General features: G+C 63.2%; 1 protein-coding gene across 3 annotated transcripts; it reads left to right on the forward strand.

Moving 5' to 3' along the window:
• The first annotated feature begins 31,074 nt into the window (after positions 1-31,074).
• GPC1 (glypican 1) lies at positions 31,075-60,534 on the forward strand. 3 transcript variants are annotated; one of them, XM_004262535.4, is made up of 9 exons: positions 31,075-31,702; positions 53,214-53,372; positions 55,432-55,823; positions 56,429-56,594; positions 57,307-57,437; positions 57,524-57,643; positions 57,743-57,876; positions 58,235-58,410; positions 58,772-60,534. In XM_004262535.4, the coding sequence occupies exons 1-9, from the start codon at positions 31,537-31,539 to the stop codon at positions 59,005-59,007; spliced, it is 1,680 nt and encodes a 559-aa protein (XP_004262583.1). In that variant the 5' UTR covers positions 31,075-31,536; the 3' UTR covers positions 59,008-60,534. The 3 variants fall into 3 exon arrangements, with proteins under 3 accessions (XP_004262583.1, XP_049567948.1, XP_049567949.1); XM_049711991.1 differs by lacking the exon at positions 31,075-31,702 and adding an exon at positions 48,049-48,533; XM_049711992.1 differs by lacking the exon at positions 31,075-31,702 and adding an exon at positions 48,564-49,365.
• The last annotated feature ends 414 nt before the right edge of the window (positions 60,535-60,948 follow it).

Here is a 60,948-nt window from a genome sequence, read left to right on the forward strand (position 1 = left end):
CTGCCTGCCCGGACCCCCGGTGGCCGCCTCCCCGGCTCCAGACCTCACACCCCGGGGCCCACAACCCAGATACTGACCTCTGACCTCGGTTGCAGCAGGAGGCCCTTGAGCCCCCTTGCTTGGGTGGGAATCCTTGAACTCGGCTTCCAGGGTTCCAGGTGAAGGCAAGGTCTCTGGGCTTTCCTCTGGCTCCAGGTGAGTCAGGGATCTTCTCGCTGCCTTGATTCTGCCCCAAGCCGCCCCGAGGTCACATAGCCACCAGGGTTTGGGGAGGTGACTTACCGCTCACCCAGCAGGAGCTTGGTCTCACATGTGACGCTCATTTCTCCATTGCTGAGCTCCTCTGAGCTGGATTTCTGTCTTCAGGCAAAGATCCTTGGTCCTGCTGCAGACACAGGGGTGCAGGACAGAGGCCCGGCCCAGGCCCGGCCCTGCGGCAGGCTGGGGGCTCCACAGAACCGCCCTGGGGAGACGTGAGGCCAGGGGCGCTGCCCTCCGCAGAGGGGCCTTGGGGCCAGTTTACGAAGGTGGAGTCGGGAGGTTTCGTCCGAAGCAATGGTTCCGGAATGTGGTTCGACAGTCAAGTTTGGGGGCAGAACGTGGTCAGAGACGGTTCACAGCCTCTCCCTCCCCTGGACATCAGCTCTGAGGAGGCCAGCCAGTGCCTGGGCCCTCAGACCTGCCGTCTCTGTCTCCGGGGTCGAGGACCCTCACCCCAGGGGGACGGGCTGGGCAAACCCCGGGCAGCTGACGGGGTACCCCCGCCCCATACGAGCGAGAGCAGGGCTGGGCCTACTGGACCTTGGGCACCCGCTGCTCAGCCTCGCAGCCCAAGGCCTCACAGGGCCTCAGGGGAAGGAGGGGTGTGGGTCCCAGCACCCCAGGCCACGGGGGCTCAGCCCAGGCAGGCAGCACCCGGGCTCTGCGGCTCCGGCCTCACTCCTTCTCGAAGCAGGGCTGCCCGGGAGTGAGCGCACTGAGGGCCCAGCAGCAGGAGGGCCGTGGGCCTGGGCCGCAGTGACAAGGTCCAGGCTGGACCTTCCCTGCCCCGGGGCCACACCCGCTTCCAGAACAGGCCCCCTCACCCGCCGGACACCCGCACCTTGAGGCACCCCTCCAGCGGCAGCCCCCCTAGAATTCCCCCAGGCAGGAGCTGGGGCAGAAGCATGCAGTGGTGGACGGATTTCATTAGGAAACTGGTTTTTCTTCTTATTTCTGCCCACCTGTTCTCTCTCCTGCCTCCAGTGAGCGACAAAGGAGAGAAGGAGCTGGGGGCACTCACCCTGAAGCCCTCACCCTCCGAAGGATCTGCAATGCTGCCCTTACCATCTTCAAGGGGGGGGTGGTGTTGAGAGCCGGCGGCAGGGCTGGGGCTGGCAGGGCCATTAGGGCACAGGGCTGTCCTCACGGGCAGTGAGAGTGGGCAATCCCCCGGGGGGCTCTGCGCCTGCGCCCACCCGCCTGCCCACAGCGCTATCTCTACTTCCCATGGCGCCGTCCTGTCCAGTCCGCTCGTAGGCCCGGGTCCCACCTGGGAGGGGACCCCACCTTTGTGACCGCATCAGCTCAGTGAAAGGAGGAACCACGTGTGTGTAGCTGTTGACAGCACCCAGCACAAGGCGGGTTTGCTGAACTGCGGCAGAGTGGGGGCAGCTGCTGGAAGAGCCTCTGGGGCACCTCTCCTGGCAGCCCCGTCCCCATCTGGGCAGCTGGGAAGGTGACCGATCAGGTGCAAGTGCCCCAGGGCTAGCACCCTCCTGGCCTGGGTCAGGGGTGACCGTGGGAGAGGGGGCAGCTGAGGTAACTGACAGACTCTTGGGGAGACCCAGGTGCAGGTAGGGGTCTGGGAAATCATCACCAGCAGGCCCCAGGATGGCGCCCAGAGGGTGGCCGTCGCCACAGCGGGGGCTCCCAGCTGGCCAGGAGGGAGCGCTCTCCTGTCCGGGGCTCCCCGCCCGAAGGCCCCACAGGGCAACGTCCCGCCTGCTGGTCCCCACCAGGCCCTTCCTGGGTGCGCAGCTCCTCCCCTGCCCTGCCAATTCCAGCTCAGAGGCCAGACAGGCTCAGGGCCCTCGGCCCGCGCCCACAGTCCATCCTTTGTTTGCACATCTTCAAAGCAAGCACAGGAAATGCCAGCCCCGCGTCCCTCCCTAACCCCCTGACATCTTGAACCACTTGGGGGGCTCCAGCTCATCGCTCACATTCACTCCCTGAAGCCCCAGCTCCCCGCGAGCTGCTAAAAATAGGGTGTGACCAGCCAGACCTGGATGGGTCCTGGGCTCTGTCCACCGACGCTGAGGAAGGAGGCCTCAGAGCTGTGCTGGGCCCGTCACCCACAGGAGCAGAATAAAGGAGCCTTGTCAGGGCGAAGGCCCAGTGGTAAAAATACCCCCAAGGGCAGCCCTGCTGGTGCCAGGCTGCTTGTTTTTCTCTTCTGTCTTTTCCAGATGTTCTGTAGCCGTGTTTGTGTCACTTCTACAACAGACAGGGGTACAGAAACACACACAGCACTGCCGCACTGAAGGGACACCGCCGGTGGAGGCCTGGCATCGCCTGGGGCGCAGGAGGAGGCTGGGTGGGGAGGCTCAGAGCGCGCGGGGCCAGCTCTGCTGAGGGACGTCGGGGAGCCAAGGCCAAAAGACAGGTTTCCCGAGGGTCAGGGCCGGGCCAGCCAGGCCAGGGCATGGCCCACATCACGTAGCCCCGGGCCCGCTCCGTGCGCGCCCTGTGAGACCTCGGGCAGGCAGGCCAGGCGGGCACCCCCCTCCACTTGTGTCCAGATGTCCACCTGACAGGCCCTCCAGCCCTGGCCGCTCAGTCCTCCACAGACCCCTAGGAGACCCAGGCACTGTCCTCCAGCCACCTCTGCTCAGCCCCTGGGAGCCGGGAGCTCCAGCCGCGGCCTGCTCCCCAGATGCCCACCCCGCAGGGGCAGGACAGCTGGTAGCCTCAGGCCCCACCCTTGCCTGGGGCCCAGAAGGGGAGGCAGACTCGCCCAATGTCCCCTCCAAGTCTGCCGAGGGGCGGGGGCAGCCAGGCTGGGACTCTGCTGAGAGCCCCTCTTCAGAGCCGTGGTCATGGTCAACAGTGGGCAGAGGGGGCGGGGAGGCTGTGGCGAGAGCTGCACGTGGTGTCAGGCCAGCTGGGGAGATGCCAGCTCATTACTTTCCAGGTGGATGGCTCAGGCCAGAAGCTGGACCTCTCCAAATCCCAGCTGTGTCACGCAGCGGACAGCACTGCTGGCTCTCGGGATCTAGTGAGGACTAAAGGAGTCGCTGTGTGCAAAGCCCCGCTCCCTCCCCAGCACCCGTGGCCCCGGGAGGCCACCACCATCCTGGCAGGCTGCACCCACCGCGTCCCTCAGAGTCCTGACAGCCCGCCACGCCCAGCGCTGCGTGGGGCGCCTCGCAGGTGATAATAGCAGCTGTACAGACGCTGCTCACTGCCCCCCACACCCACCCTCCCTCCACCCTCAGTATAGCACTCTGATTTTATGGGGCAGCAATGTAAAGGCAGCTCCCAGCCTCCTTGCAACAAGATGGAAGCAAAAGTCATGTCGAAGGGCTTCCAGGAGAGCTCCAGAGACAAGGCCAGCTCAACCCAGAAGGCCCCCATTGCCCTGGGCCTGTCCCTTCCTCTTACCTGGAATGCAGGCGTGAAGGACGGAGCCCCAGCAGCCGTTTTCAACCATGGGGCAGCCACGAGCCTGGAAGCTCTGTGCTCAGGATGGCAGAGCAGCCCCACAGAGGAGCCCCGGCCGCTGATGAGAGCTTGGAACTGCCACACGATCCCCAGCTTCTGCTTGAGAAAATCATCTCTGAATGTTTTTGTCACTGTCGTCAGAGGTCCGTTACTAGCAGCCACGTGCAATTCCTAATGGATTCACTGTCTGAGAAGCCCTGACCCCAGGCCAGGCACGGCACCCCCTTTTCTCACTTGTACACATCATCCAATTGCCACTACCTCCCGAGACAGTGGATGTTACCAACTGCTTCTACAGAGGAGGAAAGGGAAGTTCAGGTCCTGCGACTTGCCAGCGAGCCACAGCCAGGAGAGGGGCCAGCCCAGCCCGGGACTGTGGACCCCAGCTCTTGGCCGAGTGCACGCCAGGGGGAAGACACAGCTAGAGTCGGGTTCCCAGTACCTCGGAGTCCCCCTGGCCAGGCCATGCCCGGCCTTAGACACACAGGCTCCGCAGGACGAGGTTGATCCTAAGTCTGAGGGACACGCAGGAGTGTGAGAATCTGTGGGTGACAGTGGTGGAAGGGGCTCAGGCTTCGGAGCCCCGGGGGGGATTCTGGGCCTGAGCCCACGTGCGATCACACCTGGCCCACAGGAGGTGCTCCCCACACGTTCCCAGGCCCTTTGGTCCACAGACTCGCAGCTCAGACGGTGCCGGGGGACAGGCAGACACACCTTGCCCCACATGTGCCCTACCTCCTTTCTCTGGTTTTAAAGCAAATACAGGAAATATAGAAATTGCAAAAATGTATAATAGCAGAAAAAAGGATTAAAAGCCTCCAGAAATCGCTGTTAATACAATTTGGAATATCTGTGATGATTCTAGTTAAAAATGAGAGTGCACCATTTCTCACGCTGACGGCCGCTGGCACTCCTCCTGTGTGGACTCTGCCTGCGTCCGTCCCCGTTGCTGAAACACGGTGTGACTCTCCCTGTAGGACCCACTGCCTACAGTTCCTTCAGGCCGCAAGTGTCCTTTCCCACTGGCAGTGACCTCGTTCTGCTGACTTGTTTTCTGAAATACACATGTTTATTAGAACATGTGGGTTTTCTAATCTAACTTCTTTGTCTCCCAGTTTCTTTAATTTTATGAAGTACTTTAGAAGTCCTTCCAGAAGTTTAAATGTTGCATTTCACGTCACCGCTAACACACATGTGGAAGCACAGAGACACAGAAATGGGAGGAGACTCAGACCCACCTCCCAAACCCTGAGCCATAGGAAGTGTCCCCCGACCTCCCAACACAGGGCAGCCAGGGCGTGATGAAGCGGGACCTGGCCAGGCCAGCCCTGTGTCCTGGGCTTGAGGACGGAGCCCTCGTTCACACCCTCCGAACGTCCTGCTGCGACAAAGTGGTCACTGCACATGCCGGCCTCCCGCCCCCCCCGAGGCTCTGGCCACCGCGCAGCCGCGGGGCACAGCCAGCTGCACGGGCCGTGGGGCTGAGATCGCTGTCCCTGCATCCTTTCTCAGGGTCGTGGCTCCGAGGTCTGGAAGATGAGGGGTGACCAGGCCGGTTTGGACAGCAGACACTGATGCCCGCCAACCCCCTGGGGAGGGTGGCCCCACTCAGGGGACAGTCTCACTTCCAGCACTACTCAGAGTTGGAAGCTCGACGAGACGCCAGCGCCCGCAGCTCCTCCCTCCAGAGCCCAGCACCTGGCTTCAGTGGACACCACACTCCGTGAGATGCTCCTCTTCCTGGTACAAGCCGTGCTTGGGCACCGCCCGGACAGCTGGCCTCGCGGACAGGAGAGGAGAGGGAGTGGCAGGAAGAACCAGGCGTGCTGTCCCCCAGGTGAGGCCACAGGAGCCGGAGACCCCTGCCCCAGGCCCCTTGCCCACTCTCCACACGTGAGTTCCCTTCTTTGGCCTCCGTTTCTCCATCTGAGGACCGAGGGCAGTGGGTGGACGGACTCAAGATCAGAGGAGACGAGGGTCTGAATTGGTGGGAGCAGAGGCTAAGGCCAGGCAACGGGCAGGAGGCCCAGCCCTGGTCCCTGCAGGGCTGCACCCACACCCCTGCCCTCCGGACCCACAGCCCGAAGGTAGGGCTGTCGTGCCTGCCCAGACAGGGCCCCGCCCGGCCAGACCTAGGACGCAGGCATCAAAGGGGCCGGGCTGCGGGTGAGGGAGAAAGGCTGCAGCGGGGGCTGAGCTGCCCTGCAAGAGCTTGGCTGCTGTCAGGCAACGAGCCTGCCCCCGAGAGGGAGGGCGCCCAGCCCCCAGCACCACCCCTGCTCAGGCCCACAGGCTGGAGGAGGTGCAGAGACCCTCCCTGGGGCGGGGGGCGCGTGCTTCCTCAGGGCACTGAGCCACTGCTGGGGCGGGGCAGGGGGTGGGTTGCCAGCCCGTCTGAGTGGACGCTCCCAGGAGCACACGCGGGGCCTCAAGTACACGTTTCAGGGAGTGGCCAGGGGACCCTGTGCCTGCCCCGGAGGGGCCCCGTGTGTGTGGATGTGGACGCCCCCCAGCCCTGACCACACACACACACACACGGCCGCGTGGGGACAGCCACAGGCGCACCATATGTGCTCGTCTGACTGCAGCACCCAAGGGTCTCTGAGACCCCCGCCCACGGCCCCTCATCTGTAGACAAGGACCTGAGGTGGCTGGGGTCCCTGGCTGGGTGAGTCCTGGGCCTCTGTCTGACTGCCCAGGGCAGGGCAATCACCTGCCATCTGGACGCCCTGCCTTGTGCGCAGCAGGGAGGCCAGAGGCTAACCCTGGGGGTGTGGAAGGGCTGGGAGGGAGGGGACACCGGGAGGGGCAGAGGCCTGGGCAGCAGGATGTCTGGGCGCCAGAGTCCCAGCCTCCAGCCTTAGAGAGGCTCAGGCCTGGAAGCTGAACATACACAGGCCTTTGATCCAGCCGTTCTACCCGCAGGGTGTCGCCAGCAGACAGCAGCACGCGTGTCCCCCGTGCAGGGGCAAGAAGACACTGGTAGCAGCCCCCAAGGGTGACAGGATACTGCCCCTGAGACACGCGCGTCCTAAGCCCCAGAACCTGTGACTGTGGCCCCTTACTGGAGAAAGGACATTGCCAATGGGATTAAGTGGAGGTCCTTGAGGTCCCGCTGTTACCACGTGGGTCCTTGTAAGAGGGAGGCCGCTGGGTCAGAGAAGGAATCAGACGTGGGGTGAGGAGGCCACGAGCCAAGGGATGCAGGTGCCTCTAGAAACTGGAAACGGCCAGGAACGGATTCTCCCCTGGAGCTTCCAGAAGGAACCAGTCCTGCAGACCTCTGACCTCCAGAACTGGGAGAGAGCGAAAGCGTGTTGTTTTAGCCACTGACCTGGCGGGATTTGTCAGAGTAGGTGAGATGGAGGAGAAGCCAAAAGCTGGTGCTGTTTGTTTTTAATTTATTTATTTAATTTATTTATTTTTGGCTGCACTGGGTCTTCGTTGCTGCGCGCGGGCTTTATCTAGTTGCAGCGAGTGGGGCCTCCTCTTCGTTGTGGTGCGCGGGCTTCCCATTGCAGTGGCTTCTCTTGTTGCAGAGCACGGGCTCTAGGCGCACGGGCTTCAGTAGCTGTGGCTCGCGGGCTCTAGAGCGCAGGCTCAGTAGTTGTGGTGCACAGGCTTAGTTGCTCCGCGGCATGTGGGATCTTCCCGGACCAGGGCTCGAACCCGTGTCTCCTGCATTGGCAGGTGGATTCTTAACCACTGCGCCACCAGGGAAGCCCGAGAGCTGGTGCTATTTGCTTCCCCTAAGTAAGTGCAGCCCAGAGAGCGGCGCACACCCCTGGGGGCCGGGGCGGCATCACCCGCGGGGGGCGGGGAGTGCCTGGGAAGGGCTCAGCTGTGTTTAGCATCTCAATCTGGGTGCTGGTCTCACGGGTGTTTCCTGCTTGTGAAAACTCACCCACGGGACACGTCAATTTCACACCTCAGGAAAAGTGAGCGGAAGTTCAAGGCCAGAGAGGGCTGGGGGGGCCGGGGGTGGGCGCAGGGGGCAGCTCAGCATGGTTTCTGACGGCCGGGAGGCTGACTAAGCACCTGGAGTCCGGGCACACCCCAGCTCCGCAAGGGCGCCCACTGCAGATGGACACAGGCTCCCACTTTGCACCTGCACGGCCTCCTGGACCACGAGGGACACATCCCCACCCTCAGTCAGGGACCCTGAGGCGCCGGCCCGCGGTACAGCCCGGAGCCCGTGGGCAGGGGGCCTGGCTGCCTCCCAGAGGCCGCCCTGGGCACAGGCGTTTAATCAGAGCCGGGGGGTCAGACGAGCCAAGTGGCTCAGGCAGAGTCTCCCCAGCAAAAGCGGGCTCCACCCCTCACACCCCAGGGGCCCTCTGTGGGCAAGGCAGGGGTCCCAGGCCGAGGAGAAGGAGCTCCCCGAAAATGCGGCCCCCCACCCCACGCACCTGGGTCTCCCCTCTTCCAGAACCCCTCACCCTCAGCCTCACCTTTCAGCCTCACACCCATGCGAGCCCACCTTCACCCGTCCTCCCTGGTCTCCCCGCCCTCCTGCCTCTTTGCAGCCTCCGCAGAGGGCATCCCTTGTCCTGGGCTGGCTCAGCACCCCAGCCTCCGCACCCCCCCTCGCCCCAGCTCTCAGGAAAGGGGGAGCCGGTGGGCAGCGCCTGGAGGGAACGGGCAGCGCGGACGCAGCGCTGTGCGTGTGAGCCCCCTGCGTGCACAACCACGGCTGGGACACGACAGAGCGAGCACCTGAGATACAACTGGGGAGGGAGAAGAATTGTACCATGACGTCCTTTGCTCTGTTATAAACTTCCTTCCAAAACGTGGAGCCCTCACGAGGCGGTGCACCTTGGGCACTCAGGAGCCGCGCGTCGAGCTGAGAAGATTTCTCTGTGCGCCGTTTTCAAGGAAGATTAAAATGACAGCTATTTCCAAAACACACAAAGTCGAAGTGACCCTGAGTAATTAAAGCGTCTGAGAGGTGGGAAACAATTCCCCATATCAAAGACGGAAAAAATTCGAGAAGAGATTTACAAAGTGGCGTTTTAACACCCAATGTGATCTCTTGCTATGAAACTGCTCTTTTCTGTCAGATGCTGTGTTTTCTCTCTTGAATAAGGTAACCAAAATTCAGACTGGCTACGCACAGTTACTAATGCTTGCCCAGAGTACCTCCACACGCTGGGAGCTGTGACAGACTTCCTGGAGGACTTCTGGAAACGTGCGTCCAAAGTTCAAATATGCAGACCTCTGACCCTGCATTTCTGAGAATTTTTTTCTAAGGAAATAGTTGTGCAAGGATGCATATGGCAGGAACCTTTGTCATAATGGTGAAAACCTAGCAGAAAAGCCACCGGAACCTGGCTGGTAGAGTGAATAAACGGTCCCCCCGTAGGGTGGGGTAGGCTCGGCCTGTGCACGTCTCCAGAGGAAGCTGCCCCTTGGTTCCAGAAGTTACAGCAAGATCTCAGTTGTGTTAGGACGTAGCAGCAGCTCTCAGCCAGGGACGGGTTCCCACCCGACTCGCACAACCTGGGGACACGGCCACGTGTCCAGACAGCTGTGGATGTCACGATGTGACACGTGTGACTGTCACGACTCGGGTGCTCCTGGCGTCTGCTGGGCGGAGGGCAGGGGATCTGCTCACCACCCCGGGAAGCACGGGTCGTCCCTACACAGAGAACGTCGACAGTGCCAAGGTTGAGAAACCCCAGAATGCAGCCTTCTGAGTATCTGAAAGTCTGCCCGTCACACCGTTAACGAAGTTGAAACCTGAGGTGCAGGGCTGAGGGTGGAGGATTACGATGGGCCTGACTCTCTATATATTCGTTTGCATTTTCAATAAATTATGTTACGAGATTTGTCTCCAAAACGCCACTTTGAGTCCATCTCCCTCAAGGTTCCTAGTGGGGCACAAGGCACTTTGTTTCAAATGAGCCCTGACACCCTCCCGCCCCCGGCTTGTCTCTGCCTGTCAGGATGATAAGAACGTGTGCTGAGGCTGTTCACTCCCCCCCACCCCCGATTTTAATGGCTTTATTGAGCTATAATTTACATACCGTAACATACCCACAGCGTTGTGCAACCAATACCACCGTGTAACTGTAGGACACCGTCACCCTCCCCCAAAGAAACCTCGAGCCCATTCGCAGCCGCTCCACACACTCCCCACCCCCAGCCCTCGGCAGCCACAGTCTGCTCCCCGTCTCCTTAGATTTGCCTGTTGTGGAGACTGCATGTAAATGGAATCGCATAACATGCGGTCTCGTGCGACTGGCTTCTTTGACTTAGCGTAACGCTTTCCAGGTTCATCATGTTGTAACGCGGCTCAGAACTCCAGTCCTTTTGGTGGCCGAATAATATTCCGTTGTATGGACAGACCGCGCTGTGTTCGTCCGTCCGTCCGTCACGGGACTCTCGCGTTGCTTCCACCTTCCGGCTGCGGTGAGCAACGCTGCTGTCGTCACCCACGTACGCGCTTCCGGAGGAACATGTGATTTCACGTCTCCTGAGTATATACTCGAGTGGCGTGGAATTGCCGGCTCATGGGGTAGCTCTATGTTTAACCTTTGAATGAACTACCGGACTTTTCCAAAGCGGCTGCAGCCGTTTCACTCCCCCACCGGCAGTGCACGGGACCCCCGTCTCCCCACCTCAGACGAGTCCTTCTACTTTTAAAGAGGAACCTTCCAGGAGCGCGGCCACTTGAGAGCAGCGGCCCTGCAGTCCCAGCAAGGAGAAGTCACTTGCTACCTCCTCAAACTCTATGCAAATAAATGTGGAAAATGGATAACATGAGCCCTATCCTAGGAAACATAATTTGCTAAAACGAACAAGGGTGAGGGAGAGACCTAAATAGAACAATTGCCAAAAGAAAAGGAGAACTGTGTCAAGCAGCTATGTTCCAAAACAGTACGAGACCCGGGCAGTGTAACCAAGAAATTCTGCCCAACCCCCTCCAAGAAGAACAGATCATTCCAACATCATTCACACAGCTTTAGAGCACAGACACAGACAGGTTCTGATTGTATCCAAGGTAAACGTGATACTGATGTCGAAATCCAACGTATATTGTACATAAAGATGGGTCTCTTCTATGAAGACCCGTGCAAAGATCCTAAGTGACACGCGAGCAAACAGGTTCTAGCCTGTTCGCACTTCAGGGGCATCAGACTCCATGAGAAGCAGGGCCTACTTCAGGGGGCAGTTACTGACGCAATTCGTGGATTTGATGAAGATGTTTCATGAAATGCAACACTCATTCTCATTTAAAGTTTAAAAAGGTAACGAAATAGAAATAGGTGGAAACCTCCTTCACATGATAAAGACACCTCCGCCCCGCACAAGCATCATGCTTGATGGGGAAATACAGATATCTTCGTCCCTAAGACCAAAGCCAGACAAACCCACCATCCGCCCTAATGTTTGGCATTGCTGCACAGGTGAGAAAAGGAAAGAAACCAGGGGCATTCAAACTGAAAAAAGAAAGGTAAAATTAACACTATTTTCAGAGTATATGATTGCATACTTGGAAAAACAAATAAAATCAACTAAACATTGTTATAAGCCAAAGGAGAATTCTGCATGATGACTAAGTACAAAAATAATATATAGAAAGCTGTAGCTTTCATCAATACCCCTAATAATACATTGTAGAAGATAGAAGAGAAGATCCCACTTGAAATAGCAACAAGCCTGATAAAATCCGAAGGAATAAATCCTACATGAAGAAAATGTTTACACAGATATGTTTTGAATGAATAAAAAGTCAGACTATGCCCTTGCGTAGACAGATTCAACATCATAAAGATGTCAGTTCTCCAGAGCTTCATCTAAAACATTAATGTGATTCCAATAAAAGCACCAAGAAGACACTTTAAATAGAAAAGTTTAAAGTAAAGCATCATAATTACAATGAGGTGGTACCGTCACGCGTGTAAGTGGATAAATGCTGGACGAGGCGTTCCTGGTATCAACCCAAACACACGGACCACGTCCTGTGTGGGGAGACCTGGCTTGTTCGGTGTATGATAGGCGATGTTGGGACACCTAGAGCTGGCTGGAGGAAAGCTTAGATATAGATCTCACATTCGACACCAGAAAAGTCAAAGATATAAATACAATGAAAGCATGAATGTTCAAAGGATCCGTGGGAGACCATTACATTTCCTTATCTCAGGGTAAGGAGGGCCTCTCTACACAAGACAAAATCTGAAGCCGTAAAAACATGGTACAAAGTAGCTGCTTAGGGGGACTTTTCTTCTGCTTAGGGTGGAAGAAGCGACAAGAGAACGTCACTCCCACCATGACATGAATAAGCCTTCAGAATCATCATTTTGGGGCCACTGGAGGAGCTGAGGTGGAAGGACAGCCCCGGGAGCTGAAATCCAGCTGACAAGACGTACAGCTGCCCCCAAGCTGGGAAGCAGAAATCAGCAGCATTTTGACAAGTTCTCAGGACCCCATGGGGCTGACGTGGCAGTTTGGAAGCCCCCGGGAGTCCTGACACAGGGGTCATGATTGCTTAGGGCCCGCCGAGTCCTGGGAGCCGCCCGGGGGACTTGGAGAGCCGCTCTGTGGCGCAGGGCACGGGGTGCCCATCCGGTGGCGATGGAGGGGCAGGTGGGCCAGGAGAAACCACCTGTGCCCCTGATTCTGTCTGATGCCAGGCAGGTGTCCTCTGCGTCAGGGGACAGTGACCAGCCTGCCTTCGGGACACCAAAAATGAGGCTGGGAGTGCTGCCTTTGGGAGTGGGGTGGGACTGCACGTAAACCCTGCACTGGGTACCATGGGGCGAAGGAGGGAAGGCAGCAGAGGGAACCCCGGAGGCCCAGCATGTTCCGTCCCGGGGAGCATGTCCTGTGTGTGCCGTTTAGTCAGTAGGATCCACCAGGGTGTCAGTGTGGACAAAGGTGCTGTACCTTGCAGCATGTCAGCCCCGGGGGCAGCGGGGTGAAGGGCCTCCTGGAACTCTTCAGTAAGTCTGCAATCACTTCAAGATAAAAGTTGAAGAAAAACGACAGCAACTGAGAAGCAGTTTGCACGCTCTTTCCTTTCTGCATCCTCTATCCAGGGGGTGTCACGGTGAAACCTCGGCCCAAAGTTCCACCCTGCCCGTCAGGAGGGAATCCCTCTGCCAGCCCTGTGTGCCTGTGAAATGACCTGGGGCTGAGGGCTCTGGGCCCAAAAAACGGGAACACCCGCATGTCCACACGTCTCCGTGCGCACGGGACATACCGCGCACTGGGGCGAAAGTGTGCAGGGAACCGCAACTGGGGCAACCGTGTGCACAGCTCCACGTGTGTGTGTCCTGGCTGCAAGTCCAGGTCTAGGTGTGCCCCACTACAGACGCACAAACCCTCAAGAGGACTCCAGGAGGGGGGACACCAGCAGAAGGAGGCGTGGCCCTGCACAAGCCCCAGCACCTCTGAACTCTGACCAGGGGATTTACTGTTTACTCAGAAACGCTACCTGTACACGTTTTAAATAATGCTTAGTGGTTCCTGGGGAGAGCAGGTTCCGGCTGGGGGACTCTCCTGGGGTTCACAGCACCTGGCACAGAGCAGGAATCACATAATGCTGGATGAATGAATGAAAGAAAGAATGAACCGGTAAAGAAACAATGGAAGGTCCCCAGTTCCCCCTCGAGCTCCCCAACCTGCCCCCTGCCCCACCTTCTGCCACCCATCCTAGTGGCGCTCCTGGGCTCACCTCACTGGCCCCCCAGGGCAGGAACCAGCTCTCCTCATCTCCAGAGACAGAGCAGAACTCTCCCACCCACTCTTTCCTCTCCCACCCCCTTTCTTCCCTCCTTGCAGCCACCTTGGGCCCAGACACTCTGGCAGGACTGGGAGGGCTGAGATGCTGCCCCGTGGGGGGGAGGGGTCTGTTCACCTTCTCTGGAAACGCAGCAAAGGCTGAGGCTGTGCAGCACGAGGGGACGGCCCTGCTCAACAGTGGACACCTGTGCACAGCTTAGTGCTGGGACGCTATCCCCGCTTGTTGACCTTCAGGTGCTCAGGGGCACTAGCCTCCATGACCCCCAACCCCCGGCCCTACCCCGCTGCCTCCAAGCTGCATTTCTAGCCCCCCGGCTCTGGTCCGCGCCCCCCCGCCAGGTCCACCCAGAGACCTTCTCCGCAGACCCCCCGCACAGCTCTACACGGTGCTCCTGGCTGGAGACAGAGGGGTGGCCCTTCCGGGAGGGGAAGGGCAGGTCAGACCCGGGAGGGACAAAGGGCCCACGGGCCCTGCCCTGGGAGATTGTGGCCTGTTCAGACCTTCTTGTCCAGCTGCAGGTCCCAGGTCGGCCGGGAGGGGTTGGGGGAGCAGGGCACTGAGCCCCACTGGAGTCCGCCATGCTCCGAGGCCACACGAGGGCCACGGCATCCCAGACCCTCCACGGTGGCCACGTGTGCCTACCTCCCCCGTCAGCACCCCACGGGGGCGCCCCTGTCCTCCCACATTTCTCCCCTTCCTCGTCCCCCTCTGGGTACAGTTCTCTGCAACCTGACGGAGGGAAGGCAGCCTGCCTCACCAGAGGTCTTCCTGGGCCGCCCACCGGAGCGCCCCTCGCCCCAGCCTCACGGCCGTCATGTATGAGACACGGGGTGGCCTCTCCTTCTCTCCAGGCCGCAGGCTGTGGAGGGGCGGGCGGGCAGGCGGGAACGTGGGTCCCAGCGGGGAGGGCGTCTCCCACAGCTGCAGCCACCCCTGATTCCCACCGAGCGCAGGCCCTGGCTTTGGGGCCCAGCCTCGGACAGTCTCCTGAGGGCCCTGGCCTGCCACCCAGCCCTTCTCCTCACGGCGTGGCCACCCCCCACCTCCCACGCAGGATGTGGCCTGTATCTGCGTCTCCTGCGTGTGTGAGGGGGAGGGGGGGCTATCTCAGGAACCCCCTGGAGTTCAGAGCCTTGCTGCAGCCCTTCTCCACCATCGAGTTCCCAAGGGCCCAGGGGCCACGAGGTCATAGCAGTCGTCCCCACGAGACCTCGGAGTCGCAGGCACTGTCCTCGCCCTGCAGACTCTCCCCTTCCCACCGGGGCGCAGAGAGAGCTGAGGCCCAGCTGCATCTGCTCGCCAGCCCCCAGGGCAGGAGAAGCTCAGGGAGAGGCCGAGACCAGCTCACCAGGGATGGATGCCGGGTCCAAGAGGGGAGAGGGAGGGGCCCACGAGAGCAGAGCTTGGCTCCCTCGTGGTCGGCAGGGTGGGCAGCGGCTGGAAGGACTCGGGCTGAGTCTGAACGCTGCACCCCAGCCTTGCCCTCGCCTGACCAGCCATGTGACCAGGTGGTGGCCTCACGTGGAAGGCGACGACACACAGGCCTCTGCCCTGGGATGTCTGCCATGGGCAGGTTTCGAGGTTCAGAGCCCTCTGGGGGCCGTGGGCCTTTGGGTCCAGTGTGGGGTGAGCCCCAGGTCACTCCACCGTGCCAGGGAGGGGCTCTCAAGACACGTCCTGGGCCAGCAGGGACTTGCATGGACCTCCACCCATCCCTTCTCTCTGTTATCACCGGGGACTGCTCCCCCGTGTGAGAGCTGAGGCTCCTGGAGGAGGGCCCGGTGGGGCGAGGGTCCCAGCCCACTCCCGGGCAGAGCCCCGAACAAGCATGGGGCCAGGTGTGCCCAGTCCTCCCCCGGTCCTGCAGTCTCAGTAAGCGGGGGCTCCATGGCTGTGGAGAGCAGAGGCGTCTGCAGGTGGTCCTGCTGCTCCAGAGCCTGGGCGTCCCGAGGGCAGTGGTCAGTTTACGGGACCCTCAGCTGAGCTTTGGTGCCAGTGACCCAATCGCACAGGAATCTAGGTGCTGCTGGGAAGCCGGCTGTAGACGGGCCAGCATCCGAGTCAGCTGGCTTCAGTAACGGAGGTGACCCCCGTGACCCGGGCAGGCCCCCAGACATCTCCTGACTGATGATAAAGGTGCCGTTGGTTCCATCTCTCTGGCACGGCGGGGCTGCAAGGGCGGGGTGAGGGCCGCCTTCCTGCAACAGCCTGAAGAGCTTCGGGCCTGTCCGTTTTATAGACTGAGCTGGGGTCCAGGTAAGCTCTCCTTTCAATTAAGCATCTTCCGCTAAAAGTAAAGTTTGCCAACCACTGACGGAGCCAAGCCTCATGAACGCCCCGAAGGAGGCAGTGCAGCCAGGCGAGGAAGAGGCCGGGCCGGTCAAGGGCAAAGCCAGTTGGGCGCAGCCCCACACCCCCTGCGGCCTCAGCCTCTCCCTGTCTGGGTCTGGCGCTTTGGGCCAGGGTGGGAGAGGGACCTGGCAGGAAGCCCCCTGCAGCCAGGCCAGGCAGCCCGGCCCCTCTCCCGGCATCGATCACTGGCAGGGCAGCCCCAGGTCTGTCATCAATCACCCAGGGTTGATGGGCCTCTCTTCTGGAAGATTCCGGAACAATCTGCTTCACCGCTCCCATTCTTTCTCCAGAAGCGGGGTGGCGTCAGGGAGCTGTTGGTGGCCTCCTCTTCCCCCGCCCTGCGCCGACCTGGGGTGGGGCTCCAGGCCATTCTCCTGAGGCTGAGCCCCACCTCCATCGGCTGTGCATTTGGGACCCTGGGTAGGAGGGTTGGCTGTGGTGGTCTCAGGGCGTAGGGGATGCTGCCTGCCTGCCGCCCCGCTGATGCAGAGTTGGGCGCCACGGCCAGTCCTAAAGATAGGCCAACCCCAAACCAGGCCAGGACCCCTGGGGCTTTGGAGCCCCCCGCACGCAGGCCCCCAGGGGTCTGTTCCCCACTCCCCATCCAGGGAACCCCTTGGAGGGTGGCCCCAGAGAAGGATTGGGGTGACAAGATGGAAAGACACAGGAGGCAGAGATGCCTCCGGAAAAAGCATGCTGGTCCGGACAGGAATCCCTCAGATGTGCCCCAGCGCAGGCCCGGGTAGCAGAGAATCTAACCTCGCCCAAAACGAGGTCTGGCCACGGCCCCGGCTTCCAGGAGGTGAGCCCTGAGCCCTTGGAAGGTACCACCTAGTGGGGGTGTCTTTGTTCACCTGGCGACCTCGGTGACAAATGTGATGTGAGGTGCAGTCTTGGGGTCATGTGGTATCAATTGACCTCAGGAGGGGCTGGACGCTGAGGTCAGCCACTTGGCCAATCCTGAATCAATCAATGAATCGTGCTCCCGTAGCGGAGCTCCCGGAGCAGCTCCAGACTCGGGCTGCAGTGAGCCCACGACTGGCTGTGCTCCAGGCCCTGATCTCACGTGGATGTGGGGAGGCCGGCCACCCTACCTCCAAGAGAGGACAGTGGAAGCTTCCTGTCTGGCGTTTCTCCCAGGTTCTGCGCTCAGCTTCTCCCCATGGCTGCCTTTAACATGTCTCCTTTCCCGGGAAGCACCATAACCCTGAGTGTAGCAGCTCGGGTGTGTTCTGAGAGTCTTTCTAGTGAATTACAGAACGTGAGGCTGGTCTCAGGGACCGCAGACTTGTCACTGATGTCAGAAACAGTCTTGTGTGGATTTTCCCTCCCGCCTGGGCCGGGTAAACTCTGGACCCCACCTCCCAGAGCTGCTGCGGGGAGACTGGTCCTGCCGTCCCGGGGGGCCCCCGACATGTGGCGGAGGTGCTGGAGGTCACCCACTTGCTCCTCTGAACACAAACGGCTGTGCTGGCAGGGCAGTGAAGATGGAGAAGGGTCTGTAAACATCTAAACAAGCTCTGGCCACTAGCCCTCTGGGACTCAGGTTCCTTAGCTGGAGAACGGCACAGCGGGGTCCGCCTACTGAGGTCACCTTCCAGGGCCACACTGCAGCCAGACGGGGGCCCGGGCCAAGGCTCCACCCCCGCCCAGCGGGCCATCTGCACAGACCTCAATTTCAAACAGAATCAAAGTCTTTTTAGAGTTTGGGCAAAAATCTTGTGATTTTTCTTCTTTTCATAAGTTTGGGCTTGGCAAGTCCCAAACTATACTTTGCCAAGCTCTCCTTCCTCCTGTAATTTAAAGAAGAAAAAAAACAAGACGCCAAACCACTGTGCATTTCAAGGGAAACCCGGCCTGTGTGCCGCTTCTGCCGCGTCATCAAAATCACGGTTTGGAGAATCGGCGTCGGGTCCAACAGCCTCGCAGAGCCTTTCCCCGAGTTTGGTCATTTTCTATTTTATCGTTTTATTTTTAATCCGTCCACAAGGTGCTGTCTCTGCAGGGATCTGGGAGCCGGCCAGGCCACAGCTGGCCAGGTGATCCCTGCCGAGACCCCCTCCCCAGGGCTGCCAGGCCTGAGGGCCGGTACCCGGGAGCCGGCGGGCCAGACCCCAGCTGTGGGTGGAAGCGGGACAGCCGGCGAGGGGTCCTGGGTTGTGAGCTGCCGCCCTCCGCCCTGCCCGTCCACTTCAGAGGCTAGGGACCCAATACCGTCTCCTGACTCTGTGTGCCAGGACAGACAGACGTGCTGACACCACCCACAGGGCCCAGAGGGCCTCAGGGTCCTCTGCTCCATGCTCCGGGGGCTAACAGGGAGGGGCTGCTCTACCACGGCGGGGTCTGGGGAAGGATGAGGGCCTCGGGATCAGGGCTGGTGCTCGACCTGCACCTTGCCCTCTGGGGGTTCCCTGGGGAAACAAAGGATAGAAGCGTGGCCTCCTGGGTGAGCAGACCCCAGGCAGGGGAGACGCCAGAGGGATAGGCCCCCTGGCTGAGCTCTTGGGACAGGCAGGCAGGATCTGCTGTCTGGTCCATTTGACTTGACCAAGCCCCGTATGTCCTCCATCGTGGGTTTTCCGGGGCCCTCAGTGGAGGAGGGATGCTGCAGGGCCTACGCCCTCTGCAGATGGGCGGGTGCCATGCCCCAGGGAGCCGCCGAGCCACACACCTCTGTGTGATGACAAGGCACCAGCCCACTTACGGGGCCGGGAGCCAAGTGTCCACAGCTTTGAGGAGTGGTTTCTGCTCAGATTAAGGGATGAGCATCTCCACTTCCACCACGTGACCCATTCTGCAGATCTGCCCGGGGGCACCAGCCTGCTGGGGACACCAGGCCCACAGAGTCAGGCGCAGGCTCCAGCCCTGGCACGGCGCTCAGCCGTGCACCCCCAAGCTCAAAATTCCAAAGGACCTACTGTACAAAGATGTGCGGGGAGAGGCTGCAGACCCCTGGGTCTCAGCTGCTGGGCCTGGGGGGTTCCGGGGTGGGTGACTCCACCCATTTCCAGGCAGCCCCGGAAAGGCCACACCTGCCTCCCCAAGGCAGGACGGCGCCGCCGTGAGCACGGGCGATGATGACTGGGGACACTAAGCACGGACAGCCCGGGGCAGGACAGGAGGGGGCCAGGGTTCTACAGCGAACTTTCCAGACTGTGGGACACACAGCACCAGAAGCTGCGTAAGGCAGGCCGGGCCCGGCAGGTGCTGCCCGTTACACCCTGGCTGAACAGCAGCCGGAGGTACACGGGGGCCAGAGCCACTGACGCCCCTCTGACCCCACAGTCACAGCGATGTGGCCGCCTGCCCCGAGCCCGGCAGGGAGCCCCGGGGCAGGAGAAGTCACCCAGACCAACAGAACCGGAGGGCTTGGGGGCTGACCTCAGCAAACCACAGCCAGGATGGGGTTGAAAACGCCTGCATCTCATGTAGGGTTTAATCCTGGGACAGAGGGACGGCTCGGCATCAGTGAATCTATAGATATAACCCACTATGTGAAGAAGTGAGGAGAAAAAAATAGGATCATCTTAAAGGTGTTGAAAGCATTTCATATCCTTTCCTACTAAAGTAAAGAATGGAGCAAACCTCCCTAACGTGATAAAGATTTCTTCTAGAAACCTTCAGCCAAAGTCATGATTAACGGTAAAACTTTAAAAGCACCCCCCTGACAGTCAGGAGAACACACAAAGGTCTCCATCGTTACCAATATATTTTTTTAATAAAGTTATTTATTTATTTTTATTTTTGGCTGTGCTGGGTCTTCGTTGTTGCGCACAGGCTTTCTCTAGTTGCGGCGAGCGGGGGCTACTCTTCGTCACGGTGCACGGACTTCTCCTTATGGTGGCTTCTCCTCTTGCAGAGCGTGGGCTCTAGGCACACAGGCTTCAGCAGTTGTGGCTCGCGGGCTCCGGAGCGCAGGCTCAGTAGTTGTGGCGCACGTGCTTAGTTGCTCTGCGGCATGTGGGATCTTCCCGGCCCAGGGATCGAACTCGTGTCCCCTGCATTGGCAGGCAGATTCTTAACCATTGCACCACCAGGGAAGTCCCACCAATATTTTTACAACATTTCATCTTTTACCAGTATTACACTAGAGATCATAGGCAAGGCAGTAATATATATACTTTAAAAAAAGAACTGAAAGCCATAAATATTTGAAAATAAAAAGATCAAGCCATGATTAACTGTAGGTGCTATCGAGAAGTCAGAAGGGGGCCAACTGAAAAGCTGAGTTCCCTGGGGGTCCAGGGGTTAAGACTTGGCACTTTCACTGCCGAGGGCCCAGGTTCGATCCCTGGTCAGGGAACTAAGATCCCACAAACAGCGCAGTGCAGCCAAAAAAAAAAAAATATATATATATATATATATATATATAAAAATATTAAAACTAGTTAGATAATTCAGTCAGGTTGTGAGGTCACAAAGCAACATTCAATAGTCACTAACTTTCCTGTACAAGTAATGACTGAGGAAAATACATTGCCAAAAATGTCACAAGAGCCAAAAAAATCTAAAAATAAATCCAATAAAATGTAAAAGGCCTAGATCAGGGGTCCCCAACCCCCGGGCCACGGACCACTACCAGTCCATCGCCTGTTAGGAACCGGGCCGCACAGCAGGAGGTGAACAGGGGGCGAGCGAGCGAAGCTTCATCCGTATTTACAGCCGCTCCTCATGGCTCGCGTTACCGCCTGAGCTCCGCCTCCTGTCAGCATTATGGGGAGCTGTATAATTATTTCATTATGTATTACAATGTAATAATAATAGAAATAAAGTGCCCAACAAATGCACTTGAGTCATCCCGAAACAATCCCTCCACCCCCAGCCCATGGAAAAATTGTTTTCCACATAACTGGTCCCTGGTGCCAAAAAGGTTGAGGACCACTGGCCTACATGATAAAAATTATAAAACTTCATTGAAAAGAAATTTTTAAAAAAACTGAATAAAGGGAGAAATTTGAAATATGTAAGATTCTCAATTTTGAGAAAAGAAATCAATTCTCCCAAAACTAGCCTACACATTCAGGGCAATTCATGAGACTTAAGGTCGAGCCCAAAGTTCTTACAGAGGAGAACATTTGAAAGAATAGCCAAGAAATTTTGAAAATTAAGAAATATGTGTCCTATTAAACTACGGTATTTGAAACAGTGAGCTTTTGGTCCAGACAGAAACCTGTGCAGAGACGGGAGGATGGGAGTCCGGAAGCCACCTGCGTGGGTTAGAATTCATGTGGACTGACTCACATGCCTGCGGGTGAGGTGGAATCTGCAACAGAGACTCCAGGTGAGAGACCTGTCTTTGATCCATAGAGAACTCCTCAGATATCATTACAGAAAGACCAACAACAAAGGTGGGAGATGGCAAAGGGCTCGGATAGATGGGCCCCAGGAAACACGCAAGGTGCCACGAACTTATGAGAACATCTCAACCTCCCAGTCCTAGGGAAGCACAGATGGAAACACTCGTGAGATTCACCTGTCGTCCAGGTGGGCACATGACAAGGGGCTTCACCTGGCCCGGTGTTTCGGAAGGACAATTTGGCCATGTTTATTTAAAATATTGAAGTGCACACCCCATAACTCAGCAGACGTGTTTCTGATCATCTGTTCTATAGAAGAACTCATGTGTGATCACATAGACTCACTGGTGGGGTTTAATGTCGATTTGTCTGAAATAACAGGACTCTCGAGCAGAGGCGTGGTTAATAGGAGGAGAATGCAGCCGCCTTTCAGAATAAAGAGGAAACAAACAGAAAGGACGGGGCGACCTGGACACACGAATGTGAAATGACCACCGGGACTCAGGGTTCAGTTAAAAACACTCCACAACAATATGCCTGATAGACCTGAACTATCAGGATCTCTCAGATGCCCAGCTAAGACCCAGAGAAAGTTCTAGAAGGGCATGCCTGCAGTGTTAACCTCCACACTCTGGATGGAGGGTGTGATCTGGGGCGTGAACAGGAACTTTATTTTTCATCACACACTTCTGAATTTGGAGTTATAACAGCCACGTGTACATGCGCTACTAGAGAATCTTTTAAAGTTTTTGGGAAGCTTTCGATTCTGGCTGCTGGTCACGCTCACTGCAGCTCAGCTGACAGCAGCGGGCTTCGGCTGCTCGGCCACCTCTCACCCCAGCACCTCCGCCCACTCCAGCAGGGGCTGCAGCAAACAGTCCCCCTACCCGAGGCCCTGCGGGACACCCTCCTTGGTTCGGACAGGTGGACCCACCTGTCCAAACCAAGCGTGTCACCTGTCCCAAGATCCCAGGCCCTCCTTCTACCCCGTACATGACTGCACTCCCAGCGCCGGGGGCACCCAACCCAGCTCCTGCCTGGTGTCCCCGGGTGTTTCTGACCACTGCGGGGGGTGGGCAGGGGGCTGGCAAGGTCTCTGGTTTTGAAGTGCATTTTCCACAATTGCAGTTAAGTCAGAATACCCAGTCTGGACAGCCTGAAGGTGCAGACGTAGAAATGGTCATTTGGTGAGACTAGCTCCTTCCAGAGAATCTGCAGGGTGGGAAGGAGCCTGAGGCTGGGGGTCTCTCTGAGGCAACAGGAGGGTCAGCAAGCAGGCTGGCTGGCGACCACCGCTCTGAGCCTCATTCTGAACGCGGTCCTGAGGGGCGTGTCCCATCCCCACAGGACAGGCCCCTGAGGATGAAGAAGCAGGACATCGGGGGTCTTCGTGGCCTGGACCAGGGCATGAGGGACATGTGCAGGGTGTGAACACTCAGGTGAGGGCCAGCCTGTGCTGGTCAGAGCAAAGGCGGCTATCCCCCCGGGAGTCCCTGAGCCAGGGAGCCCGAGGTGGAGGGTCAGGGGAGGGGGTGTCGGGGAGCAGCCTCACTCACCTGTGGATGAAGGATGGATGTGCCAGTTCCCGTTGTGAGCTCCGTGTGGCTCCTGACCTGGCGGTGACGCGTCAGTGGCACACGGAGAAGCCTCTATGGGCATCTGACATTGCGACGACACTGCTCTTGTCTGCTGTAAAAGGGTAGATGCATTCCCAGTGGGTGGGAAACTAAAGACTCAGAGCTTGAGAAGCGCTGCTCTTGCCACGCACTTCCCCTCGCCACCCCTTCCCTCCCTCCCAGGGGACCTGCCTTCGAGCTGACAAATGCGGGTCCCCACCAGGGCTGGAGTCAGAGGAGGACGCACTGCCCGCTTGCCTCCTTCCCTGTAACTCTGGTGTTCCTCGCTGTCCCCGCTCTGGAAGGAACTGTCACAACAGCTTATCACAAGAACGTCCCAGGAGGATCGCTCACGCCAGGTGTGCTCCTAGGCTCCACTCAAATTAATCAGACTTACAAAGAATGACAGCCCTGGTTCTTTTTGGTGGGGAGCGGGTTACGTAAAATTCACGTGGCATAAAATTAACCATTTTAAAGCATACAATTCGGTGACATTTGGAACCTTCACCATGTCGTGCAACCACCGCCTCTCTCTGGTTCTAACACATTCTCGTCACCCCAGAAGGAAGCCTCGCCTATTGGCAGTCACTCCACATCCACCGCCCGCCCCAGCCCCTGGCTACTACCAACCTGCTTTCTGCCCCTATGGATTTCTCTCCTCCAGACATTTCGTATAAGAGGAATCAGACAATGCGTGGCTTCTGAGACTGGCTCCTTCCACTGAGCGTAGTGATTTCGAGGTTCATCCAGGTCGTAGGCTGTGTCAGCACCTCATTCCTTTTCATGGGCGAATACTACTCCATCGTGTGGACAGACCACACTTGCTTTGTCCACTCACTAGTTGGTGGACACTGGGGCTGTTTCCACATTTTATCTGCTGTGAATGATGCTGCTATGAACATTCGTGTACAAGTTCTTGTTTGACTGCCTGTTGTCAGTTCTTTGGGGTATATATACTTAGGAGTAAAATAGCCAGGTCAAATGGTAATGCTCTTTTTCTTTTTAAGGACCCACCAAACTGTTTTGCCCAGTGGCTGCACCATTTTACATTCCCATCAGCAATGTACGGCAGTTCCAAATTCTCCACATCCTGGCCAACATTTGTTATTTTCCATCTTTTTTATTATATCCATCCTAGTGGGTATGAAATGGTACTTCCTTGTGGTTTTTTTTTTTTTGCGGTACGCGGGCCTCTCGCTGTTGCGATCTCACTGTTGTGAAGAAGTCCAATGTATCAATTTTTTTCTTTTGTTGCCTGTGCTTTTGGTGTCCTAGCTAAAAGCTCATTGCCAAATCCAAGGTCATGAAGATCGACCCCTGTTTTCTTCTAAGAGTTTTATAGTTTTAGCTCTTCCCATTTAGGTCTTTGAGCCATTTTGAGTTAATTTTTGTGTATGGTGTGAGCTAGGGGTCTAACTTCATTATCCCAGCACCATTTGTTGAAGGGACTATTCTCTCTCTCAGTGAATGGTCTCCACACCCTTGTTGAAAACCAATTGACCATAGACATGCACGGGCTTATTTCTATTCCATTGGTCTATGTCTTTACGCCAGTATCACGCTATCTGATTACTGTAGCTTTGTAGTGGGTTTTGAAATCGAGAAATGTAACTCCTTCAACTTTGTTGTCCCTTTTTAAGGTTATTTGGCTATTCAGGGAACAACTTTGTATCACGCCCATTTTTCCTATGCGATAAGGGAGAAAGCAAAAGATACAGTGCCCTCCTGGGGTGGCTCAGCTGTGTTGGAGGGGATGAGGGGAGAGGTCTCGGGGCGAGGCAAGGGCACTGGGGCTGCGGGCCGGGGGCTGAGGGCACAGTGGGCAGGCACCTCAGGCCACCCTCCCCGGCTCCAGCCCCAGCCTCAGGCCTGGGGAGCCCTTTGATCTGGGGCCCTCGGGAAGGGCTAGGCCGGCCCGTCTGTCCCCATCTCGGGGACACCTTTGCCAGATTCTCACTGGAGGGCAGGCGCCAAGGTGACAGGCAAACTGGTCAACGTCACCATCCGGTCTAAGCCACCAGCTGCCTACGCGGAGGGGACACTTGACCTCCAGTGCCCCCCGCCTCCCAGCAAAGGTGGGCCATGGCCACGTCCTGCTCACCCAGAACTGGCCCAGGTCTGGGACACTCGGGCTGAGCTTGGCTGTAGGAACGACCCAACAGGCCAGGTCATGGCTGCAGCTGTGGTCACCAGCCTCCCCTTTCTCACCCAACTCCTCAGCCGTGTTGCTCCAGCCGGTGCCTCCTTTATCCATGGGGATGTCCCTGCTGTGCTGGGGGACAGGGGCCTGTAGCCTCCCGTGCGCAGGGCCAGGGCCAGAACCCTCCCTCACCTTGGGTTGCACCCAGGACAGCAGGGCAGGACGAGGCCGAACCGCTCCCCACGCCGTCCTTCCCGGCAGCGCACCCCTGACTCTGGAAGCAGCCTGCCCCTTGACTACCCCTTCCTCCCACCTTCCGCCCGTTTCCAGGGTTAGGGGTCCCTGGTTCAGCGTCAGGTGTCCCCTCCCACCCAGGAGGCTTTTACTCTTGCACAGAGAGTCAGAGCCCGGCAGTGTCACTGGCAGACCACGGCGGCTCGAGTCTTCTCTCAGCCCCACCTGCCAGTGCCTCCCCTCGGGGTCCGGAAGACGCAAGTTCCCACCCTGGGACTCGGTGCACTGCCAAGGTTGCAAGACCTGCTCCTTGGACCCTGCAGGGCCCCCCAGGAGAAAGCGCTTCCCTGTGGGCCCACACTCCGTCCCCTGCCTGGCTCTGCCCCGGCCCCAGCTTCACACAGCGCATGGTGGGCTGAGCGTTGGGTGGCTGGGCCGGGTCCTGACCACACAGGCTGGGGGCCTCCTCAGCCCGGCGTACAGGCCCCGCCCCCAGCCCGTGGGCTGCCCACCAAGGCTGCTGAGGCCAGATCCACCTGCCCACTGTTCTCTGCTCCTCCCGGGCTGGCCGACAGGGGCCCCCAGCCTGGCCACCTCTCCCGTCCTCCCTGCCGACTCAGCCCCTTCTCTCAGGCGGACTCCCTGGGGAAGACCCTCGGACCGACGGCTCTGCAGCCCGGGGCACCTTCGTCAGGAGCAGCAAAGATTGGGACAGCCAGTCAGAGAGAGGTCCGTTCCTGGAGCACCACTCAACGGCCGCGCGGTGCAGAGGAATCACCGTGTCCTGGGCATGCTGGGATCTTGGCCGACGAGGCGAGCACGGGGCCCGCTCCTACAGGAGCTCAGGAAGCATCTAGTTGAGCGAGCAAGGTGACGCCTTGTTGTAGACGCCGACCTGCCTCTTCCTGAAAATGACAACTGGAATCTGGGTCCTCCTTCGGCCACGTGGCGGACCCTGGTGCTTCTGGGCCAGCTCCTCCCAGGGGCGAGTCCTCCACGGGGTTCTCAGAGGATGTCTCGAGCCTGACCGAGCCCTGGAAACTGCTCTTTGCTTTGGGGACCCAGCCCGAGGGCTCTCCGGGTGATGAAGGAATGCTGGAAGGCCTCAAGTGCGGAAGACCGACTTCCCTTGAGGTTCCGCGAGGTCTCGGGTGCTGCATCTGCGTGGACACATATGTCCTTGGCCCCAAACCTCTGGGGCTGGAAGCAACCTCAGACCTGCCCCAAGACGAGTGGAAGATTCCGGGAGTGAAGAGCCAGGCTTGTCTGGGGCGGAGGGAGCGGCCTGGCTTGGTTTAACGTGACGGTCAGCGGTCAGCCGCAAAGTGCGTGGCCGGGGGCTCTCTGGCATCACCCTGCAGGCAGAGTCTTTGCAGGCTTTGGGTAGAAGCTGGTTCTAGAACCAGCAGCCCGGCCATATGGACTGGAGAGAGAAAAGATGAGAAGCCAGCGATGGTCCAGGAGGGAAGAGGTGCGGAGGGGCCCACGGAACCAGGCAGGGAGGGAGCCAGCCAGCCCAGCCGGAATGCAGCAAGCTTCCGGTGGCCTGGGCCGGGAGAGCTTCGCCCCAACACGCCAGACGGTGCCTGGACACCCCGGGTCCCGGCTTACCCCTTCCCCGGGGACGGGCCAAGGCGCCGGGGCGAGGAAGGCGGCACAGGGAAGCGTGCGCCAGGCGGGCCCAGGGCTGAGGGTGGGGCCTTCTCCTCCAGTGGGTGTGCAGACCCCAGACTCGGCCGCCCCGCCCGCGCAGCTCCTCCCCAGCGAGCCCCGCATGCACGAGAGGCCTGCCCAGGCTGCTGGCGGATCAAAGGGCCCCGCAGAGCTGAGCAGGCTGCCAACAAGTCTGCCTTAAAGTCTGAGCCGGGCGGGGGGACAGGTAGGACCACCTTGCGGAACAAGAGAACCCGTGTTTCGTCTGACCTGCTGACCCCGCGGTGCTCAGCAAGGGCCTCCTCCCGAGGCAGCCCCTGCCCCGGCTTGGGGAGCAGCTCGGTCTCAGAGCAGAGTCAGTCTTCTGGGGGTTGGGGACGAGGCCCACGTCTGGGGGGCCTCCAGAGTCCCACTGAGTGTCTGGGCAGGGTTGGGGCCAACTTTGGGTCTCCACACTGGGGCGATCCCGGGGTGGCCTTGGGCTGAGACCCTTTATAAGGACGAGAGACACATTCCCGAGCTGACGAGTGAGGGACTCTGAGTGTTCTCCCACCTCCCCGCAGAGGCAAGGAGATGCAGTAAACCGGTGGCATCCACGAGGCCCACAGGCTGGCTCCCCCTCCCACCCCCAGGCTCTGGGGAGCTCTGTCAGAGACCCTGATTCCGTCTGCAGACGCCCCGCCTGGTGGAGCCCCTGCTCAGCCAGTGTCACATTCCCCTCTATCCGCCACACCCCGTGGCATCTACGTCCTCTCTCAGGCTGCGGCCTGGGGCCCCCGTGCCCTACAGAGGCAGGGGGACCCTGTGTCCTCCACTGACTCCCAGGGCATCACAACACCTCCGGGGCCCCAGTGGGTCAGGGTGTGGCAGCCTAGCTGTCCTGCCCAGTGCCCTCTGACCCCGTGCCTTACTGCCAACAAGATGGGGCCCTCGTCAGGGACACGGCTGGCGGTGGCGGTCGTCAGCAGACGCGTGGATGGAATTGCTCAGTCTATCTGAACACTTGCTTTGAGGGCTCCCCTGTTGCTCCGCAATAGCTGGGGAAGGGGAGCTCGGGCCCGTGGGGATCCAGAGGTGGAGGCCAGCGGGCCGGCAGCCCTAGTGTGTGGATCCGGCGACCCGCTCACTCCCCGTCTTCTGAGCAGCGGGGCCCACCATGCCCTGACCCCGCCCTGGCCGGAGAAAGGAAGTGGGGGGCAGGGTGCTGCCCTTCAGGACTCGGGGTCACTCCTCGAGAAGACGGAAACGTGGGAGAGCACAGGCCCCCTTCCGAGATGACTCTAAATGGTCCCTTTCTTGTCAGCCCTCCCTTGGTGTAAGCACAGGGCAAATCCGTAACACACCCACTCGTTCAGGGACGATGCCACTTCCTTTTCACGAGCAAACCACTCACCTTCCTCCCTTCCTTCCATTGCACGTCTGTGCCCGCACGTCTGGCGGACCAGGGCCCCAAAGCAGGAGGTGGTGGTCTTGGCTGGAGCCACAGCAGCCACGTGTGGGCTCACGAGGCGCTCCCCAGTGTGACCCGGCCCTGGCTCCCGAAGCCCAGGCAGTGTGGGGGTCCCTCACCCTGGGCTGCCCCAGACAGGCACTAGGTCTGAACGGCAGGGCCGGGGCAGTAAGCGGGGGCCTGGCAGAGGCAGGGACAGCGGAGTCCCAGCAGCTGGCACTGGGGCAGCTCCTCTGGGCTTCATGACCTGGGACGGGCCCCTCCCCTCGCCCAGTAACAGTGTCCACGTCTGTACAACATAAGCACTGCCCTGGGCGGGGCAGCAAGGAAGGGGCTCTGCGGGCCGGGCAACTGGATGCAAGAGGTGAAGGAACACTGCAGGTGCACAGGCATCTCCTCTCCAGGTCCCTGAAGCCCCGTGACCTGGCAGAGCCGCCTCGAGCCGTGACCACCTAGCAGTCAGCTGCCTCCACACCCGGCCTTCCAGCTCCTTGTCAGCAAGGCCCTCTGGCAGGCACCGGCCCCTCCAGAGCCGGAAGGATGGTCCCGCCTGGCATCCCGCTGGGCCACAGGCCAACACCGTGGCAGGGCCTTCATTACTGCCTCCCCCCAGGCCCTGAGAAGGGGCCCCCAGGAGCTGGGTCCACGCTGGGCCACAGCAGCAGCATCCCCCCCGCACAGGCACAGACCTCCCTCCTAGATCCTCACAGAGGAAATAAGGGAACTAAGCTGAGTGCCACATCCAGAATCACGCTGCTGGCAAGTGGGAGGGCCGGGATTTGAACTCGGGTCTGTTCCGTTCGCTCCGGGACAGGACCAGGGAGCCAGCCAGGGCCGGATACCACGACGATGCATCTCCTTTCCTCACGGAGGCTTTCTGTCACTTTCAGTCATCAAGGGTCCTGATGATGGAAAACTGGCAAGAAACTGCACCTGGTGGGGAGGCACGCCTGTGCCCTGGGAAGAACCTCCGCCCCAGCCTGGCCCCTGGCCTCCCCTCGGCCCCCTCAAGTGCATAGAGGCTGAGCACCCACGAAGCCACCCGACATGGAGACCAAGAGGAACACAGCCAGAGCCCCGCACCCCCGGGGAGGGGAGGGTGCCCGGCTGCCACTCCCAGTTCTCCTTACAGCCACTCTCCAAAGGGACACTGCACCCCTCACTTACCCGCTTCCCCTCGACGTCAGGGAAATGAGAGCTCGGATCCAGCTGGGGGCGTGTCTCCCCACTAAGGGACACTAGGGGAAGGGCCCTGGCTGCGAGGGTCGTGACCTCTGAAGGGGAATGACACAGGGACCTTGCAGGCAGTGGTGAGGATTTCTCTAGGGGATGGAGTCATCGTACACCTTGGAGGGGCGTGTGTAGGGGCCGTGCCCGTGACCACCATGTCCTGAAAACCGGCCACGCGAGCACGGCACGTGGACATTCTGGCCACACCCCTGTCTGGAGGCCCAGAAACGCACTGGACGCCGACGCCACCCTGAGAAATCTCCCCGTCTGGCCAGATTAAGAGGAGGCGACAGACCCGCATAACAACGGCAGTAAGCGTGTGTGACTCCATCGAGCCTCCGGCCGTCTGGCTCCTGCCTGACCCGGAAGCACGTGGCTGGAGGCGAGCTCCTAAAGAGAAGGGGGGGCAGGGGCCCGGCGGGCACGGGAGAGGCATCCAGGCAGCTGCACCAGGCACGGGCAAGCAGGGACGGGCTGGCCTGAGCGCTGCACGGGATCTGGGAGTCACCAGCGGGACCGGGCGGCAGGTGCGTGAGCAGGGCCGGGGCCAGCACACTGGGGTAGGGGCCTCCCAGCCCCTCTCACACGATGACTCGGTGTCTCTGGGCGAGGGGGTAGAAGGCTGCAAGGCCCCTCTGAGGCTGCTGAGCCCAGCACTCAGGGAACCCCAGGGGAGGCGTGGGGCCCCCCTTCCTGCCCTGCTGTGAGGTGAAACCATTAGCCCCCAGGTTCGAGGTCTGGGCGCCCTTATTGGCACAGGGTGGTTACCCTGGGGTCCTCTTCCAAGGGTGCCTATTTACTGCATTTCCCCCCATTTCAACCAATCAGGCAACCGGGTCATGGCCTGGTGGTCTCTGGGGCCTTTGCACACGTATCAGGAGAGCAGGAACGGGGTGGGGGAGTGCAGCAGCCGGCAAGGAAGAAACGGAGGTGCCCTCAGCTCCCGTCCGCCCGCACCGGTCGCTCACCTCACTTCCCGCGGCCCGCATCCCCATCCTCTGCGGCTACCAGCACTGTCCACCCGCCCTGCACGATCCCCCGCCGCCTCACTCACTGTCACGCTCTCCTCAGCCCCCAGCAATCTGACCTGTTGTCGGCCCGACGCCATCCCTTCCCCAAGAGGTCACCTGCCACCGCCCAGCGGCCCAAGCCAACGGACAAGCTTCTGCCCCCCTCGCTCGCTTCTCGAGCATCCAAAGCATCACGTGGAGGGGACACAAAACCCGCTGACGATCTCCAACAACTAACTCGTTGGTTTTGCCTCTACGCAGGAACGGGCGCGCGCAAGGTCTAGACTCTTGGCTAGTTTCCCACGTACAGCCCCCCACTCTCCTCCACATTAAAAATCAAGTGTGAGCTGGAGCCGCGGGAGAGGCGGCTGAAATGGGCGCGGGGCGAGGGGCCGTAAAGGCGTGCAGGCCAGGTGCGGGCGGGGGACAAAGGGGACCAAGACTGTGGAAGCGGACGCGCGAGGCACGCGGCCAGGGTGCAGGAAGGCACGGCCTGATCCGAGGAGAGAGAAAACGGGAGGGATGCCGACTTCGGCTGGGGGCGGGGAAGCCCCTGATAGGCGCGCGGAAGGCGTGATGTCACGTCCGGCGGGGGAAGCCCTGCCTCAGCACCCCCCGCCCCCGCCCCCACAGGTGGTGCCGCCGCCCCGGGCGCTGGGAGTGGAGGGCCCGCCCTCGGGGACCCCGGACACGGCCCGCGCGCTCCGGGCCACCCCGCTTCCCTCCAGCAGTCAACAGATCCGCGCGAGCCGGGCGGCCCCGGGAGCAGGACGGGCGCCCCGTGCGCCTCGGATCGCGCCCCCGCGCCGCGCCCCGCCCCGCCCCTGCGCGCCCCGCCCCGCGCGCCCCTCCCCGCCCCTCTCCCGGGCCGCCGAGGGGCCGGGCCGGGACTGCGCGCTCGCCTGCCGCGCTCTGGGCCGCCGGAGAGAGCGGCCGGACCTCGCGCCCCGCGCGCCCCGCGCCCAACCGCCGCCGGCTTTTGTTGTCTCCGCCTCCCCTGCCGCCGGCGCCTCCGGACCGCGAGCCGAGTGCGCCGGGACCTTGGCTCTGCCCTTCGCGGGCGGGGGCTGCACGGGCCCGGCCGGGGGCGCCGCCGGCCCCGCCATGGAGCTCCGGGCCCGAGGCTGGTGGCTGCTGTGCGTGGCCGTCGCACTGGCCGCCTGCGCCCACGGGGACCCTGCCAGCAAGAGTCGGAGCTGCGGCGAAGTCCGCCACATCTACGGGACCAAGGGCTTCAGCCTGAGCGACGTGCCCCAGGCGGAGATCTCGGGTGAGTGACCCGGCGCTCCCGGGTCTCCCCTGCGCCCCCTTCTCTCTCCCGTTCTGCCCTCGTCCGCCCTGCGCCTCCGCGCCCCGAGCCGCCCTCCCTCCGCCCGGGTCTCCTCTGCTCCGCTCGGCCGCCCCCCGGCCCACAACACGCACACCGGCCCCTTCCCGGCGGAGCTCTCCTCGCCGGGCGGCAGACCGGGCGGTCCCCGGCTCGGTGCGTCCTCCGGGACAGGCAGGGCCGAGCTGCGGGGCCGGCTGTCGGGGCGCAGCCGACGGCGGCCATGGGCTGGGGACTCCCACCGGCTGTGCGGCCCTCTCCGGGAGGCGCCTCGGGTCGGCCCGGGGATTCCCGGGGGTCCCCGGCAGAGGCAGCCTAGGGGCCCCGGGGAGGTCGGGAGCGAACTGTCCGCTCGGGGAGGGGCGGGGGCGAGGGTGGAGAGGCTCGACCTCTGCCACCGGGAAGGGAACATCCCCTCGCAGGGATTCCTGCCCGGGGAACTTGTGCTCGCCCGGCACTCAGGGCCGCCTCGGGCGGGGAGTCCAGCTGCAGGTGGTCGGCGCCTTGGATCCCGCCCAGGGGCCGTGTCATTTCTTTGTAAGAGCATCGCCGTCTCAGGCGGCCTCAGCCCTGCAGCTGCCCGCAGTCCTGCCCACACCCTCCCTGCAGGCCTCTAAGGAGCTCTGGGGACTGGAGTGAGGGTGGAGGTCTAAGGATTTCGCAGACACCCCCCAGGCTTTTTCCTCCAACTGCGAATGTGTCCAGAACCACCGTGGGTCTGCGCGTCTGTTCAGGGGGCCTGGGACACGGTGGATGAGAGCGGAGCAGACCAGCTTCCTGCCCTGGGGAACTCCTCCCAAACTGGGGCGGGGGTGGGAAGGGGGCATTCGAGTAGTGACACGGGGGACATGGAATGACCACAGCCACAGGAGTTCTGAGCAAGAGAGGAGTGTGAGGGGCAAGTCCATGGCCGTGTCTTGCTGGGGAATGGGAGGGGGCAGCCAGGCCCTGGACCCCGGCCCCCAGCAGGGCAGGACCCACAGAAGCCTCTGCCTTGATACCTTGACAGCCCCCTGCCCCGGGTTCAAGTCCCCCAAGGTAGGCCTTCCTGTGCCTCTGTCTGCTGGCAAAGCCCTGTCATTGTCAGGGCTGCCACCCTCCCTAGGGGACAGGTTTTGGGGGGCACATCTGGGTGCCTGGGGCCAGCACACGTTGGTTCATAAGCCCCGCCACCCACCATGCATACAGAGGAGCTAATGCCCGGGAATCCCTAGCCTTTCGGTTGAATCCCTTCCCCTGGACACCAGGGTCTCAGGGCAGCTGAGCAGCTGCCCTCACCCAGCCCCGATCTTAGACGGCACTCCAAGGTCCCCTCGCCCCACAGCTCTCCTTCACACGTCCACTCCCACTCGGCCGCTGTGTCCTCGGGACCATCCTAAAGTTGATCGCATCCACAGGCCTCTGTCCCAGTTAGGCTGAGAGACAGAGTGGCAGAGTCTGGGCAGCCGTCAAGGGCTAGGAGAGAGCAGGGCAGGCTGGAGAAGGTGAGGCGGGGCCGGCGGGGGGCTGGGTCTTGGCCTCCTTGGGCTGGGGCTGCAGTGGGTTGGGGACCCGGGACCAGCAGAGTGCCTTGCTGCGCACATGACGGGGGGGGGGGGGGGGGGGGGGCGGTGTACGGCCGCCCAGCAGCTGTCCAAGCACCGTGCCAGCCAGGGCTTCAGGTGCTGCCCCCCCGGGGCCTGGACAGCGCCCCCTCCTGACCAGTGCCCGTGGCTTCTCAGTCCCAGATCCAGGGGCTTCTGGAAAGCTGCTCTCCCCGACCCCCTATGGCTTCAGCCTCCCCCGTAAGCACCTGAACTGGAGAGTGCCCTGCAGGGCCCAGGCCCCGAGCAGAGTGCCGGTGCCACGTGGGGTGAAGGAAACAGGGTGACCTCCCAAGGCAGCGGCCAGTCCTGTCCTCTCCTGCTCCGCACAACTTGGCCGGGCTCCGTGGAACGGGCGCCCTCTGGCGGCCCCGTGGTGACACGCTGCTCTCGGGGATCCGGGCCTTTGGTCTCCTGTCCTGCCAGCCGGCAGGCAGACTTCTCCAGCCTGGGGAGCCCCCGGGGTGGACGCCTGGGCTGGCTGGTGGGGTAGAGACTCAACTGGCTTGCTAGTCGTTGGAAGGGAGGGAGGGCGGCCCTGGGTCTTTGGGTGGGCTTTCCGGCCTGTGCCTGCCCGGGGGAGCAGAAATGGTGTGGGCTCACGAAGGGGGGACCATCAGTGCGCACGGGGCTCCCGCTCGTGACTGTGTGTAGTGTTTTGGATGGACAGCCAGGCGTGGCCGTGATGAGGACAATGGTCACATCCCCTCTTACGGGCTGCACAGCGCAGGTAGCCCTCCCTCCGGCCAGAGCACCGTGTGGAAGGTGAGGGGAAGCTACCTCTCTAGCTGGCTCCCTCTGCAACACTGGGGAAAAGCCCAGCCCCGGGCTGCATCTCACGCACGCACCTTCACACACGCGCGTGCACACGCACACACGCGCACACAAACGCGCACGCACATGCACGCACACACACGCACACGGGCCGGCCATCTTCTGTCTCTGCCTGTGGGGTTGCCTGGGGTCCCCAGATGTCTCCTGAGCATCTGCTCGGCCTCCTGACACTTGACACGGTTTGCCGTGTATCTCTCTGGCCCTTCGCTGAGGCCCTGGGGGCAGAGGCCACCTCTATCTGTACTGTTCTCTAGTAGCCCCGGAGCCTGGCGCAGTTCCTGGCACAAAGTAGGTTCTCAGTCACAACTTGCTGGAGACCCGCACACGGCCTGCTGTATGCCAGCTGTGGTGGGTGGGCAGTGGGAGACGGAGGGCCTGGGCACAGGAGAAGGGGCCTGGACTTTGGGGATGGAGGTCAGAGGAGAGCGTGGGCCTGTCAGTGCAACACGGACTGGTGGGCAGCCCCTCTGCTCCTGGACCCCGGCTGCCTGTGGATTCCCCACCGAGGACCACCCCTTAGCCTCCCAGCAGAAACCGCTGCTTCTCTGTGCCGTCCTGCCCGAGGCTGAGAGCCCTCCGAGTCTGTCCCTTGGCCGTGAGGCTCTCGCAGGCCGTCTGCATACAGCCCGGCCCCACACCAGACGGTTGTGCGCACGCTGCCTGTTCAGAGGGCAGAGGCCCCCGTGTGCCTGGCTTGGGGCCCCAGGGTGGTCCGTGGCCTCCAGCTGCTGCTGTCCCTTCACCACTAGAGCAGCTGAGGTTTCATCATCCCCAGCTTGAGGGCAGGATACGCCCCCCCCCGCTGTGGGGAGAACCACAGGTAGGGGGGCCACCTGCACGATGTGGCGGCCTGGCCCTTGCTGGTGCCGGACACGCCGCGTGCTCCTCCGAGGGGCGGGACGTCCTCCGTGGGCCTGGGCTCAGAGGCCAGCCCTGCCGCGTCAGCCTCCCCGCCACCACCACCCCCGACCTGGCTTCTCTGTGCCTCTGTTTCTTCACGTGTGACAACGGGAAGGCTGCAGGAGGGGTGCATGCGGATGCCATGCACTCTGCGGCTGCCTCAGGCATGTCCTCCCCTCTGCCCCCCGCCCTAGAGGCCCCTGGAGGGCCTGCAGGCAGTGGTGTCTGGAACTTGGGAGCCCTCAGCGTGGGTCCCTCCGCGTGACTGTCTAGCTGGTACAGCGGATGAGGAGGGGTCTTTGCAGACCTGCTTCACAGAAAAGTAACTGAGGCCGAGAAGCCCCACAGCCTTCTTCAGGGGCCTCGGCCCACGTGGAGCTCTGAGGTCTAGAGCCCAGTCTGTTGACTCCAAAGCCGGTGGCATTAACTGCTGAACAGTCCTGGGCTCTGTGTCCTCTGGAAGCCTCGTGCCACCCCAGCCTGGAGGCCTGAAATGGGGCCTCGAGGGCAGGCCCTTATGGGCCACCAGCTGCCTTCTCCTGGTCGTAGACTCCACTGCTTAGGCCGGGTTAGAGCTCCTCTTAACTGGATCGCCTCCTGCGCCTTCTCCGGGGCCGCCCTGCCTCCACCCCGACTGCTGCCGGTGACTCGGCCTTCCATGTGGCCGGGCCTCACCCTGAGCTGGTCCTGGGAGCCTGTCCGGTGAAGGCCTGCCGCCCCTGCCCTGCTAGAGAGGGCTGTTCCAGGGGCGTGAATCAGGCGGCCCTGCCCGGGGTGTACACAGAGGATGGACCAGCTGTGTCCTGCTGGCCGACCCTAAGAGCAGCCCCTGGCGTGTCCCCAGCACCGTGCTGGGCCACTCCCCCAGGAGTCATGGACAGATGTCCCATCCAGGGGTAGGTGAGTCCAGAAGACAAGGCAGGCCGGTCTTGGTAGACTGGTTCCATGCCGGTCCTAATAAGGGACAGCGTGAGCCCGTGGTGGACAGGGCTGCAGGGCCACTGAGGCCTCCCAGGAGAGGGACTGAGGACACTCCCGCCAGGCGGCAGGTGGGCTTCGGAGCCGCGAGGAGAGCAGAGGGTGTGTGGGTGCTCTGGGCCTGTGCTAGGCCACCCACGTGCACGGGCGCAGGTGTCAGCCTGGCTGGTCCTGGACAGGGAGACAGGCCAGGAGAGGGGCTCACCCAAGGCCACGCCGGTATCAAATCGGGCCCAGGCCTGGACATGCCCAGGTGGTGAGAGGTTGGTCAGCTCTCCTATAAGCCAGACCCTCCTCCCTGAGTCCTGGCTTGGTTCAGGAAGATTTCAGACCAAGACTCAGGGCCCAGGCCTTGCCTGTCTGATGTCTCTGCCTGGTCCCTGGCACCAGCTGTGACCACATCTAGCCGTCAGCAGAGCCCTGTGGGGTCAGGTCATCACCCACATTCGGGAGAGGACACAGGCTCAGGAGGGTGAGGGCTCCAGCCCGCGGCACCTACCCCGTGCCAGCTGGCGGCATTCTTGCCACGTGTGTCTAGGAACAGGCCTGGGCAGGTGCTCTGAGCTGCCTGAAGTCTCTGGGCGGATGGTTCAGGCGGAGGTGCTGCAGTCCTCCCCAACCCCAGGCCCTACGCCCTGTCCCCAGCTGTGGGGTGGGGGCTGTCCTGTCCTCCCAGCCGTGACCCCTGCAGTGGGGGCAGGGCCGGGGCTTCCAGCTTTCTCAACTGTTCTTGGTCTCGCCATGGGTGCAAGGGAAGCTCTGGGTGTGGGGGCTGCATGCTGGCTTTCCTGGCAGGAACCTTGGACTCCTGGGTAGATTTAGGAGCTCCTGGGGGGCCAGGCCATACCCACCCCAGCCCTCGTCTGCCTGCGGCCTCAGCGTTGGCTCCCACCAGCTCCTGGCTGGCTCACCTTCCTGGCACACGCACCCCCTCCTGCCAGGTCGGCCCTCCCCACACCCACCCTTGGCACATGCCCATCACCATCCTCCCTCCGGGGCTTGGCCCTGCTGCTCAGCTTCCCAGGCATCCCCAACACACCCACTGCTCTCCAGGGCTCTCCCTGTTTTCCCGGGGTGCTCCCCAAGTCTGGGCAACCTCAGCAGTAAGTACGCTGAGCGCCGCCCGTGTGGTGCCGGGCTGGGCTGGGTGCTGGGGGTCAGGCGTGTGTCCGCTTCCCCCAGCTGCTGACACAGGTGCGGCAGGCTAGGCGGCCTCACAGCAGGAGTTTATTGTCTAGCAGTTCAGAGGCTAGAAGTCCAAGATCAAGGTGTCACGGGCTAGTACCTCCTGAGGCTGTGAGAGAGAAGCTGCTCCAGGGCCTCTCCTGGCTCCTGGGGGTTGCAGGCGATCCTTGGGGGTCCTTGGTCTGTAGTCTCTGGGTTTGTCGTTATGAGTAGGTGTCCCTGTGCTGGTCTGCTTCTGAATTTCACTTTATGGAAATGAGGACACCAATCCTATCAAGTTAGGGGCCCAACCAGTTACACTTGCAAAGACCCCACACTCAAATGAGCTCACGTCCTGAAGTCCTGGGGGTTAAGACTCTGACATACGAACGAGGGCCAGGGTTCGGCCCATTGCAGGCGTGGCACCTCACTCTCGGGTGCGTGCTGCCCAGGGCGGGGATCCTGGGCTCTGGGTATTTCGGTGGGCGGCTCCTCAGGACAGGGCCATGCCACAGGCTCAGGGTCTCGGCCCAGACGTGCACCGGGGCCTTGGTGCTGGAGTGAGGGTGTCAGACCATTCTCACCCCCACCAGCCTGCAAGCTTCTCAGGAAAATGGCCAGAGCTCTGCACCCTGTAGGCCTTAACTTCTCCAACTCCAACTGAGTCCGAGAGGAGGGCCGGGGGCCACTCATTCTGACATTCAGAGTCTGGCAACTGCCGACCCGCTGTTGCATCTCACTTGTGGCACGTCCCAGAGCCTGGCTGGGCAGTGAGGGGCTCAGCTGATGACCTTCGTGGGGGTCAGGGGCACCCGTCTGGGAGAGTTGTGGCTCGCTGGCAGCAGCTTGCCGTGGACAGGCTGGGGGTCCCCCCACAATAAGTGCGAGGGCCCCTGAGCAGGGCACACAGCGTGCGGGGCAGGGTGTGGGGAGGGGAGGTGGGCAGGCCGCTGGCTTCTGGCTCCGTGGTCCAGCCGAGGACACTGGCTGCCGATTTGTACTAAGTGCTCCCTGGGTTCTAGAGGCTTGGCTGGATGACAGGCCAGGCCCTGCGGGCTCTGTCCACCCTGCTCCTCACCATCTGCCCTGACCTCGGCCCCCTGGAGGCCCAGCGCCCTGCCTGCCGCCCCTGCTGCATCTTGGAGGAGGAGAGCTGTGCGGGCTCGGGCTCCGGCGGGGGGAGGCCAGGCAGTTTGTGACCTGGCCGAGTCCGGGGCTGCGGGGAGGCAGGAGATGGAAGATGGGGTCCAGCATCAGGTGAGGACCAGCCAGCAGCACCGTGAGGCAGGCCTCCCATCAGCTCGCGCGTCTGCAGTGTGGTGGAGCCCAGGGCCCTACAGGTGGACAGGATGGACAGGGTGGCCACAGCCGGGCCTGGGGCCAAGGAGAGCACCTGGGCTAGAGCAGGCCAGCAAGCGGAGGCCCTGCAGGCCTCGCCTTCCTCACCACTCCTTCCCACCCACTGAAGTGTCCAGGAGCCAGCCCCGGCCTCGGTCCAAGGCCCTGCGTCCTTAAACCGTGCCCTGGCCTCCACTGGCCCGTTGCCTGGCAGCCCCTCCCAGCCTCCCAGAGCGGGCAGGACGGGGTGCCTGCAGGGCAGGCCGAGTACCACCTGGTGTGCAGGTGGGGAAGCTGGGTCCCAGAAAGGGGTCCCCAGTGCTCAGAGCCCTGTCCCTGGGTAGCTTGTCCTCCGTGGCCTTGCTGCCCTGGCCCAGGTTTGTCCCAGGTATCTGGTGTGGGCACCGGGCAATGGTGCTACCCATTGAGGGGGTGCCCCAGAGAGGAGGAGGTCAGGGGCGAGCCCACGCAAGCCTGCCTCGTTGGGGCGCTGGGGTGCATCCGTGTGGCCCTGTCCTTAGGTGCTGGGCGTGCGTTCCAGGCTGCAGGGGTGAGGTCGGCCAGAGGACAGAGCTGGCGGGGAGGCCACAGAGCTCCCACAGGTACAAGGAAAGACGGGCCCTGGCAGGCCCCAGAGGACTGAGGGGCTCCAAGGCTAGGACAGGTGGGCGAGCCCCAGGAGGGGCTGGGTGGGGTGTCCGGGAGAGGAGCCGGCCTAAGAGAGGTGCACGTGAGGACTCGGGCTGCAGGAGGGCCCGGCCAGCCGGCCGGCAGGAGACAAGGTCAGGCTCCGCTCAACTCTAGCCCAAACTCTGCCAGCCCACCACCTCAAGGAGGGCCTGCTAAGCTCAGAGCTGGTCCTGCCGACGGGCACCAAACGCCCGCGCCCCGCCGCCCCGCCTGCTTGGAAGGGACGAGGAGAGGCTGGCCAGGCAGGAGGCAAGGCCCTTCACCCTCCTACCCGTCCATCCATTCATCCGCTCTGTGCTCACCCTCAAGCTATGGGCCCCACCCCCGGAAGGTCAGGGTCTAGTGAGAAACCCCGCAGTCCAGAGCCAGGCAGCCACTGGCCGTATCCTGAGCCGCATCTGCGCCCCGGCTCTTGGCCCTGGGGGTGGATTAGGCTGCAGTGCTCCCAGCAGCCTGAGGGATAGGCCAACACGTCTCCCTCTCAGGCGGGCAGCCAGGCCCTGGACAGGTGCACCTGGCAGCGACTGTGGCCCCGTGTCTCCCTGGCGGGGACATTACTTGGGCCCGCCATCAGCACCAGAACCTGTGGAGGTCTGTGACCTGTGCACACCTTCGGACAGCATCCCCAGTGCTGAGGCCCACTCTCTGAGCCTGAGGGTGGCCGTACGGGCTCGTCTGTGTGTCTAAGCGCATCCTGGGGCCACCTGTGGACATCTGGGCCCTGTGGTGAGCCACGTGTGACGGCTGTGTGCGTCCTCGAGTGTCTGGGGCTACAGAGAGTACATCCCACCCACTGGGACCATCTGCAGGCCCTGGGGAGACAGATGATGCCACCTGCTTCAGGACCGGCTAAGGTGTTCACTCCCACCTCCCTTCATCATGGAGTTCGGGACACACCGGACCCATAGGGGTATTTTAAAGGGACGAGGCTCTTAAAACGTTAAGCCCCGCCGTCCCTGACCCCCCTCCCCTGGCCTGGCAGTGGCCGCCCACAGGACACTCCAGGCGCCTTGCTGGTCTCCCTTCCAGTGACCTAACGCCCAGGGACTGCCACCTCCCCGTCACTGTATGTTTGGGAGCTGCTGCAGGTCAGACACACAGCTGACCGCCCCAGGATAAAGTGGGTGTTCCCAGCCGGGAGCCGTTCCCGGGGGGTGGTTTTGGTTGTCACAGCATTTAGGGGAGGGGACAGGGAGGCCAGGGACCCCATGAAGTGCAGGACTCTCCTGAACAGGTGGGAGGTGGCTTCCCGAAACGCCAGTCCCACCCCATGAGGAGCCCTTGAACCGAAGCTCTAGGCAGGATCGAGCCAGCAGGAGAGGGGGCACCCCTCTGCTTTGGGGCCAGGATGGCCTTGCAGGGATGGTGGTGGAGTCAGCTCCAGAAGGATGGGCAAACTGGGGTGGACAGACGTGGGTGTGCAGGCAGGTCATTTGAGGCTGGGGTCCTTCACCAGGGTGCACCGGAGAGGCCCAGGTTTAGGGGTCAGGGAGTTCATGAACTTGACTGAGAAAGAAATTAATCTCCTTTTTTGCTAACCTTTAGCATTTCTTGTTACTATGAACAAGGCGACGATGACATTCTAGAATCTGGGATTTGGTCACCAGTGGAAACTGCTGATTTTTTCATGTCCCTTTACGTTTGTAGCAAATATCTCAAAGTACCGTTTCCACTCACCACAGCTCTGAGTCTCTGATGGGCATCAGGCCTGCAAGATGTCATAGGAAAGCGCATGGGCACCACCTCACGCACCTGTTCATAATGTTCCGACGGCTGCAGCACTGCAGCTAGCTTCCTTCATGATCCTCTGCATAATTTTTTACTTCATTACTTCTTTATTCTGAGAACGGGTCTGCAGTCTTCAGCCAGCGGCCAAGGAGGCCCAGGGCCCAGAGAAGAGGAGGCCTCTGGGCGGCGGGCTGGGCCCCCAGCCAAGGCGGGAGGGCCGGTGGAGCGCCACGTCTGCCCCAGGAGAGCCAGCGGGCCGTCCGGGAACTGGGGCAGAGCGGGGGCCCGGCCAGCTGCCTGCGGGTGAGGGTGATAGGGGCACAGAGATCAGTCTCTCTGAGTCACTCGGTGGTGTTCCTTGAGCTCCTACTGTGTGCCGGGCGCTGTCCTCGGTGCTGAAACGCAGCTGCAGTGCCCTCCGCGCAGGGACTGGAAGGGTGTCAGGCTTCACGGGAACTGCAGCCTTGCTGGCCACGGCGACCACGTGTTACTTTTGTAAGTTATAGGTAACGAGAAATAACGTGTGGGTTTAGACACACGCATGTGGTTTGGAACCATACATGTCCCCCTTGACCGCACAGCGAAGACCCCTCCCAGCCTGGGGCGGCCCCTGGCCCACGTGCCGCTCGGCCACTCGCTGTGAGCCGTGGCCTTCTCGCCCCATCCTCCCCGAGGGCTTGAGGCACTCGCTCGGACACAGCTCCCCTCCTGGCCCGAGGGTCCCACGCTGCTCTTGCAGGGCTCTTGCCTTGGGCCCCCCACCCCAGGCATTCCTCCTCTGCTACCTAGAGTTTTCAAGGCCACCCCCCGGCCCAGGGCCAGTGTCCTTTGGATCCAGTGGCCATTCCCAGTGGCGTGTGTCTTAGGAAACAGGTGGAGCCCTAGCAGAAGCCAAAACCTGGTCTCCTGGACCCGGCCACCCAGCCACCAGGTTTCAAGTCTGGCGCCATGCTCCCTCGCTGTGTGACCTTGGGCCAATTACTGAACCTCTCTGTGCCTCAGAATCCTTTTCTGTAAAATGGGGATGGTAGCAACACCTGCTGTGTGGAGTGGTTGTGAAACTGGGTTCTCGTGTGGAGTGCTCAGCACGGGGCTGTGTCCTGGGGGGCATCACGGCAGGCGGGGGAGCCTGTTGGAGAGACAGGCCCATCCTTTCCCCAGAGGTGGCTGTGGGGAAGAGTGCCCCCTGGTGGGGAGGGAGGCCAGCCTGCGTCGGCCAGGCCCAGGGATCGACCCCACCCCACACTGGGGGTCTGAGGGATCGGGCTGGAGAGGAGGGGCTCCCTGGTCACTACTGCTGCTTCCTGGGTGGCGCTGTCTCGTGGTGTTCCGTGTTCCCCCTTGGCTGGCCCTGGTCCTGAGAAATTGGGAACTGCAAGAAGAGTTGGCTGCAGGCCCCTGCTGGAGGGGCAGCCCGCGATGGAGTGCTGCCCCAGCACAGGGCCGCGCCGCCAGCCAGGGGGGCTCTTGGGGCAACCTGGGAGGGTGGCCGCCAGCCAGGAGGGCTCTTGGGGCAGCCTGGGAGGGTGGCAGCTGGTATTCAGACATGAATCCCAAGCAGAGGCCCAGGGGCCCTGCAGGCTCTGCAGAGACGTCGGAGGGTGGGGGAAGACAGCGCCAGCAGGACCCCACTCACGGCCAGCCCACGGCTAGCCTAGGGGCCTGGCAGCCCGCGTCAGAAGGGGCCTCTCCTTGCCCAGGTCGTGTGGGGCCTGTCCCCGCCCCTTTGACCCCTCTCTGGGGATGGCGCTGACTGCCCCGGGCGGGACCGTCCCCCCTCGCCTGCTGGATGTGGCTGAACAGAGCGGAGACCAAGACACTGGGTGCCTGAGGGAGCAGAATTCCCGGGCTGCCTAGACACCTGGCCCTTCCCTGACCGATGCGTCAGCTCGACCACCCTGCAGAAACTGAGCTGGAGAGGTCAGGAAGTAGGCTGGCCCACCCGTTCCCACAGCCCCCAGGCCCCACAGGAGGTCAGGGTCCGTCTCTGGGGAGCCGGGAAGCGGGCAAATGCCAAGGTCACCCGGCTGCCCAGGTTGGGAGCCCTCCGTGTGCTTGGGTGGTGGGGGCCCTTTCTGGTGGGTTTGTGCTGCTGCGGGAGTGTCCCGGCAGGTGTCCCTCCCGTGCGGGGCTTGGGCGTGGCTGCTGGCCCCGTGGGCTCCTGCCCAGCTGCCTGACGGTGTTCTAGGTCTCAGCAGCTCCTGGCCACTGACGGGGTGGTGCAGGCTAGCAGGGTGGCCAGGCCACCACTCTGCCCTCATCTTCCAGGAGCCTTCATCTCCGTACCTGGGACCTCTGGGCTGCTGGTGGGCCCCCAGGTGCCCAGCACTTTCATTTCCTTCCCTTCAGTGAAGACAGGGAGGCACTCGGGCCAGTGGAAGGAGACCAGCACTAGGCAACACGTTTGAGACATTGAGCAAGTCTCAGAACCCTCCCAGCCTCAGTCTTCCCATCTGTGAGATGGGGATAACTGTATCTTCCTGTTGACTGAGACGGTGAGGCCCACCGTTCTCCAAGGAGGTGGGGGCTGTGGGAAGGCAGACCCTGCTCTGACGTCAACCTCTGCCCTCCTGCCGCTGGCATGGGCAGGGTCTGAGGCCCTTTTCCAGGGAGCCTGGAAGGCAGTGCACGTGTGAGCGTGCCCACGCGTGGCGGGGAGTTGCCGGTGGGGAGCCTGAGTGACTTCGGTCCGGCTTCTCCCCACGCCCCACAGAGGGCCGGGCCGCCAGACTTAGCAGATAAAACTACAGGAGACCCAGTGAAATTGCTATTTCAGATAGTTAATAGTTTCGTAGCGTGTTTCCTGAGTATTTAGGTTTCAAATAAACAACGAACACATTTTTAATATGAGTCCACTCCACATGTTTAGTATAAGCATGTCCCAGATACTGGGGAGCGGGACTGTGTGCTTTCTTGGTGGTAAAAGACGCATAATAAAATTTCCCGCTTTAATGACTTTCACGTGCACGTTCAGTGGCGTGAAGCTCACTCACTGCTGTGCAGCCGTCACCACCATCCACCCGCAGAATTTCATCTTCCCCCACTTCGTACCCATTAAACACTCACCGCCCCCCGCCACCCCGCTCTCTTCAGTGCCTGGGAATCACCATTCTACTGTCTCTATGAATTTGACTCCTCTGGGGACCTCACTTAAGTGGAATCATAACAGTATGTGTCATTTCGAGACGGGCTTCTCGCGCTCAGCGTATGTTTTCAGGGTACGTCCACGTGGTGGTGCATGTCGGCCCTTCGTGACTCGGGGCTGAATGGTGCCCGTTGTGTGGGTGTGCCCCGTTTCGTTTATGTGTTCAGCCATCAGTGGACGCTTGGGCTGTTTCCACCTTTTGGCTCCTGCAAATAATGCTGCTGTGAACCGGGGTGGAAAAGATTCTGTTCAAGTCCCTGTTTTCAGTTCTTTGGGGCCAGATACTTTTATTCTGAAAAATAATGCATCGTTTCTCTGAGGTGCACAGCTAGCTGTGTCCTGGCTGTATCTGCGCGCAGGCCCTCCCAATCGTGCCTTTGGGGCTGGGCTCGGTGCCCCGACACCGGCGAGCTGGGTGTGTGCTGCACATGGAGGTGCTGCCTGGGCGGACGTGCTGAGTCAGCAGCTGGGGACCATCGCACCTGAGAACTCCCAGGGCCCTCCGGGTGGCCGTCTGCATGTCGCCTGCGGGCAGAGCGTGTCTGTTCCTGCTTCAGCCGCCACCCTCCTGCTCAGGAATTCCCCGGGACTGGAATCAAGGGAGGTCTTGCGATGGGAGAGGCAGGGGAGGCCAGGATGCTTCTGTGTCCCTTGCAGCGCTCCAAGCTGAGTCGCCTGGGCATGTCACTCTAGCTCCCTGTGTGGCGCCGCCGGCAGCAGTAGAATGGGAGAGAGCAGTTGTCGGGAAGAGGAAAGGATTCTCAAACCCGGAAATGGCTGAGACCCTTGCAGACACCCAGTGAGAGCTCCATCTCATCAGGAGGTGGCCGGGGCCTCTGGAAGAATAAGGGAGTCCTTGTGGACTGTGAAGTCACCCGCGGCCCCCCTCGCACCAGCATGCAGATGGCTGTCATGCCGCCTCTGGGGAGGGGCCGCCTCTGGGGAGGGGTCGGGCCGGAGGGGGGTGCTGGCCTTCCAGGGGAGGGGGAGGTCTGAGGCTGCGGCTCTGGGGCAGCGCTGCTGTGAAGCCCCTTTCCCTGAATGCCAACACTACACAGAGATCCTTTCTTTGTACATTTGTCACTCAGCACCAGGTCCAGCCTGGACGCTGGGCAGAGAGGTGAGAGGAGAGGAGGCAAGAGGAGAGGAGGCTCCCACCAGCAGGCCGAGCAGCTCTGCTGCTGCTGCTGAGAAGGGGGACCAGTCGGAAAGCCCCCAGGGAGGGCTGCGCACGGTCAGGGAGGTTAGAGGCTAGGCAGGTGCTTCTGCCCAGAGGCACCTGGAGGGCTTCCTGGAGGAAGGGAGAGGTGAGTGGGCCTTGAAAGAGAGCAGGGCAGGGGAGAAGGGTGCGTGAGACCAAGGGGTTAGTGGAAGCAGCAGGTCAGAGCGGATGCCAGCAGGGATGGCCGTGACCTCAGAGAGGCTGCCAGGCTTTGTGGGGAGGTGAGCGGCTGAGCCCCTCTGTTCCTTCCCCTCTGCATTTATGGAGCCGGTGCTGGGCATGGGCCTGGGCCTAAGCCTGTCCCCGAGGGCTCCCTCAGTGGCACTCAGGGGTCTGCTCTATGTTCCGGCCCAGCTAAGCGTCTGTGCCCTCTGCCCGTTCAGCCTTCCCAGTGTGGATGGATGGCCTGCGTTGGGTCTTTGGGGGAAACTGGCTGAGAGGACCCCTGGGCCGCAGGGTCCCCTCCTGCTATTCCAGGATCTCCTCGGTGGACACGGCAGAGGCAGGCGGCATCGGTCCATCTCCTGGGCTGCCCCCCTGGCCCAGAGGTTGGGTGGACGGGCAAGCTAAATGGGAGAGCTGTACGGAGCCCAGAGCTCCCCCCCGGCCCCTGTCAGGGACGGCTGTGTAGAGTCCTGGGGGAGTGTCCTCTGCAGCTGGGCTTGGGCCAAGGATGAGGAATCAGCGCTGAGCCTGGCCTGGGGGGTGAGGCTTCCAGGGAGCATCTCACTCCCAGGCCCCACGAGAGGCCTCCTGTCCTGCAACCAAGACCTGGGGTCGCGGGCACAGAAGACGCGCCTTCATCCCCAGTTTGTTCTGAGGCCCGGTGTGAGCCCTGAACCCTGAAGCACTGTGGGGAGGCCAGTGGGAAGAGGCCTGGCCTCTGAGCCAGAGCTGCTTCCAGGCCCACCTCCGGGGGGCCCACCGCCTCGCCAAGGCACCCCCAAGCCCGGTGCCTGCCGGCAGGGTGGCCTACTCAAGGGGGGGGGGGGTCCCTGAGCAGGAACCAGACAGCAGAGAGCGGCCTTGTGAGCTACCTGGTGGAACCCCCTTCTTCGGGGGCCCTCGGTGTTCTGGGCCGCCTTGGAGAGGGTACTTCGCTCCAGAGCTACCTGTGCGGCGCGTGTCTCCGTGTCCCTGTGCGGGCTGGCCGGGGTGGGGGCGGGGGAGGGGGGGACCCGGCGCGGCGGCACTGCGGGAAGGGGGACTCAGTGGGTGGTTTCTCCAGTGGGTCTGGCAGGCACGGCGGAGGCAAGGAGCAGGGCTGGGGCTGCAGCGAGTGGAGGGGATTGGTCCTGGGTGTGGGAGGGTGAGCCAGGAGGAGGAGGTGGCTGAGCCAGAGGAGGGCGTGGCCAGGCGCGGTCTGATATTTCCTAGGGAAGCAGATCAGGACGTTAGGACGGAGGCCCAGGTCCCTGAGGCCAGAGGCTGGGGGCTGGAGAGGGCGGGGAGAGGATACGGGAGTGACCGATGGTGGCCCTTGAGTGCCCAGACAGCAGTAGGGATCTGGTCGTTGTCATGCGGAGAGGGGACTCTCAGGCAGTGGGCTGTCACTCTCCTTCGGAGAAGAGAGCTGACGCCCCTCCCATCACCATTCTGGGATGGGCCCTGGCTCCCCTGCCCACCAGACTCCAAATGGGGCGCAGCCCCCCGTAGGGCAGGGCGGCAGGAGCCTGGCGGGCGCCGGGTGGGCCTCTGGCCGTGGGAAGCTCGGGGGCTGAGCGCGGCTGCCGAGCCGGCGGCAGGAGGGGTGCGGGGCGGCCGCGGCGGTTTCCTGGGAGACGGGGGCGGTGCCGAGCGCAGCGGGGCGGGGGCAGCGGGAGGAGGCGCGTCGCCGCGCGGGGAGCCGCCGCCCTCCACGGTGCGCGCCAGTGCGGCTGTAGTGCCGCCCTGGGAGGCGGCCGCGGAGTCCTCCAGCCGGTCCCGCTCGGCTGCGGTTCCGCGCACCTCCTCCAAGCTCTCCAACCCGATCCTGCTCATCCGCCTTTCCACGGGCGGACCCCGAGCCCCCCACGCGCGGACCCCGAGCCCCCCACGCGCTCGCACCCGGCGTCGCGCGCCGCCCGCCCGGACCGCCGCCGCCGCCACCACCGCAGCTGGGGACGCCGCCGCCGGAGCCGCCGCCGAGAAGGGGTTTCGGGCTAAGCCCGGGCGGCGTCCGCGGAGCTGGGATCCAAGCCGGTGACCCCGCCAGGGCCCAGCCGGCCGCCCGCCCTATACCCATTTCCATCTCCGCCGGCCCACCGCATCTCCATCCGCAGGCCCACTACCCTCACCTCCACTCCCTCCTCCTAGCCATCTTCATCTCCAGCGCTGTCGTCCCCCATCACCACCGCCAGAACCCCACCTTCAGTCCATGCTACCCCGCCCTCACCCTCACCCTCACCCTCACCACAAGCCCTCGTCTGCGTCCTCATCCATTTCTCCATCCCCTTCCCATCATGAGCCCCCTCGCCAGTCTCCATGCCCACCCCATCGATCCCTCATCCTCAGTGCGCCCATCACCAACCCACCTCTCCTCCCCTCAGTTCCCCACCTTCACCCCATCTTCGCGTGCCCCCCGCTGTATCCCCGCAGCGCCCCTGCCACCCCTCCCCGCCCCCATCTCTTCCTGCAGCAAGCCCCCCTTCCTCTTCCGTCAAACCCATTCCCCTCCCCTTCGCTTGCGGCAGCCCCTGCGAGCCCCCCTCTCCTGCCACCCCCGCCAGGGCCTGCCGCGCCCACTGCGGCAAGCCCCTTCCCCGCCAATCGCGTCGCCCTCCTGCCCGCCCCCCTTCGCCTGCCGCAGGCCCCGGCGGCGCGGCCCCCCTGCTCTCTGCGCGGCCGCGCCCACTGCGCCAGCGCCCCCTGCTCGCTGCGCCAGGAGCCAGGAGCTCGGCCGCCGCTCCAGACCCCCGCGCGCCGGCTCCTGCGCCGCGCCGTGGGGCCCTCGGTCCTTGGCCGGCAGCGACTGGCGCCCGGTCGCTCGGTCTTTGTCCCGCCGCCAGCGACGCAGCCCCTGGGCAGCGGGACCCCTGGCGAGCCTGAGGGGCGGACCCCTCCCGCCGAGCGCAGAGGTGTCGCAGCCGAGACCCCTCAGTTTCGGTCCCCGTGCGTGACGGAGGCTCCGCAGCGGCGGCAGAGGGCCGCCTTGGTGATGCTGTCACGTGGCCGGAATGGTGGAGGGGCTTAGGGCCGGCGGAGAGGTGGCCGGTGAGGGGTAGAGAAGCGCGCTGGGAGCGGGGCAGGAGGGGTTACGGGTTTTGTTGCCGCGTTAGGAGCGGGGGAGGATGGTGGTTGAAATGTCCCGTCTGAGGTGGGTCTGAGGCTGCCCCCCTGCATGGACTCTAGGTGCTCGGGGTAACCCTGCGACAGAGACTGGCCAGGGACAAACGCTTCTTGGTCGGGGCCGGGGCGGGGGCGTGGGGCGGAGTGAGGAGATGAGGAAAGAAGATCCGGAGCTCGGGTTGTGGGCGGTGCCCAGGGGACCTCGGGTTATTTGTCCAGTGCCCCCCCCCCCCGCAGCAGGGTCCTGCAGCGCCCACTGGAGCTGGAAGGGGTCCAGGAGCAGGAGTGGGCATGGGCAGTTGTCCCAAGAAGGGTCACGTGCTTGGGGAGAGCCTTCTGCACGCCCCACCCCCTCAGCAGGCCGGCTGGGGTCCAGAGCTGAGAAGAAGGGAGGGGTAGGGACGCAGCCCCCTAACTGCTTTTCCAGACCTGGGCCTCTCCCTCGTGTTTTGGAGGCCAGGGTGCCTAGAACTGGCCACAGAGCTGCCTTCCAGCACCGTCCTGGGAGGCCAGGGCGGCTAATTGCCTGCACCGAATTGCTGAGAGTATTCTAGGGGCGGCAGGATTTGTCGGTGCAGAGCATCTGGGATGTGGCTTTAAAGGCAAGTTGAGCAGGCGGTCTGCGTACCCCCGTGTGCGCTGCAGAAGCTTCTGGAGAGACGGCTCGGTGTCGCGCCATCTTCCCTCTGCAGCCTCCTGGGAGGGCTCTGGGGCCACCAGTCAGGAGCGGCTGCCAGGCTGGGCCCGGACAGATGAGGTCTGCATCCAGCACTGGTGATGGGGATCCCTGTTGGGGTGGGGTCTTGGGCTAAAGCACTGGGTCTGCAGAGCCGGTGGGGGGCCTGCTGGGTGGGAACGCCATCAGGAGGCTGCTTGTGCCCTTAGGAGGGCTGGGAACTGCGGCTGTGTCAGCAGGTGGCAGGAGGTGTGAGGCTTAAAGGTGTTTAAGCCATAGGCTGATGGGACTTGCTGAGGAGAAGCCGGAATCTGGGGTGCCCCCCGGAGGTCTGAGTATGGGGGAAGAAGGCGGATACGTGGTCTGCCATCCAGCAAGAGAAGGAACTGCTGGGGGGGCGGGGTAGGAAGCGAGTGCAGGTGTTTTAACCTGGGGAGGGCGGCCGGGGGTTTGGAGACTTGGGACCTAGGGGCCGGGCCTAGAGGAGAGGCTCTAGAGAGACTGGGGATGGGGGAGCAAACGCGCCATGGAAGAGCTTCCCCTCTTCCTCCCGAAAAACCTGGGATCTCGAGAGGAGGTGTCCCAAAGGCTGAGGGAAGGGAGAGTTCTAGAAGGATGTAGTCTGCTGTTGAAAAACCAGCAACAGACTGAGGAAGGAAGGAGGGGCCGCCACTGGCCAGCTGGGGGAGAAGCCTCAGTGCAGATGGGAGGGGGCAGTGGGAAGAGGGGCCAGGCTGATGCCTCCCAGTGGGGAGGGGAAAGGGCGGGGGGGGGGGGTGACCGGAGGGTGGGACTGGGCAGCTCTAAAATGGACAGGATGCCAGCCATGCCCTCCTGCCTGGCCCGAGTGCCCCCCTTTCTCCAGAGGTGAGGGTTTGGGGGTGGAGGTGTGAAATGACGAGAGGGGGATTTTATCAGTCTGCCTTGCACACTTCCAGGATCAGGGAGCTCACCTCCCCTCTGGCAGGCCCCACCCCCCTCCAACCGTGCGGCTTAGATCAGGGAGCAGACTTGCTTTTTGGGAAGGTGCCCTGCAGAGCCCACCTCTGCCCGGCTGATGTCCAGGACCGACAGATGACCCGCGGGCCCAGGCCGAGCTGGGCCAGGGCCTTGCCCACCGACTAGCAGCGGCCACCGCGTCTGCCCTGCCGCGGGCTCGGGGAGCCTCAGCCCAGCCTGCCCGGGGCCTCAGGCCGGCGCCCGGGCTCTGGCTCCGTGTCTTCACTCCCGTGTGTGTCCGAGGAGGGAGGGAGGGACGGGGGCTGTGCTGGGGCGGCCGGAACAGCGCAGGTCACCGGGCTGGCTGGACGAGGTGGCCAGGCGGGGCTGAGGGGGCGCCGCAGGGAGGCGGCGGGGGCGGGGGAGGGGCGGGGAGGCCAAGGGCGGGGGGGGGGGGCGAGGGGGGGCGGCTCACGGCTGTGAGCGGTGGGTGGGCCCGACACTGCCAAGGAGCCGGCCTGAGAAAAGGGGGTCCTGGGTGTTTTGTCCTCGCCTCTCTCCTGCCTGCAGGAATGGAAGGTTCAGGAGGGAGGGCGGCCAGCCGGGGAGGCCACCTCGACAGCCTGCACCCTCCTGCCTCTCCTGCCTGCCCGCTGCTGCCCTGTGACCCATCCAACCTGGCCTGGGTGCCTGTCACAGCTGAGCCTAGGCTGGCACCTGCAGCCGCTCCCAGCCCCAGGGCACGTACCCAGTTCAGCCCCCGACCCCCAGCCCGGCACCACCACGGCCCGCTGGTCCCAAGCAGCAGGGGAGGGTCCTCGCCAAGGGTGCTCTCCCGGCCCCTGCCAGGGGGAAGGCGGTCAGGGCCCAGGCCCCTCCTGGCTGGGTGCACACGGCCCTGTTGCACAGCCTCCACCATCAGGGAGACGGGTCCACTGTCTGCCCGGCTCTACCAGCTGGGACGACGCCAGGTGGGGGACCCTCGTCCTGGTCTGTGAGCTGCCCCCTGCTGGCGATGGTGCAGGGCCACGGGTCAGCGTCAGCAAGGGCAGCCGAGAGGAAGAACTGTCTCTGGGGACGTCCTCGGGTCCCAGCCCTCCCCACCCCCCGAAGGAAGGAGGGCAGGGATGGGGGTGCTTACTCTCTGCCAGGCCCTGGGGAGCCAGGCTCTGTCCCTCCACCCCAGCTGGTTCCCGTGAGACCCGCACGTGGCCAGAAAGGCCTGACTCAACCCGGGGCAGGGGGCAGGTCCCAGACCCCTGACTCCCCACCCCGCGGGCCTGGGGCTCTGCAGGGCATAGGCACATGAGCTCCGACATCTACCCCACAGTCAGCCCTGTTCCAGGGTGGAGACCACAGCGCCCCTTAGACAGCAGGCCCTGGGGGCAGGTTTGTGAGGGAAAAGGGGGAAGGAGCTGCGCTTCCTGCCTCTGCCCCCCGCCCTCCTTCCTCCCCACCGAGCCTCTTTCACGTCCTCGAGTGCCACCGGAGTGTGCAGCCAGCGCCCTTCTGCCCCCTCCCACCGCGCCTGGGGCACCGCTGCCCTCTCCTGGCTGTTACACTGATGGGCACAGAGCTGCAGACAGGCCATAGGGTGACTCTGTCCTCTGCACCTGTCCCTGCTTCCCCGGGGCGTGTGCAGGAGAGGAGGACGCTCAGACTTAAGTGTGACCTAAGCACCCCCCCACCCCCGCAGGCTCTCCAGGGTTAATTCAGCCTGCGGAGAATGACTTGGTCTTACCCACCCCTCTCCCCCGGGCAAGGCCTCCGCTGGAGGCCGCTGCCCACCCTGCAGCCCCCCACCCCTCAGGGCAGCCTCGGGACCCAGAGAGCTCTGCCCAGGCTGCTCCACGACCCCCTGCAACTGTGCCGGCCGCACCGGGCGAGCCCTCGACTCCAGCCCCACACAGCCCCTGTCCGGGCCAGACCCCTGCGTCCACTTCCCTCCATGCCCTGCCCCGCTTAGAGTCAGGAATTGCGGCCTGTGGGGAGTGGGCCTGGGGGGCTGTGAGGCAGCCCAGTGGCCGTGGGGGCCTGAAATTGAGCGGCCTGAGCCACTCGGCCCCTGACTGTGTGACTTCAGACAGGAACCGGCGTCTCTGCCAGCCTCAGTTTCCTGGTCTGTAAAGTGGGTTCACAGCACCCACCTCAGAACGGGGACCAGCACAGTTTCAAAGGTGCGCCCTGCACCACGAGAGTGGGGGAAGCGACCTCAGTCACGTCCCAGCGCTGCTGTAAGCAGTGCTGCCGGGAGCCCGCGCCCGGGCGGCGGCACGGGGGTGATGGGGGCTTTGAGGGTACAGAGGAGGGTGCGCACACCCGAGGGGGCTCGGTGTGTCCTGCCAGGTGGGTGCGGGTCTCACAGCAGGGCCCCAGCAGACCTGTGCCCGGGCTGTCCTGACGGGGTGGGCCTCGGCCTGGGGGGCCACTGCCTCTGGCCGGCCCGGAGCTGCGGGTGGGTGGCCTGCAGGGGCTGCTGTCCTCAGTGGGAGCTGGCACCCCGCACTGGGGTCAGGGAGGGGCGCCGGGCAGGCCTGGGCACTTCCGCTGTGAGCCTCGAACCTGGCAGCCCCCCGTGCCCCCCCCACAGGACCTGAGGCCTCTCTGTGCTGAGGTCCAGGCGTGAGCTGAGCTGCTCAGGGCCCCTGGGGCGGCCCTCCTCACACGCAGGGGGCGTGGAGGAGGGCTCAGCCTTCCGCACTCCTGCTCTACACCCATCCCCACCGGGGCTTGCCCCAGGAGGCCTGGAGGTGGGATTCTGCAGAGGAAGCCCTGCTCCTGTGCCCTGTGCTGAGGGCTGCACGGCCCACCCCAGGCGCTGCCCCGAGCCGGGCCTGCCTTCCCCCAACCCTGGCAGGCAGCCCCACCCGCGTGCCGATCACGTCCCCTCTCTGCTGGAGAGCCCACCGGCCGCGAGGCCCGTTCTCCTGGTGCCCCGCCCCCCAGCCTCCCATAGCCCTCCTCTCCCTCACGCCAGCCCCTCCCCACAGGTGAGCACCTGCGGATCTGCCCCCAGGGCTATACCTGCTGCACCAGCGAGATGGAGGAGAACCTGGCCAACCGCAGCCGGGCCGAGCTGGAGACGGCGCTCCTGGACAGCGGCCGGGCCCTGCAGGCCACGCTGGCCGCCCAGCTGCGGGGCTTTGACGGTGAGGGGCTCCGGGGCCGCAGGACACTCACGGCGGGGGGCTGGGCACTTGGGGACCTCTCGCAGTGAGGCAGGGTCAGAGGGGACGTAGTAGCAGAGCACTGGCCGCGTGCAGGGATCCGTGAACTGGGGGTCACCTGCAGGTCTCCATGCACCCCAAGGCATGCACGTTTGGGGAGAGGCAGCCTGCCCCTTCCATCAGGCCCTCAGAGGGGACCCTCTGCCCTCCAGAGCTCTCCTAGGCACCTGCCACTGGCCACCAGGTGGTCTGGAGCTGGGGGGCTCAGCGTGAGGACTGATATCGGGGGCCAGGCCGGGGCTGCAGGGTGCTGGGTGGAGGCACAAGGAGTTCGGGGCCCCTGCCGTGGCCCTCGAGCCTCCAGCTCAGCTGTGTGTGTCAGTCACCTATTCCCAGCCCCTCACCAGCTCTCTCGTCGTGTCTGGGCCCCTAAACAAGGGATGGCGGGATGACGTTGTGACGCTGACAGCGGGCACCTCGGAGGGGATGGCGGGCGCTGGTGGGAGGGGCCCCAGAAGTGACAGCTGATGTCAGAGCCTGCACAGCATCCATTCGGGACACTAATCTGTGTTAAAAGCGACTCCTTTTCCGCTTCCAGGCCCACTTGTGCCCCCCCACCCCGAGAGTCCTTTCCACCTGCCCCTCTGCATGCCGCTTCCCGCCCCGCACCTCAGCCCCACTGTCGTGCCTGCTCCGGCTGCCCCGTGCCTTGTACCCCGGGAGCAGTCCTTACCTGGCCACCAGCGGCAGGGGTCTCAGAGCCTTCGTCTGAAGTGCGCCTGGGACCTGCGTGTAGCAGGGCCTCGGGTGGCTGTGTTCCAGGACACGGGGCCCACGCTCACGCGCCACACCTTCTGGGCCGGCTGCCAGCGTCCTGGCTCAGAGCAGGACCCTGCTCAAAAGATGGGGCTGGAGGCTGGCCGTGGGGTTGGGGGCCCCGCGACCACCCTGTGTGCTGCTGGGCTAGCGATGAGCTACAGACTGCCCGTTTGGGCTGGAGGCTGGTGTGGGGACCAGGACCCGGAGTCCCGCGGCGGGAGCTGGATGGGAGCTTGGACCATCCGCTCCTTCCCACAGTTCCCTCCTGGGGAGCTGCAGGGGCACAGCCGGAGCTGCGGGAGGGTCTTGGTGGGGTGGGTGTAGACACGGGTCCGAGAGCCAGAGGCCTAATGTCCACCACGCCTCAGAGCAAAGCCAACCTGGCCGTGTGTCCCTGGACACCCGAGTTGGGGCCTGTGTGGGGAGGGCTGGCCACAGCTCTCGAGGAAGTGTCTGAGTGGACGGTCTGTGTGCTTATGGACCCTGCCGTCTCCCTGCTGAAAGGGGCGGACGGCGTTAGGGGCCTCGTTCTCAGCACACGGGGCCCAGAGGTATTTCCCTGAAACCACAGGGGTCTGCGGCCCACGCTCATGCCCCGCCTCGGCACCCCCCTCCGAGACTCTGGGTGCATCCCGAGGGCTGCGGAGACCCTCCCCAGACCCTCAGGCTGTCCAGCTTCCAAAACCAGAGAGAGGGCGTCCGAGAGAGATGAGGACGGAGGGGGAGGGCAGGAAGCCCAGGAGAGCCTCAGAGGTGGGCGGGGTGGAGAGTGCAGAGGCACACCCCCAGGGCAGGGGGCCTGGCTGGGTGTCAGAGGCCGGGGTACGGGGAGGGGGAGGGACGCAAGGAGAGCTGCTGGGAGGGAAAGCAGGCGAGGGACGCCCTGGGCCTTCTTCCCCCAGTGGGCCCCACCCCGACTCAGAGCACCCTCCTGCCCCTCCACACAGACCCTTGCCAGGTGATCTCGGGGGGCAGTGAGGCACCGTGTGTCCCCTGCTCAAGGCCCAGCTCAGAAATGGATTCTGGATGCCCAGGCTCCGGGCCAGGAGGGGGAGGTCTCAGAGCCCCGTGGGGGTGGGCACCCAGGGCCCGTGCAGGCTCTGATGACTCTCACAGCACCGGGGGTCCCCGGCAGAGCCCCCTTAATGCCGGTCGCGCTGCCACAGCACGCGGGGTGGGCAGGGGGCTCCGGGAAGGCCTGACGCCCGCCTCCCGTGCGCAGATCACTTCCAGCGCCTGCTGAACGACTCGGAGCGGGCGCTGCAGGAGACCTTCCCGGGCGCCTTCGGGGAGCTGTACGTGCAGAACGCCAAGGCCTTCCGCGACCTGTACGCCGAGCTGCGCCTCTACTATCGCGGCGCCAACCTGCACCTGGAGGAGACGCTGGCCGAGTTCTGGGCCCGCCTGCTCGAGCGCCTCTTCCGGCAGCTGCACCCGCAGCTGCTGCTGCCCGACGACTACCTGGACTGCCTGGGCAAGCAGGCCGAGCCGCTGCGGCCCTTCGGGGAGGCCCCCCGCGAGCTGCGCCTGCGCGCCACCCGCGCCTTCGTGGCGGCGCGCGCCTTCGTGCAGGGCCTGGGCGTGGCTAGCGACGTGGTCCGGAAGGTGGCCCAGGTGCGCGCGGAGGCCCCGCCCCCTGCCGCACGTCCCCGCGCCCCACCCCGGGGCCCTGGGACTCCCGGTGTCCCCTTCCACCCCCCACCCGGGCGGGTGGGAGGATCCAGCATGCGAGCTCTGCTCGGGGCAGCGATGGCCAGGCCGGTCCCGGGCAGAAAGGGAAGGGAAGAGGGCTGCGGCTGGTTGCTGAGCCAGCTCCAGGGGTCAGGTGGACGGGAGACGGGGGATGAGGGAGATGTGTGCTCCGAGGCCGGGGCGAGGGATGCCTGGCCCCGTCGGGCAGCTCGCACGTGTCAGACCCACCAGCGTCGGGTGTGGGAGGGCATCGTGAGCCACCTCCACCCCCACTGGGGTCCCTAACGAGTCACCTACAGCCCCAGCCTCCATCCATTCAGCTGCGTGGTGGGCGGTATTCCCGCTTCCCTGGGAGGGTTCGTGACCGCGGTGCCCCGGGGAGTCGCGGCACTGTGAGTGTATCGCTTATTAGACGGAGCCCCACCATGGCCAGCAGGCCTGCTTGGTCATCTGAGAAGGACCCGGGCGCGCCTTGTGGGGCTGCACACCTGCTGCGGGGTGGCGCTCAGGCTGCCTTGCCTCCCCAGGTGCCCCTGAGCCCGGAGTGCTCACGGGCCGTCATGAAGCTGGTGTACTGTGCCCACTGCCTGGGGGTGCCTGGCGCCCGGCCCTGCCCCGACTACTGCCGCAACGTGCTCAAGGGCTGCCTGGCCAACCAGGCTGACCTGGACGCCGAGTGGAGGAACCTTCTGGGTGAGCTCCCACTGCCGTCACCGCGTGCGGGAAGGGGGGTTGGGGGCGTGCAAAACCGGGCCTGTCCTCTGGAGCAGGCGGTCTCTGGGGCGAGGAACAAGCTGCCCCCCGAACGTCCCGAACAGACTGCAACGTGGGCAGCTGCCCGGGAGGGAGCCCTGCGGGGTCACAGTCCTGCCCTTCTCCACTGAGCGCGTACGTGCCAACACGTGCGTGAGTTAACGTGTGCGTTGCTGCCCTGGGGTGGGCCAGCTCTGAGGGGTGCCGACGTGACGTGGGTCACCAAGCAGCTGTGCCAACACAGATGTGCCACAGTGTGTACACCTGCTGCGAGGTGAGCGCGCGTGCATCCACGGTGACACACGTGAGCTGACGGGAGGGTTCAGCGTGCCTGTATACCGAGATGTGTAAGTTCTAACGCGTGCTGACACGTGGGCCAGCCCACATTCGTGCTGAGACACGTGCTAACGTGGACGTGTGCTGGCATGCCTCGAGCCAACGTGAAAACTATGTGAGGTAACATAGGCATGTGGTGGGCCAGGTGTACGTGTGCCGACACACACAGGCGCTAACGTGTACACGGGCTGGCCTGAAGTGAGCCGACATACAGATATATCGTCTCGTACAAGCTGCCGTGTGTGTGGTAGCACGTGGTGAGCCAGTGCGCGTACGTACAAAGTGCCCCCTGTGTGTGTGCTCACGCCCGTGCCAGACTCCATGGTGCTCATCACAGACAAGTTCTGGGGCCCGACGGGCGCAGAGAGCGTCATCGGCGGCGTGCACTTGTGGCTGGCAGAGGCCATCAGCGCCCTACAGGACAACAGCGACACCCTCACAGCCAAGGTGCAGGCAGGGGCATGCAGTGGGCGAGGGTGGGCGCCCCGGATACGGCCTCGTACCCTTCCAGGACACTTGCGTTCTCCCCCCAGGTCATCCAGGGCTGCGGGAACCCCAAGGTGAACCCCCAGGGCCCCGAGCCCGAGGAGAAGCGGCGCCGGGGCAAGCTGGCGCTGCCGGAGAAGCCACCCGCGGGCACGCTTCAGAAGCTGGTGAGGGGCCCCTCAGCCGGGCAGGCCCTGGGGGGAAGCGGTTGGGGGTCCAGGGCAGGCTGGGCCGGGGCGCCCAGGGGCCTGACTGCTGCCCTGCAGGTCTCCGAGGCCAAGGCCCAGCTCCGAGATGCCCAGGACTTCTGGATCAGCCTCCCGGGGACGCTGTGCAGTGAGAAGTTGGCCATGAGCGCGGCCAGCGATGACCGCTGCTGGAATGGGGTGGCCAAGGGTCGGTAGGTGCCCCTGGCTGACACACTCCGTCCCTCCTTCACGGCCCCTTGCCAGTCTGGGGCACCAGATGTTGTGTGCATAGGGCCATACCTGACGCGGGACACCCAACGGGACCCAGAGCTGGGATGAGGGCTGAGTCCTTGCCCTGTGCCAGCTCCCCACAGCAGGCGCCATGCTCAGCGCATCCTCACCCCACTGCAGTGGGGTCTGCACGGGCTCCCGTCGGCCCCTGGAGCCTCTGGGGGGGTCTCAGGCTTGCCACCGCCCTGACGGGGGGAGGGGAGTGGGCAGGCATGCTGGGGCAGTGCCCCTGTGTGGGGAGCAGGGCAGTGACCCAGGGCTTGCCCTCCCGGCCTCCAGGTACCTGCCCGAGGTGATGGGCGACGGCCTGGCCAACCAGATCAACAACCCCGAGGTGGAGGTGGACATCACCAAGCCCGACATGGCCATCCGCCAGCAGATCATGCAGCTGAAGATCACGACCAACCGTCTGCGCGGCGCCTACAACGGCAACGACGTGGACTTCCAGGACGCCAGTGAGAGCGGGCCAGGGGTGGCCTGGGGGCTGAGAGCTGAGGGTTGGTGCCAGAACGCCAGGGAGAGCCCCCGGCCGGGGAAAGCTGCAGCGGATGGGGCCCTCCCAGCCCCCGGGCCTCCACAGTGGCTCTGAGGACGCTGCCACTGCCCGGTGTGGTCACAAAGTCCCCCTGCCCCTTGTCCCCGGGCACAGTTGTGACCCGGCCCGGACGTCCTCCCAGCCTCGGCAGGCCCAGGGGGTCGGGGTGCTGCGGTCAGGGCGGAGCTGGCGTCACTGGCCCGCGAGGCCCAGGCGGAGGGACGTGGCTCTCGGGGTCCCCAGGGCTGGGCGGGCCCACTGGAGCCGCCTCTTCTCCCCAGGTGATGACGGCAGCGGCTCAGGCAGCGGCGAGGGCTGCCCCGACGACGAGTGTGGCCGGAGGGTCGGCAGGAAGAGCTCCAGCTCCCGGACGCCCCTGAGCCACGCCCTGCCCGGCCTCTCCGAGCGAGAGGGTCAGAAGGCGTCGGCCACGGGCCGCCCGCAGCCCTGCACACGCCTCCTGCTGCTCTCCGGCGTCCCGCTGGTGCTCTCAGCAGCCAGGCCCCGGTGGCGGTAACTGCCCGGCCCCAGGGCCCGAGGCCAAGGACTGACTTTGCCAAAACCAGACGGTACAGGAAGGGTCGGCGAGGAACCGCGGCCGTGACTGTGCTGGGGGCCGGGCGAGGGGCTGTGCCAGCCACCCTGGCTTTTAGTTTTGTATGAGGCCCTCAGGTCAGCAGGGAACGGCGTCCCCAAAAGCCATGCATTTCAGGGACCTCGGGGATGCCGGTGCCGTCTCTCGCCCCCAGCTCCTGTGCCATTACGGCAGTACCAGGGCCTGCGAGGAGGCGGCCCGAGCAGAGTCCTGCCGGAGCGCGAGCCGCGCCTTCATCTCCCGCCTGCCCCGCCGAGCACCGGGGCCTCCAGGTGTCTGAAAGTCAGGCCCACCCCCAGCGCCCAAGAATCCCTGAGAGGGCGTCGGGGTTCCCGCCGTCTAGGGTCTAACGGGGCCTTTGAGATCACGCATGAACCTTGCCCCACCCCCCCACCAGAGCCACCTCTCAGCTGCGTCTGTGCGGGGCTGGGCCGCGGCTCCTGCCCATCCACAGGGGACTTCGGGCTGTGCGGACGTGCCACCTGCCGTTGTCCTGCCCCCTGTCTCCACCCAGACCCAGGGCCAGTCCCAGCTCAGGGCGACACAGGCCAGGGCTGCAGGTGACCCCTGGCTGTCACCTGGCCACAGAGATGCTGGGTGGCTGGTGAAACTTCAGCTCAGGGCCAGCGAGACCCAGCTCTGCAGGCCGGAGGGACATCCCTTCCCTGACCCCGCCAGCTGCAGGGCCCGGGGAGCTTTGACAGTTAAGGGCTTTTCCAGCCGTGCGTACTCTGCAAGCGCTTCCCGTCCTCTCACCTAGAGCTGCTTTCTCAGCTCATCCCCAAATGCTTTTGAAGGTCCCGGGCGACCTTCCGTGGCCCTGGGATCTGGGCGCACTCCCGCTCACTCAGGCTGTCCGGGCCCCTCCGTAGACCTGTGGGCCCACCCTCCTGGGCCCTACCCTCTACAGGGCCTGGGGAGGGGCTGGCGACAGAGGGAGCCGGGCACAGGAGGGTGGTCCTTGAGGGTCTGGGGGATGTTAAGCCACCATGACCAGGGAGAGTGGTCCTCACCAGCCCCCAGGCCCTGAGAAGGCTGCTTCGCGCTGCTTTGCTTTTCCTCACGGGGCTGGGGGGCCCCTGGCCACTGGTTAGGGCTTCTGGGGTGTGTGGGGTCCTGCACTCCGCCGGCAGCCCAGCCTCACAGGCACACCCACCCCATCGTAACCCTGTCGTGCCTGGGCAGGGGGCTGGGCCTGGGGCCTCCTTCCCTGCGAGTGAGGGCTAGCTGAACTCTCAGGGGCTCTGGGGCAGTGACCACCCGTGTGCCAGGACGGCCCCAGAGCGGCCTGCATTCCGGCCCTGCCCTACATGTGTCTCTGGAAGGGGCGGCCCTGCCACGGGCACTGGCCAGGCGGCGGCCAGGCCTGCCGTCTCCTTGTGCTGCACGGTGTCAGCAGGTGACGTGTGTTCTTTGAGTCCTCGTATGAATAAAAGGCTGGAGACCGCGTGAGGCTGCAGTGATCCCGCTGTGCTCAGCCCGGCCGCAAGGGTGTGCCGTGGGCCGTGCACAGCAGGCCGTGGCCGGTTGGGAGGTCAGGAGGGGTTCGGACACAGATCGCGCCTGGCGGTGTGGCCCACGGCTGCAGAGTGCTGTCCTGCCCCCAACCGGGGTCCCCCCTGCCGTCCACCCTCACCGCCCCTGCTCTGTACACACACATCCAGACACGTGTCCCAGGAAGGTTCCCGTTACCAGTTCCTGCCAAGTAGCCTCAGAGATGCCCAGATCAGGGCACGGGGACCAGCGTCTCCTGAGGCCGAGCCTGGCGAGACATCCTGATGGTCCAGTCAGCCCCCAGTGCTACAGAGAGCCCTGCCACACCTGGCTCCTCTCACCAGAGCGCGGACCCCTGCCCAGCCACGC

Source organism: Orcinus orca, chromosome 7, assembly GCF_937001465.1.
Source record: "Orcinus orca chromosome 7, mOrcOrc1.1, whole genome shotgun sequence".
NCBI lineage: Eukaryota > Metazoa > Chordata > Mammalia > Artiodactyla > Delphinidae > Orcinus > Orcinus orca.

What these genes read in the sequence shown, in the direction of transcription:
- GPC1 (XM_004262535.4), top strand. Translation starts at nt 31,537, where the DNA reads ATGGAGCTCCGGGCCCGAGGCTGGTGGCTGCTGTGCGTGGCCGTCGCA. An exon ending in CCAGCTGCGGGGCTTTGACG is followed by an intron (nt 53,373 to 55,431) that starts GTGAGGGGCTCC and finishes TCCCGTGCGCAG; the next exon opens with ATCACTTCCAGCGCCTGCTG. An exon ending in AATGGGGTGGCCAAGGGTCG is followed by an intron (nt 57,877 to 58,234) that starts GTAGGTGCCCCT and finishes CCCGGCCTCCAG; the next exon opens with GTACCTGCCCGAGGTGATGG.